The sequence below is a fragment of the Mytilus edulis genome, chromosome 12 (genome assembly GCF_963676685.1).
Source record: "Mytilus edulis chromosome 12, xbMytEdul2.2, whole genome shotgun sequence".
Taxonomy (NCBI): domain Eukaryota; kingdom Metazoa; phylum Mollusca; class Bivalvia; order Mytilida; family Mytilidae; genus Mytilus; species Mytilus edulis.
This window is the reverse complement of record NC_092355.1, coordinates 33,705,602-33,766,549: the sequence shown is the minus strand read 5'-3', so window position 1 is coordinate 33,766,549 and position 60,948 is coordinate 33,705,602. Positions and strand designations below refer to the sequence as shown.

Below are 60,948 nucleotides of genomic sequence, written 5' to 3'. Positions count from 1 at the left end.
CTGATCAAAGATCTTACAAAAATATAGATGCCCTGATAGCATTTGTCAATTATATATCAACATCCCGAAGGGTTCCAAAAGTAGGACAGGATCTGCATACCCTTCAAGAGAGCTTGAGATCACCCCGAGTTTTAAGTGGGGTTCGAGTTGCTTTTGAATATTTCACATGTCACATGAAATTTTTACCATTTTGCGTGTATACTTCCACCTTAATTTATTTCACAAACGTTACTTTCTTTTTTTTAGACAATGTATTTCGAAGCAGTAGAGGATGCAAGATTTAAAAAGATGAAAAAAATCAATGTATTGATTAATAAGATATTTTCAACATAGTTAATTATTTTAAGATTTGATATTCAATATTCGTATACTAAAGTGAGCAAGTACAATAATTAGCATTCATATTGGTCATATAACCAATAGTAAAAATATGACAAGGATATTATCATAGTTCAATTATCTTCAAAATAAACAATGAATATGCATCGCACCTCCAAAAATCTTTTATTGTAACTTCAGTGATAAAATGTACATTAAGAATTAATGGCTTTCAAAAATCATTTTTTTCTAGATAATGTGTTTTTTATGTAGCGTATTTGAACATTAAATAGTTATCAAAGGTACCAGGATTATAATTTAATACGCCAGACGCGCGTTTCGTCTACATAAGACTCATCAGTGACGCTCAGATCAAAACAGTTAAAATGCCAAAAAAATACAAAGTTGAAGAGCATTGAGGACCCAAAAATTCCTAAAAGTTGTGCCAAATACGGCTAAGGTAATCTACTCCTGGGCGTAAGAAAATCCTTAGTTTTTCGAAAAATTTAAAGTTTTGTAAACAGAAAATTTATAGAAATGACCATATAATTGATATTAATGTCAACACCGAACCCTGGTTTGGATACATAAAAGTCGCTTTATAAAAAAAAATGCACAACGTAAACAGCATAGTGTTCCCTAATGATCATCTCTAGGTCGGACTGTTTATTCGCGTTTGATAGTAAAGCAATATCTATCTGTATCCGCACTGCATATACATTGTACTTGGTTATTGATCTACATTCGATTTCGTGTCAAACATTTTGATCAAATGTTTTTAAAGATTCGGTTAAGAACTTTTGCCATAAACGCTTGTTATAGAAATAGTATTATATACAAGAACACAAAAATGGTTTTGCTTCAACAAGACATATACAAAGTTCATATATTGGAGACTTTTTAAAATCTTACAACAGTGACCTATCTTTGTAAAGAATAAAATTTATTCTCATCACTCTCATCATTATCTTCAGTTCCCATTTATATGTCAAAAAAATCAATTCCATAATCATTGAACAGTTCTTTTCCACAATCATTACACGGTAATCCGTTATCTGGACCACATTTTCTGTCCGATTTCACGAATTTGAGACCTGTAGCGAACTTCGCATCCTGTTTTCCACAATAAAATAAGCCACTTAATCCTTGCCATTTCCCCTGTTGAAGGCATGCCTCTAATTTAGGTATTTGTTTTGATTTGTTGTCCTTGTCTTTAATCCGCGTTACAACGCGACATGCTGCACAGTTTGCCCAGTTGTTTGGTCCACAAAAACCATCAGTTGTTCCTTTGCCAACCTGATTGTGGGTTTTCATGACGGGACGACCACAGTAAAGCATTCCTGTTTGTATGCTTAACTGTGGTGAAAAGTTTTTAGATTTGTTTATGCATGGTTGGTATACTAAATTCAAAGCAACTTTATTAAGTTCACTAAGCTCCTGACATTGGTTACCATCGTCTTTTAATTTCCAAATAGGATCACCATCCTTTTCCTCCATTTTAATCAAAGGATACATCATAACACTGAAGGGATCAAATCTGGTTAAAACTTTGTTTGTTGTTTTCTGATAATTGTGATCCACATCTTCATCAATTTCAAGATATATGTCGGCATCAAACCTCTGCATTTCATGATCAAAATTCAAAGCATGCATCAATTCATGTATACTAGTTCCATATCTTGCATTTTCGTTCCATTTTTGTCCAAGATGTATGAAAGGCTTGGATTTTCCTGGGAATTTCAATGTATCTTTAATAGAACCATGCATTGTCCATGCAGCATTCGATTTACCTGATTTATGAACTCCAATATGAATCTGTGAAATATTGATATCTTTCGTTTCATAGAGATTGATACCAGGGGTGGCTTCGTTAATTGATTTAAATGCATTATCTAATGCGCGATTCCAAGTTCTCTGTAATTGATCACGGTAGATAAACACGGGGATTTGAAGTGGTTTATCCTTTGGATTTAATGTATGCTGATGTTGTGATTTATAGTAAAGTTTCAAAATTTGTTCATAATCTTCCTCCTTAATTGCCTTTAATAATCCATGAACTTGTTGTAACCGAATGGCATCAGGAGTATATTTATCCATCCATAGTTCACTATTAGTTTCAAGGTCAGTTTTCATTGTTGCTGCTTTTCCAGTATGGCTATAGCAAACCATATCAATATTTCTTTGTATAGATATATGAAAGAGAAACGAACAAAATATTTTAGAAACTAATATAAGATCTTGGAATATTTTTTTTTATTTTGGTATTTAAACTAATTTTGTTATCAGTAAATTAATACTGAACTTAATAGTTTGTTACATAAACATTACTTTCATTTCATCAGCAATCTATTGCTTCTTGTAACTTGGCATTGTACAAGGTCATGTTTTTCTCTGCTTTAGATATGCATTTACATTATTCCAATGAACCTTTGGTATATGTATTACCAATGTTATTTCAACTGATCGGGCGGAGCTTACGTTTTAATTTGTAAAAGGACAGTCTATTTAAAGATGTGTGTGATAAGGATGATTGCCGTTATAATTCTTACTGATTTCTAATCGCCTATCAGTGTCATCAGAGGAATTAACAAAAGAATTACTGGACACTTCATTGATGAGTTTATCCTAAAAAAAAACTATCTATAGATGGACTGGTTTATTATGAGCGAACCGGTAAAACTCCGCCCAGTCAAGTTAAATAAATCGAGTATTATGACTTAATCAAAACGAAATGTTATTTTTTTTTTGATATTTCAAGGGAATATTTATTTGATTATGACGGTACAGAGATGACAAACCAAATATTCAATTTAAAACAAAAGAGCTTGGTAGTTATAAAAGTAGATTGAAACTCTTTCATGTCAATCTTATTGGTATTTAAAAAAAAAACCCACCTTTTTATAAAAATAGATTTTTGGATATAATTCAGAATGAACAACTGTCCACTCTTTATGTAGATAAATGTTTTGAGATGTTTAAGCAACTATAAGTCGCCTTATGATCCTCCTCAATGATCATTCTCAGTACCGTATTATCAAAATGTGAAACAATTTAGAAAAACCAAATGAGGAAATTAAATATGACAGACAACAACAAACTGCAACCACTTAAATGCAAATATTTGAACATCTTTGAAGTTGCAAGGTGTAACAGCCCATTAAAGATACTGTGTTAAAATTGTCACCTCATCATAAAACAATCATACCCATGCATCAAAATATTTTCAGCTGTTCCCATTTCGAAACCAACCAAGACAGTTTCACATGTTTTCTTTGCTGTTTTACTTATTACTGGTTGGCCAACAGTGTATTTTCCATTACCTAGTAAAACATTCAACTGTCATTTATTGTAATAGCTGTTTTAAAGAAGATAATGTTGTTATTAAATTTGAAGTAATTTGTTATAAAACACAGTGTGATGTATCATGATTAATGTAGGATCTCAATCGTTTCATGCAACCATGTCCATGGGTGTCATTCGGTTTAACGAGAGAAATGATAGTGAAAGTATATCTTACGGTGGCCAAGTATAACGAGACGAACGTGAAAGCTCTGGTACCGGATCGTGAAAAAAATTAAATGTAAATTTTAGTTCAGAATCTGTGAAAAAAATGCTTAATTTTCCGAACGCGGAAGAAATCCGAACAAAATAATATGTCTGTCAAAATGGTTCAATTTCTTCAACATTACCATGCAATAATATAAAGAAAATATACAGTACTTTATGAAAAAAACACAAAAGGCGCAATGCATGTCGATGGAATTGATTAAAAAAAAACATTATTTGTACCTATAATGGTCATATTTCAATATATCATGATATATTTAAAATATTTGTAATAGTGACATTTTTAGTGGTTTTGTGATGTTTATGAATATAATTGTATATATTTGTTTTATTTTATGAAATAAAAGTTACTTAAAAAATCAAAATGATTGATTGTGAAAGCATTGCTATAAAAATAATAAAAGTCAGAAGATAATTAACAAAAGGAAAGCAGTTGAATCTTTTGAAGAAATGTTTGAATCATTTAATTAAAGTGTTGGAATTTATTGTAGAGAAATTGGGACCGGTTTCATGAAGCTATCCTAAGATATATTTTAGGACATGTCTTATGATCATCTTAGGACTATCCTAACTTATCTATCATAAATTATACACCAATATACAAAATAAAGACAAAAAGAATATAAAAATAATGATGACATTTTTTGGTACAAGTGAGTTGATTTCAATTTCCATTGTATTGGTTATAAAACTTTTAAGGTTAAAGGATAAAATAGTGCATTCTTGATACCAATACATCGAATTTTCATTATTTACAAATCCTGATAATCCGTCAATCTGTAAAGATTACGTTATAAGCACGGAAAGGAGAATAGACAATTAGATAATAATAAGATAAATAAGTAAACATGATATCAGAATGAGTGTAATTTATTTAATAAACGTATGACTACCCTAAGCCCACCACAAGACACCTCTCGGGTTGTCTTAACTTTATGACCAACTTTAAGAGATGTCCTAATTTAGGACCACTTTGTGAAACCCACTTAGGACTAAGATATGTCGTAAGACCTTCCTTAGACATGTCTGAGTTCTAAGACAGTTTCGTGAAACTGGGCCCTGATCTCTTTATATAATGTGAATTACTTTTACATTATTACATGTATTATGCAAATGAGTTTAGTCCAGGTAGATTTCCCGCTGTCATGCACGCTTGGTTATTATTTTCGTTTTACGGGTAGTTATCCAGTTAGTTCGCTGCTGAAAGTTGACGGGGTTGGATGTTCTTTTGTTTTGAAGATTTGTAAAAAGTCATATGGTTGTTATAGTTTAAAATATCAGGTATATGTAAGATAACTTCTATTGTCGAGTTTCTGTATTTTTCGGTTTGATATAGTTCATATAGAGCGCATTTGTCAAATTAGTTCTACATGTTCCAGTAATGCGGATTTCTCTTTTATTGTTAAACTTACACTTTATTGCATGCATGTTTCTTATTTTTACAGTGAATGCACATCCTTGCCGCACAAGTATGAGAGATCAGTGAGCATAAAATCCATAATTTTGGTATGTGTATATTAATGTTTCATAAAAACATAATATTTTAGTGTGAACGTACTTTTTCCATATTTCGGGTGAAATGTGTCACTATGTCAATCATGTTAATGTAGAAAATGTTTTCTATGTTCTATTTTTATTTTGTCAAATTGAAAAGTATTTACAAATTATGAGGGATTGTCATTTAGACCGTTTTACGATTAATGAAATACTAACAGTTTAACATGAGCGTAAAGAAATAATTCATTGTTTACATACAATGATTGCCGACACCTTTTTGTCGAGAAAACTAACTAAAGATTATTATATTTCACTTAGTTTGATACACGTGTGCAAATTATAATTCATGAGGAGGTATATTTTTGTGGAGTTATATATAATAGTTTTCGTGTGTATTGCGTGATAACAGTAATATCGATCGTATGTACTTATTGTTCATATTCACGGGAGTATTCCAATTGGTATATTTTTTGTGATTAAGTTTCGAGAACATTTTCATCAAGTTAAAGTTATTTTCTTTTGAAATTTTATACCGATTAAGAAAAGATGAGATATATAAATACTTTGTTTTCTTGTGCATTGTGTTAGGTAAATGCGTTTATATATGTTGAATGTTAGATTTATAATTTTAATACAGATATTGGCAGATAATTAGGTCTTTACACTTTTCGTGAAAAGACCTTTAGTGTTTCTTCTGATTATTATATTTGTTTTCTTTAGTCATCTGGGATGATATTTTGTTTTATAACATATCGAATGGATTTTTGGCCAATAATGTCGTAGAGTAATGGGGGTTTCAAAGTTCACCCTGTGTGACCGAACACTTATTCATATAGGAGTTATCTCCCCGTTTCCCTTTTTTCTTGTTATCGCTATATCTCTAAAACCGTAGAAGATTTTAACAAACTGTTTGCACCAAATTGTTCATCTACTCTAAACATAAAGAAATTTTTAACGACCTTGACTGGATATACAGCCCTTGCACGGTCGGTCTACTCTTTAACTGGAGTGATCGGAAGACATCTTATGGGAGTTATTTCCCTTTGAAAATTTAAGATAGGCGATATGTTGGATACATTCATAAATTATAAGTCGAAGAGGCATACAATATGAAGTCCTTTGTACATTTCAAGGAAATTGAGGTCAAGGACAAAGGTCAAGGTCATGTTCTTAATTTTGAATTTTGCTTCTTATCGTTATTCTTAAGAAACTGTAACAATTAATGATATGAAGTGTTTGCCAAGTAATAGTTCACAATAAGACACAACTTCAACCTATTTAAGTCGAGGTGTTTTGGTTAACCCTTATAGGAGTTTTCACCCCTTAAGTATTTGAAATCCGTATTTCTCCACAACCAAACAAGTTATCGACCTCGGGTCTTTCGATTTGAGTTCACTGACATATGACCTTGAAATTGAGGTAAAGATTGAATGTCAAGGTCATATTCTATTTTTTTTGAATTTTGCTTGTAATCTATATTCAAAAGAAACTGTAACAGATAATGCTATGATGTGTTTCCAAAAATAACTGTTTACGATAAGGCGCAACTTCAACCGATTTAAGTCGAAGTGTTGTGGTCAACCCTTATAGGAGTTTTCTCCTTTTTTGTATTTGAAATCGTTATTTCTCCACAACCATACACGTGATTGACCTGGGGTCTTTTGATTTGAGATCACTGACCTTGAATTTGAGGTCAAGGTCAAAAATGAATTTAACGTTCTAGATTATGACCTTTGCTAAAAATTCTTTCTTGTTCATTATAAAACAATTAAGTCTTCTGCATCAACATATTAAACTTATTGTTTTATACCAGTTTGAGGTACCAAATTACATCAACAAGGAGTGAAATTTTCTAACATCGTTTTTTTAAATTTCATTTTTATTATCGAGGTTGAAAGACCTTCAATTGTTCTCTGAAGAATTGGTTTTTAATTATAATTGTATTTATTATGTTTTGTAGGGGGTTTATTTCATTATATTGAATATGTTTGGTGTCATTAATAAAATTATCAACTTTTACTGAATTGGTTTTGTTAGCCACGTCACACCCCGTTACATTTAATCTTTGGTGTACCTGATAACACAGTAAAATAAAAATATGCTGTTCCGTTAAAACCGTTAATTTGTTTATGAAAACCTTGCATTTTGTTGAATTTTCATCAAACTCGACCATGAAAGATCAGACAACGCATCATTTTGATCGTGACGGATAATGCGTGACCTGACTTAATTAATACTAGTAAACAGATATCAATATTTTTTTTACAATTTGATATATCTGCAACTGGTTGAAGCCTGTTACTATTTTGATATGAATGAGCATTAAAACTATCATTTTTTTTTAATTCAACACTTTACCTCGAAAGTAAAAAAAAGTAACTTAAGACGTGTCTAAATCAGTGTAAATTCAGCTCTGAGAATCGGTCGAGTACAATTTAGGCAGATCACCACTGTTTAGCAAATAATATGGATATGCAACGTTTAAACCAAAATGTTTAAACCATCAACCAAAAACTTATACGTCACTGAAGAGTCTCATGTAGACGAAACGCGCGTCTGGAGTACTAAATTATAATCCGGGTACCTTTGAAAATTATTGACACCACTGGGTCGAGGCCACTGCTGGTGGACGTTTCGTCCCCGAGGGTATCACCAGCCCAGTAGTCAGCACTTCGGTGTTGACATTAATATCAATAATGTGGTCATTTCAATAAATTTCCTATTTACAAAACTTTGAATATTATCGAAACACTAAGGATTTTCTTATCCCAGGAATAGATTACCTTAGCCGTATTTGGCACAACTTTTTTGGAATTTTGAACCCTCAATGCTCTTCAACTTCGTATTTGTTTTGCTTTATAAATATTTTGATATCAGCGTCACTGAAGAGTCTTATGTAGACGAAACGCGCATCTGGCGTACTAAATTATAATCCTGGTACCTTTGATAACTATTATATCAAAAACAGCATCTTTCATGAACAATTTGAAATTGAACGATAACCAACATTTTGTGCAACGGTACTTTCTTGATTTCTATATATCTTTATATACAACGTAGCAGATGTGGATTGATTTCCGATGTACTTTCGACCTTATTTTCCGAAGTAAATGGCCAAATATACCTTTAACATTGGTCAGTTTCTAAGGTACTATTAAGATCGGAACACCTATATTTGGGGCACGGGATGTTTGTAGAGATCTGAATGGCATGGTTCACCTTGACCTCTTTTATGAATAACTGACCATCTAGGCGAGTGACTTTAACCATAAAATTAAATTTTTAATGCACCTCCCTAACACACGGCTAAATTATATATCATTTGGAAGCTACACATCTGTACTATCTGTTTTGCCCAGTCGTAAAAAAATCGTACGGTGCAATTTCCGTCAAATCAAGATCAAAGGCCAAGGACGAATAAGTGCATATTTTCTAAGATTTCAGCCTGATTGCATAATATGACTTTTATATACTAAATTCACATATGCAAACAATTTAAACTTTAAGCAGAGAAATTAATAGTCATTATCCAAATGCATTTTTTTAATATTTAAAGCGTGTTTTTGACAGAGAGCACATTTTCCCTGAAATTCGAGTAAAGGTTAACAAAATGTGAAGAAACCCATTGTTTTTTTTCTGGTGCAAATGCTAATCACTTAAAAATTAAGTAAAAACCTGTAATAACTATCAAAGAAGTTTTTGACATCATAAAATTTCCTAAAATTATGCTTACTTCTAATCAAACAGCAAATCATAACAACTCATACAGTTGCCCAAAATACCGCCATCTGCGAAAAACAGCTTTTAAGCATTTCTTCCTATTTAAACATTGTATATGGTCAATATAAGATTTAATAAACAAATTCTTAAGAATCTGAAAAATTTAGAGTAAAAAAATATGTGCGCGAATCATTTTATTGCTTGAAATAAAGGGGGCGAAACTAAGAGATTGCAATCTGCATTGTAACTACCAGACTGAAATAAACATATTTCGACTTCTAATTGTTTGATTTGTAGCTTCATTATAAATATTGATGTAGTGAAAAGACCTTTTATTTATTTAATATGAATTGAAAATTTAGACCAAAATAAATAGAAAATAAATTGATGAAAATTGAAATTTCAAAGAATTTCAAAAACTAGTAAACACATTATAAAACTTGACTTCTTGATTGCTTAAATTGCGTTGTTCATTGTTTACATGCATTAATTCATCAAATAAGAATAATTTTGAAGAAAAAATATCCATTAATACGTAACGATTCTAGTTACAACTACACTTCCTGAATAGCTTGAATGACTAGTTCATTTTTCATACGAGGATGACTTCATGCAAGAGTTTCTGATGACGACTGAAAAGAAGCTATCATTATCTTGAAACATCACTTTCCATTATAAAGATGATGTCATCTCACTGAAAAATGCAAAATTTGTGACAATGTTGGATTCGTATTTTCCATTGAAATTGAAAATAAAAGACTCAACAGATATAGTTTACTCTATCACGTATCTTGAAATCGATGATGAGTGTTGGTTGAGAACAAAATTTACGACAAAAGAGATGAGCATAAAACAACCCATAAAAACACTCCTTACTACTAAATTATAAACTTTTCATTTCTATGTAACAACATTATAGCAACGCCTGCATATCTATACTACTAAAGGAGGAGACCGATTTCATTGAGCCGCAACTCCTCTGAAATAAAGACAACTATAGTATACCGCTATTCAATAGTCTTCATTCGATTTACTAGTAACTGAAAAAAATCCGGGTGACAAAGCAAAAACTAGGAAAACTATAAGAGGAACACAACGATATAACAGACACACTGAACTACTACTAAAACAAACGCCAACATACAAAGAAACAGATTATTCGATACCAACTGCCATATGCCTGACTTGGTACAGGACATTTGAAGAAAAATGGTGGTTTAAACATGGTTTTAAACCAGAGTTCAAATGCAAAGCTGAAATCATCCCTTTGAAAATTTCATGGACTCCACTACGAGTTGGTTCACAAGTATGAGATATCTGTTTCGCCAGATGACGACTGATAAGTTCCATCGTCGTAACCAAATTGCCGTAATTTCTGCCGTGAATGTCAATAACCGAATAAGGCTTGGCATCGAGTTAGGAAATACATGAGCCACAAGACGGTTAAAAGAGAGCCGTGGTGTAGTGGTTAGTGCATCGGACTACTAACACAAAGGGGCCTGGTTCGATTCCCGTTCCGTGATGAAAATTTCAGGGAATTTTCGGCTCTTCCTTGACATCATTTGTGAGTATGGTCTTGAGGAAACGATGAAAGTCCGTCGGCAGGGGAGGATAAATGGCTGACCCGTGTTAAGAGAGACCCATATCTCTTGCACGTTAAACACACCTTTTTAGATTTCGAAAAAGAGCAGGCTAATGCCGCTACAAGGCAGCACTCGCACCCGCAAAGTGGAAAGCGATTAATTTAAGTTGTTTCACAATCCACTATAAAAAAATATGTTTAAACTAAGACGGGTGTCACATGTGGAACATGATCTGACTATCCTTTGGGTGCCCCTGAGTTCACTCAAAAATTTATTTGGGGGTTTGTGTTACTCAATCTGTAGTTTAATATGTTGTGTTTTGTATACTGTTACTTGTCTTGTTCGTTTTTTGCCCGGATTTGTCAGTTCGATTTTAATTATGAGTTAGATGTCCCTTTGACATATTTCGTCACTATTCAAGTAGTAAAAGTTTTAAAAATTATAAATCAGTGTAGCTAAATGTATCATGATAACGATTTGGTTCTACATATATATCACCGTGAGCAAATTAAGTTATTTTCGCGGATATTTGTCTTATTGCGTTAATCTTCTTCACTTTACTTTTAGGTGATTTTTTGGCCGATTTTCATTACTGTAAGTTAATGTCTTTAAAGTAAAATAATACCAAAGGGACAATCAGCATCTCAAACCATGAATAAAATAAAGTTAATTAAAACCACGAACAAAATAAAATTAAAGTCCAAGAGACGAACAACAGTAAAAAAAACACAGCATACCATGAAAACGATCCCTTCTAAAACAGCGAATGATCTTATGAGGTCAGGAAGGGTATTTAACTTTTTCATTTTGTTATTTCACAATTGCTTATAGTGTTTTACATACACAATGACATGCATTTGTATTTTGAAAGCTTATGTAAAAAATACTCAAAGCATCTTTTATTCAAATAATTAAAGCGATTTAACTTCTAAACACATTTAATATGACTTACTATAACAGGATTTTAAACTAAATAAGAAGCAGCCGCATTTTATTTAGTTCGTTTACATCCCTCTTTAGACAACCAAGTGTTTCTAAACAAGGTTACTTATTTCAATGTTGCCTACGATTTAGTCGAAAAGTAATGTTTGCATTTAAACATGATAATTGCAAAAAGTAAAAAAGTTTGACTTCGTAAAAAACATATTTTAACCTCAATTACCTCGCATATATTCTTTTCTTACTTTAAATACCCCTTCTTTTACTATGGAAAATCATTCTTCTCCCTGATATTCACAATTAGCGATGTGCTTTTTTAACAGATTCGCTATTTGCAGATGGCAGATTTTTGGGCAACTGTAAACACTTCAATAGAAGGCTGTTCCATGAACAATAATTAATAATTGCATCTTCAAATTACAAAACAGATATTCCTTGGCCTAAAACATATGCATTTATCTATTTTTTTAGCATACAAATATCGATTCCCCAAGATATATTTTGCTTTTAGAATAATTTTTCATTTTTTTAGGATTTGTGATAAATTTCAATTTTCGGGAAATTTTGCGCATCAAATCTTTATTTTTTGTTTGATTTGGAAATTTTGTATCATGTTCCATAATGTTCATATGATCTTTTGGAAAATTTTATGGTACAAGAATTAGAAAATGGCGTTTTATTTAGTAATCTCAAAAATTGGAATGTGTTTTCATGACCTTTGACCTTGATTTAACAGAAAATGCACCGTACGATTTTTTTACGACCGGGCAAAACAGAAAGTACAGATTATCAGCTTTCGAATGATATATAATACAGCCGTGTGTTAGGTGGGTGCATTAAAGATGTTAACTAAGTGTCTTTTTGAAATAAGTCACTCGCCTAATCTTAAGCGTATTGAATTCTTAATATTACAGACGTTCAAAAAACATACTATCATATCAAGTATTGCAGAGCAGACATTTCACCATTTGCCCTCTTGTATTCTTTAGTCTGTAGTATATAGTTATCTCAGCGGAAATCAATCCACATTAGTAGTTTATTTTATTTGAATATGTAAAAAAATCATGTGTGTTTACATTTTTTGTGTCATTGAAGTGTCGAATAGCAATCTGCCCTTTGTTGTTGTTTTATAAAAACTATGTTCATTTAAAACAAAATTTTCTCACAAACTGATCATAATGTTGAACCATTTTGAGCAACAGTTTTATTTTGTTGTAAATTTGTCTGTGTTATTAATGAAGTTAGATTATTTACTGATCTCTCATAATTCTTCTCGATGAAATATCTTTCACGATCCGGTACCAGAGCTTTCACGATCGACTTGCAATGTTTGGCCACCGTTAGATATTCTTTAACGATCATTTCTCTCGTTAACCCGAATGACACCCGTGATGTTACTTAATAAGAAACAAGCTATTTATTTACTTCTTCAGAAAAAGGTAGTTATTCAGCATAGCATGGAAACAACAAAAGAGGTGTACCAGTCAGTTATCATTGTAAACATTTATTGCAATCAATTATTCTATTAAGATCACGTATTAATTATTATGGAAGTGTTAATATTATACTTATATTTAAAAAATGTGTAGATAATAAAAAAAAAAAAAAACAGAAATTTAAGGACACTTTCATCATAACCAGTTATGCAACGTGTTCTGTCTTAGAAGCTCTTGCGTCAATGTTTAAAGAAGATTTTGTTTTCTATTTACAATTTCTACTTATGTATTATAGTTATAATATAACACTGTGCGGGACAAATTTGCCATTCCGGTATCGGCAAATCTGACTTTGTCGGTTTACAAGATATCAAAAAAAAAAATTTGCCCAGTGATAGATTATTGAAAAATTAAAAAAATGCCATATGTCCCAACTTGTCACTGTTGTCACTCTTGTCACTGCAGCTGATTAAAAGTACATTTCCCATGGGAAATTTGATAATTCCCATGGGAATATTAGAATTTCCCATGGGAACATTGAAAGTTCCCATGGGAAAAATTACTTTTCCCATGGGAAGTTTAGAGTTCCCATAGGAACTTTAAAGTTCCCATGGGAACATAAGTAAATTGTTTGTTCCCATGGGAAGTTCTAAATTTCCCAAGAGAAACTTTAAATTTCCCAAGGGAACTTTTCTTCCCAAGGGAACTCCTTTTCTTCCCATGGGAAAATACTTTTCCCATGGGAACAATATTTTTTCACATGGGAACAATAATTTTTCCCTTGGGAACAATAATTTTTCCCTTGGGAACAATATGTTTTCCCATGGGAACAATAATTGTTCACATGGGAAGTGATATAACTAAAAAGAAAACATAAAAAAATCCTCTAATTGCATGAGTGAAGCAATTTCACAAAACGGACTAAGTTATTATGGGTACAAGTATTTCTTTGAATCTTAATTGTAGAAATATATAATTGTGTGTTCTACGATTTTTGTCTAGGCATGCTTAATTGAAAGTAAATCACTATGTGTCAAAAATTTAACTACTATAAATTCAGAAATTATTGCTGTTTTTATTATTGTGAAAATAGTGACAGGGTTATAATCACAATAATATACACTTGCATATTGAAATTTTTTATGAACTTAACAGGATTATTCTAAATTTTGCACACAAAAAAATGATGAAATTGAGAAAAATCGCACTTACAATTGCTAGCAATAATTTCTGAATTTTCAGTATATAGTTTTGCATATATAGCTTTCACACCATTGCACACAGTGTCTTATGTTTATCCATTTGAATGTTTTTGTGTTTTTTTCATGCAGACATGTAAATGTTGATAGGTCTTGCTCATTGTTGACGGCTGTTCAGTCACTGGCTGAAAATACCTTTATCTCTGGTTTTTAGTTGTCTCATTGGCAATCACATACCATATCCTTACTTAATTTCAACACTTCTTAATTTAAGTTATGTACATTTGAGAATATCATTTTCAAAAAGACAAAACATTACAATTGGTATAACAAATAAGGCACTTGTGTTTTATTATTTCATCTTTCACGGAGATAACACCATCAAGTAAAATGTGTGAAACAAAAACAGAAAATTAAACAAACAGCAATAAAATAACTTAAGCAAGTGTCAATAAACCTGCACAAATAACATGAATAATATATCTAAGGTCATAAGCAAGTGACAATAAGCATACAGCAATAATATATCTAAGGTCATAAGCATAAACATGCAGCCATATTATACATTGTATATCTAAGGTCATAAGCAAAAGATAATCAACATACAGCAATAGTATATCTAACATGTCTAAGGTCATAAGCAAAAGACAATCAACATACAGCAATAGTATATCTAAGGTCATAAGCATAAACATGCAGCAATAATATATCTAAGGTCATAAGCAAGTGACAATCAACATACAGCAATAATGTATCTAAGGTCATTTATAAGCATTTAAAAAAAACATGCAGCAATAATATATCTAAGGTCATAAGCAAGTGACAATCAACATACAGCAATAATGTATCTAAGGTCAAAAGTATAAACATGCAGCAATAATATATCTAATTTCATAAGCATTAACATACAGCAATAATATATCTAAGGTCATAAGCATAAACATGCAGCATTAATAATATATCTAAGGTTATAAGCAAGAGAAAATAAACAGGTCTTGTATAAGAATATTAACAGTATCCGGGACAAGTTTGCAATTCCGCTGAGTGCAAAAGTTGTCACCTCAATTTTTGGAGTTAAGTCAAAATGAAGTTGATAACTTGATTGGTATTGGTTCTCTGATATTTGTCCTAAATATGTTTGGTTCTAGCACCACTGTTGAAAAAGTAATGCCCCTTTTTTCAACAATTTCCTCAGAGGAAAAAGAGTTTTCCTCAAGGGAAAAAGATTTCCCTTAGGGAATTTGCTGCATAATTTTTTCCTTTGAGGAAATTCTTTTTCTTTTGAGGAAATTTGACGCTTCAAATTTTCCTTTGAGGAAATTTCCTCTAAGGAAATCATTGTTCTTCAAATTTCCTCTAAGGAAATTTCTGAACATCAAATTTCCCTTAAGGAAATGTTTTTCCTCTATAAAAATGTCATATCAGTACAAACATTGACAAACAGTATAAATATATTTTCTCCTAGACTGAATTATTGATCATGTTGATACAAAAGATTATATAAAATAAACACTTTTCATGTCAAATTAACTTGTCTTCTGTTTCAGCTGCTGTGTATAATTATTCTACCCCCTACATAACAGTTCAGTGCATAAATAATTCCATTCACAAGACATCTTCCTTCAATTGGTTGAATAAATTTTGGCAACTTGTTCTTCAAACATCTTCTCTGTATATTTAATATGATGGAGAGCCATGTACATAATATTATGTACATGAATGGATAACGCATGTGTTTATTTCGACAACAAACATAACAAAGATACTATTTTTTTTCTTAATTTCTCCATAATCCATCAGTGAATATGTAGGTTGTTACATTTTACACCATTGTGTCCTTGTGCATCTTTGATAGTACTCCATTTTGTTTATAGCAATTTTGTAGAATTTTTTCTATTTCTTTTTCCAGAAAAACACACAATTGAGTTCATTTCACATTAATTAATCCAATTAGCACATTATGTAGAAAAGTATTAACAAATAAGTTTCCTCTTCAGTATAGACTTGCAGGACCTGACGATGATCATAAAAACACCAAGATATCTGACCTATAAATACACAAAATAAAAAAAAGAAGTTATAAACATGATAAATGGAGAAAAAAACAGCAATATAAATAGGCTTATTTTATCATGTTTTAATTAAAGTCATAAGAAACCTCAAATTAAAAAAAAATATGTATAATAATTATGTTTTTTATAACTAAATGGATAGTTTTCATTATGCAACTTAAGTACATATACTTTTTTCTGAGGAAAATTCTTTAATTTGTCCACATTTAGAAGAAGTTTACTTATTTTTAATTGCTGGCTTCCAGGAAGCAATTCGCCGAAACATATTTTTCATATACATAGTGACCCGAGCGTAACCCTCCTCGTAAAAATCCGGTGACCACAATATGCAAGGATCTGTCATTGAAATAAACAAATAGCTGATTATACATGTTAAACACGTGCTCAATACCCACGCTTTTTGTGATTTGTTTACTATAAGGTGGCAATCGGTAAAACTCAGCTTCAAAACACGGCATTTAATGAGCAGCATTATTTGTTTAATCATAACAAACAGAGAGAAAAAAAAATTGACGATTTATATGATATACTTGTGAAAATAATGATAAAATCGTGCACAGAGGACTAAGTTTATGATGTATACATGCATTGGTTCAAAAGTTGGACAAACTTTATTTTTCATCACTCACTCGTTTCATATGACTTTAACATTTGAGAAACTTTCATTTGATATTCTTACTTGTCATGCTTTATATGAGTTCTCTTATTTTAGTGCTTTGTGTTCAAGATTAAATATTCGTTGTTTAGTGCCTTGCAGTGATATTTAAAGTTTAGCCACTTGCAAAAGTTGTTATAGAATGTTCATATGCTGTGTTATTTGAACCACTGTCCTATATTATGGTCAGGTAAGAGGTTGAGTGCTCACAGACATGATATTTATTTATTAATTGTTATTGTTTTTGAACATGTTGAACTAAATTAGATTGTTTAAATCTTTTCATGTTGGGATCTTTATTGGCTGACCTATAAAGGAAGTGTTGTCTCATTATTGAAGGCCAGCCCATCATTGGCCTTTAATTTCTTGCATCCACTTCTTTGAACTCTGGTGGATAAGTCACTCATTTACCATACCACATCTTCTTATTTTTATAAGAGTCATCATTCAAAGGCAATTACTTTTATCATGTTTATTACTGTAATTCAGAAATTATCCAGAGGTTTTTAGTAATGCGATTAATGTGACTGGGTGAGTACCGCAAAAATAAGAAATCATATTTTGATAACAGAAACATATATATATATCATGTATATATAATTGATGCAGATTTTTTTTGTAATCACAATAAGTTGTCCATTCCCTGAAAAATAATAAATGCAAGCAATAATTTCTGAATTTACAGTATATAGAAGTGGTCTTACCATTTAGGCCTTGTTGTATTCTGTTTATCTTGTTTTGTCGCTCATTTCTATTGAAACTGTTTATTTTTTTCATTATTTTTCTATATTTCTTGTCCTATAAAACATAAAAAGGGTAAAAACTATTATTGAACATCAGTATTTTCTTTATATACAATAATATTTGATAAGAATGGAATATTTGTGCTATTTCATTTCACAAACTTTTGGTCAGTCATGACTTTCAAAGACTTTCACCCTGGTCAATAATTTGAAAAACAAACATTCCCATACTTTTTCTTGGTGTTCGTACTAATTTTTCATTGGACAACAAAAACATGATTCAACTATTCTTCTATGATTTGTTTTGCTTGACTACGTTAAACTCTGAAATATTGTTTACAGTATAATCTGTATGTGTCTAACTCATCAAAATTTCAAATTAATATATAAATAACCAATAAGAATGCTATGCATGGCTCAGCTTGATACAAACGTACACTTTAAACCCTGAACAGTTGGAGCAAGTATGAACACAACATTCAATTCAAACTTTTCTACATTGGTTAGAGGTATAGGGGGAGGTTGAGATCTCACAAACATGTTTAACCCCGCCGCATTTTGCGCCTGTCCCAAGTCAGGAGCCTCTGGCCTTTGTAGGTCTTGTTTTATTTTAATTTTAGTTTCTTGTGTACACTTTGGAAATAAGTATGGCGTTCATTATCACTGAACTAGTATATATTTGTTTAGGGGCCAGCTGAAGGACGCTTCCGGGTGCGGGAATTTCTCGCTACATTGAAGACCTGTTGGTGACCTTCTGCTGTTGTTTTTTTATTTGGTCGGGTTGTTGTCTCTTTGACAAATTCCCCAATTTCCATTCTCAATTTTATGGATACAACTCTGAATTGTAAATTTGGATTGTGATTCAATAGTTGATGCAGCATAGGTTTCTGACATTGAATGAATGTGGTCCAAGTACTTAATTTTTTTAAATTGACAATTAACCTCTAAAATGGTCCAATATTCAAAATCTTAATACATGGTTAGATGCAGCATATCAACATGATCAAAGAACCCAAATAATTCATTATTTGATGAAATCAAATAAAGTTCAATTTTGGACCCTTTAGATCTCAATGTGGACCAATTTGTTAACGGGCCAAAATATCAAAAATCTAAATGAATGGTTAGATTCAGCATATCAAAGAACCCCATATATATATATTCATTTTTTTTAAATCAAACAAAGTAAAATATTGGACCCCAATTTGGACCAACTTGAAATTTGGGCCCATACTAAAAATCTAAGTAAATATTCAGATTCAGCATATTAACATGATTAAAGAACACCAAGAATTTAAATATTATTAAAATCAAAATAAGTTTAATTTTGGTCCCTTTGAACCTTAAGATAGACCAATTTAAACAGGACCAAAAAACTAGGAATCTAAATACACAGTTAGATTTGGAATATATATATATCAAAGAACCCCAATAATTCAATTTTTTACAAAATCAAACAAAGTTTAATATTGGCCCCTTTTGGCCCCTAATTCATGTAATTTCTAAACTCTGGACAAAAACTCTGGTCACAAACCCTGTGTTTGAGTTTCATAGATTTCTGTTAACTTATACTAAAAGTAATTATGCGAAAACTAAGTGTCTTCGGACTACGACGACTACGTGATAAAATTGAGAATGGGAATGGGGAATGTGTCAAAGACCCCCCTTTTTTGGACTATCAATGCATTTGAATGGGGACATGTAATTACCCCCCCCCTTTTTTGTCCTGGGTTAGGAAACCCCTTTTTAAAATGACTGGATCCGCCCCTGAAGGGTCTATCATTAAGTTTGACAACTTCAGACATACTACTTTACCAAAAAAATTGACACATTTCATCCAATTTAATTTCATTCTTTACTTGCTATTTCATCCATAATATTTTAAAGAAAGAAATTTGGAAGGAGTATGATTTCAATTTGCAAGTTATACACTATCCAAACTAGAGACCTAATAGAGTAGACATATACTTGACTAAGGGAGCTACCATTTGATTTTTATGGGGGGGGGGGGTGGGGGGGCTAGGATGAAAAATTTTATCCTGCATTTTTTTTTTAGCTGTAATCTCTGTCCTGCCTTTTTATTTTTCACTCTGTTCGTTCCTGCCTTTCTTTTTTTAGTTTATCCTGACTTTTTTTTACCAAAATTGTCGTCCTGACTTTTTTTTTGCTTGTGTCTCATCCTGCCTTTTTTTTCTTCTCAAAACTCCTGTTCTGCCTTTTTTTTCAAATTTCATCCTAGACCCCCCATAAAAATCAAATGGAAGCTCCCTAATTTAAATCAAACTTGGGGTGACTGGGGACAAATATTTAAGGGAACAGATGACAGTTTACCTACAATGATCTAGCTTCATGGCAAAGGCATACATTACAGACTACATGTACATCATGTACATGGTCATTCTTAATTGTGTTTAAACTTTGGGAGTTCATTTTTTAAATGTTTAAAGCTAACAATTTCAACTACATACATTTATCAAGATTTGATTCTACATTTATATATAATTGTGTATGTCACATGTATGTACATGATGCATCTGAATACTCATTAGCCGTTTCATATTTATTTCAGTTCTTCAAAAGGCAAATTTATATGAGCCTATGCCTGAAAACAGAGATTTCTTATTAAGGAGAAAGCCCCGGCCCCCCTTTTTGGTGTGAAATATTTTGTTGATTATATAGGGAATCACTGAAGCATGACTGGAGCAAGCATCCCCCTCTGCCCCCCCCCCCCCAAAAAAAAAACAACAAAAAATTAAAAAAATGGAAATTTCTGGATCTGCCCATGTCAACCTTTCACTCAGGTCATTGGTGAAGAGTTGTCACACAAAATAAATGATATCAAATGTTCATATGTATATGTTTTAGCTCGTGTAGGTGTAAGGAGGCAACCATTTGATTTGTAGGGCGAACAGGGTGAATAATCTTGCCTTGTAAAACTTGTGCTATAAATAAAAATTAATACATTTCCATTTAAAAATCCGTCAGCCCAATCTCATCCAGTGAAATAGATTATTGTCGTTTTCGAAATTATATGGAAGTACTTAGTAGTTCAGACGCATTGCAAGGCATTTTTTCTAAGGAGACGTGTAGACTCATTTAATTGGGGGAATGGAACCAATAAATTGATAGTATCCGATATGATCTGGCCCAAGACCACAATTAATGACCCCGCTTTTCGTTGTTCACGAATATAGTTCCCTTTAATTTAAGTGTATTTCTTCTTAAATTTTTTTCTTTCCTTTTCTCAAACATTTCTTAGCTTTTATAAGGTGGAAATGAAAGAAGAGAGGTGAAATAATTTTTTAGATGTTTTATTTTAACTGATTTTGATATGGAAAGAGTGATTAGGTCAGGTGCAAAAATGTGATATTTACAGTTTTCGGAACATCTCTTGACTTGTCCATAGGGGTATGGATGTGTATTGGCTAAATTTGTAAGTTGTAAACATGCAATGTTTCTAAAACTTGGACATATTTTTGGACTTGTACTGTACATTAAACACACAAAAGATCTGCCAAAAAGAACAGTTCAATTTTTTTTTTGAGACAAAACGTTATAAAAGAATGATAGAGGAATTAATTGTGGTCTCGGGCCATCTTCCCAGTACGGAGCACCTATTTTTTTTAGGTAATTATTATTAGTGACGGTGATCTCACAAGTAAATCAGAGAAAATATTGCATGCAAATTAATGAGCAGAGAAGAGACAATTATCAACTTGTGTATTATTCATTTTCTCGCAGTTATTTACGGTAAATTAACTATATGTATATATATCCCAAAACAGGTGTTCGGTTCTAGTACTATACAATTTAGTAAAACTGCTATATTTTGGGGCCGAAAAACCTACTCCTTTATAAATCTTAAGTAGGAATGCGTGGGTTCCATTTCATGAGACCTACACGGATTTTTTTATAAAATAAATTTAAAAAATTATAAATACAGTTTTCAATTCTTTCCCGGCATAGATAAAAAAAAAATATGAAAATAAATAATCTTTTGAAAATAATACGATATGGTTTAATTATTTCACTTCATTATAATGATAAATCCTTTAGATCTGAAATGTTTGATTAAAACTAATTTATCATTTTGATCTACCGATAAACTTTAAATTGAAGTGACATGGTCAGTTAAGTAACCTGATTAGTTGCATGGCTGATTACCATCTTACAGGTGACCCAGTAATTTTCCATATGACACTAGCGTGTACCCTTGGGATGTGTATAACCTATTTTTTGGGGAACATCCTGTCCACGTGTAATACTTAGCATATATTGCAACATTTGACATTAAACAAATTTTCTTTGTAGCATCGGAGGCAATTTCATGTTCAACCACACAGAAAATTTCACAAAAAAAATATGATAAAATCATAAGAAAAAGAATAAGAAATACTAACAAATAAATTTGGCATTAATAAAACGGGGATTCGTGTATTCAAGAGCTTATTTTCAGTGGATAACAACAAATGGAAGTTTTTAACGACCTTGACTGGCTATAATATATATATAGCACTTGCACGGTCGTTCCAGTGGACATATTTCATACCAGATTACCTATTCTTTTTATATATATGACATTTATTGTTCAATCTGATACACGTACCTATAATGTACAGTATGTTGAACAGCTTCAAATGTATGTGCACTAAGGACCTGATGGAATGATACAACTGTTACAAAGGACATGGCATATAAAAATAGACTTTTTAAAAATTCATAATTTAAAATTTTACAATTATACCTTTTTTTTAATTAGAAAGTTATCGAATGTGTATTCGACACGTGCCTAAAAAAATTGATTGTCACCTTTTTAGTGTAATAGGTAGAAATTCACGTTCACTCAACCTTGACCCGTTCATAATCTGCTAGTATACTGTTTAAACGGTAAACGGACAGAAAGTCACAGGACAAAAAGTCACAGGACATAAAGTCACAAATTTGGTAGGACAAAAAGTCACAGGACAAAAAGTCACAAATAATTTATTGACAATTGTTTTAATATATAAGAATATATCTTGAAATATTTACTTTTAAATACATATATTCATATCAAAGTTTAGGAAATGTGTCATTATACTTAAAAAATGAAGATTTATTTAATTTTAATCATGCAAAAGATGTTTTTCTTGGCACCATGAAGCCATTTAAGTGCCAAGTCACTTTGACATTTTGTTTTTTTAACAATTATTTGATAATCTTTGATATTTTTTTGATATATTTTGTTTAAAAAGTTGGTTTATATACAATAGTTTAAGAAAAATACAAAAATATAATATTCTAAACGGTAAACGGACAGAAAGTCACAGGACAAAAAGTCACAGGACATAAAGTCACAAATTTGGTAGGACAAAAAGTCACAGGACAAAAAGTCACAAATAATTTATTGACAATTGTTTTAATATATAAGAATATATCTTGAAATATTTACTTTTAAATACATATATTCATATCAAAGTTTAGGAAATGTGTTATTATACTTGAAAATGAAGATTTATTTAATTTTAATCATGCAAAAGATGTTTTTCTTGGCACCATGAAGCCATTTAAGTGCCAAGTCACTTTGACATTTTGTTTTTTTAACAATTATTTGATAATCTTTGATATTTTTTTGATATATTCTGTTTAAAAAGTTGGTTTATATACAATAGTTTAAGAAAAATACAAAAATATAATATTCTAAACGGTAAACGGACAGAAAGTCATAGGACAAAAAGTCACAGGACATAAAGTCACAAATTTGGTAGGACAAAAAGTCACAGGACAAAAAGTCACAAATAATTTATTGACAATTGTTTTAATATATAAGAATATATCTTGAAATATTTACTTTTAAATACATATATTCATATCAAAGTTTAGGAAATGTGTCATTATACTTGAAAAATGAAGATTTATTTAATTTTAATCATGCAAAAGATGTTTTTCTTGGCACCATGAAGCCATTTAAGTGCCAAGTCACTTTGACATTTTGTTTTTTTAACAATTATTTGATAATCTTTGATATTTTTTTGATATATTTTGTTAAAAAAGTTGGTTTATATACAATAGTTTAAGAAAAATACAAAAAATATTTTTGTAGAAATTAGCGTTTTTTATTCAAAGAAAATAATCAGAAAAAATGAATTGTGACTTTTTGTCCTGTGACTTTTTGTCCGTGACTTTTTGTCTGTGACTTTTTGTCCTGTGACTTTCTGTCCTACATTCTTTTAAACATGTATATATGGTATTTTAAATTGTTCTCTATTTTTTTCCCATTTGTTTGTTTCTGCCGTATTTATTCTGTCTGTTATAATTTTTACTTCTAAAGTAATAAAGTATTTTCAACTCTTTTCAGTTTGGGAATTTTTAATCCTTTTAATTTTAAAAAGACAAATAATTGTGAACACTTCACGGAAAAGTGAGGATTTTTATTTGGTTGCTTAACGTCCAGTTGCCAATACTTCATTCATTTTTCTGATGTCAGGGACCATGCCTCACAGCAAGGTTTTATAAGGATAGAACATAGGCAAATGCAAATAGATTCTATTGACTATATCTTTGCTGCTTTGGTCTCTGCATGTATACATAATGATTCATTATGTTTTATGGGATACTTAACTTCTGTTCTACAAATTTTATATTAAAATATATTCTGATTTTTCATTTTTAATGAGATTTTAGTTTCTGTTGATTAGAGGCAGTACAAAAAACATGTTTTAATCATAATTAAGGTGAACCCAGCCCCCTCCCCCCTTCCTGTCAACGTGACACCCAACCACACCGCTTGAAAATCTTAAAATATTTTTTAATGTTATCTTTACTATATATTGAATAGGGTGACACGTTGTCGCTACATAATAACCAGATAAAATGGATCTTGTTTATACAAAAAATATTTCAAGATTGTGGTTTCTCAAACATATGGGAGTCACAAAATTTTGTTAATAAAGAATGGTTAAAAACTGTCATAAAGCAGAGATTGCTAGATCAATATATTCAGAACTCGAATTCCCTCATTCAAAATTCGTCAAAAACTACAAAAATTTTAAGAAAAACTTGAAATTGAAGAATATTTCAATATTTTGGACTTCAAAGACGCTATTGTTTTTTGTCGGTTTCAAACGACTAATACTAAGTTGCCGATTGAAACAGGAAGATGGCAAAACGTAATCAGAGAAAACCGCTTTTGCAGTCTATGTAACAATCGACAAATAGGTGACGAATATCATTTTATATTTGAATGCAAATTTTTCAATCAAAAACGAAAAGAGTTTTTAACTGCATATTTTACAAAACGGCAAAATACAGTTAAATTCTCTGAAGTTATGTCAAGTACAAGAAAACCAGTTCTGAAGAAGCTTTGTTTTTTTTATAGAAAATATAAATACTTGTGTTTGTCGGCCCGTGCTTGTACTCCTGGCTTGTAACTTTTGTAACATCTCTCGCTTGTTTTGTACAGCTTGTACATATTGTAAATATTTATTGTTGTATTTGTTATCTCTGTACCGATGTAATGCATTTGCTTTATGAAAATAAAGATATATATAGTAACTTCTTTAAATATACACAAGTCATAATTACATTGGCCAGAGGGTCACTTGATAATTAGAGGATCAAAGGATTTAATTGAGACAATCCAAGACTGCTACCTCTATATTTTATTATACATATCTTTATTAGCCTCATTTAGGGTGATACAGCAATTGCAAAACGGGTAGATACGATCTGTAATCAAATAATTAAACTAAATCAAAAGTTTATTTAGAGTAACCATATGCCGGATGAACAAAAAGTTTGCCATTTATTGAAAAACATATGGTTTTATATAACAAGAAAACTTCTCTAGTATTCTAAACATTTATCACGTACCCCCTCCCCCAAACCTCCGCTTCAAGCTCTAGATTCGCGCCTACACGTTGTGAATTATATTTCTTACATCACGATGCTTATTACATTATAAAATAAAATGGTATTCATCTTCAATTGTTGAAATAAAGATGAATAGTTAAAAAAAAGCATTGACATCAGTTTTAAAGTTATTTTTCATAGGAGACAGTTATGATTTATAGTCTCTTTTTAAAACGTAATATAATTTTACCTCTTGGAGTTTTTCTATATTACTTCTGTAATCGGATTTTGAAGAACCCCACGGACACCACATACTCTCATGCATATGTCACTCATTCAAGGTATAATGATAATATATGTAAACTCTTGTGTTGTTAACAAGGAAACGAAATCTCAAAAGCAGTTTTGTCTCAATTTGTATCTCAAAATAGGGTTCTTTAATTTAAAAAAAAGCTTGCATAGCAATTTCCTTAAAAACAAAATATAACAAAGGCAAAGTTTTAAAACACAAAATTAATTTTTTTTTTATTTTTCTTTCATAAACTTGAAATTTTACCACGCTAAACCGTTAGGTTTATTCAACAACAACCATTAATTAATCAATAAGTAACGATAAAAAGGCAATTGTGTATTGGATTAGGTTGATTGAACATGATGATTAGTGAATTTGCAATAAGCCGTTGGTCACGTGCCGAGTGGCACGCGTTGATTAAAAAGTCATTTAAATTCAAAATTACAATATCTATTGATACCTAACTTTACAGATATGAGGTATTTAATCATATCCTCCTATACATCCATATTCTCTGTGATCTTAAAACATCGTTTTAGTGTCCTCAGAGACATATATACACATGTGTATATATATATGTCTCTGGTGTCCTTAATGCAAAAACTTTCTTCTTAGTCAGCGCCATTAAGAATTCCTTTGCGGTATTTCTACACACCGAAATATATGGCCTTATTGGTAAAATACCCATTGAAAATACCACAGTACTTAGTGTCACTAATAGTCAAATTATTGTGCCGTGAAAACTGGAAATGAAGTTTAGCGGGACATAGGAAATTACAAAAATATTAGAATTGTTTACTTACATAGTGGATAGTGTAAGTGGGATGCGGGAATCTAAAAAAAAAAAATAGTAACTATAAAGCGAGATCCGTGAACAGAACCCCCAATGAGACCCCATTCAGTTGTGGCTTATTTTTGGTCTTTTTAGCTAGTTTCCTTCCCCTACATTACTTGTAAGTTGATCGTTTTTGTAAAGCAGCACTCGAGGTCTGACAGTATATTACCAAGAAATGCACAAAATATTGAAAAAGAAGGTTTAGAAAATTTAAATAATGGTATGCACACACACTCCCCTGTCAGCACAGACAATTATATTTTTGTAAACGCGCCAAACTCATTTCTTCCACAGTGAGACAAGCTTTACAATGTTGATGGTGGTGAAAATCTAGTCCAAATAATTATGACGTCTTGCAAGGCTATTTTATTTCTGGAACGCTTTCCTCTGACGAAGCCGAAATGTGAAACCAAATCAACAAGAAGTCTAACATTTATAATAGAACTGAATATAAAATCGAAATGTAAATGGGGAATGTATCAAAAGACCAAAGAGCAGATAGCAGCCAAAGGGCACCAATGGGTCTTCAATGCAACGAGAAAATCCCACAACCCGAGGAGGGGTTCCTAACCAAAGACAAATGGGGGGGGGGGGTCCAACAACATGTCCCCATTCAATACAATACAATACAATATGCTTTATTTGAAAAACACTCCGTCACATTGACATGTGAAACAAGAGGTAAATTACAAAATACAATCACATACAATTAAAAAAAAAATAAAACAACTTAGAAATAAAATATATGGAAAATTACTTTATATTATAATATTTTAACATTATAATATTTTAGTTAACTTTGAAATGAATATAGACACATTTTTAAATAATAAGTTAATATTTGTCAATGACAGTTAGTCCTTTCATTTTTGCTTAATTCTGATATTTCACATAGTACTCTGGAATATGCTGATTTCTGATATTGTTTAACTTATAAAGAATTGCATTCAAATAAATAATGGAATTCATTGCCAATTGCAGTTAAACACAGATTGCATGTCCTTTCTTCTTTTGGAATGACTTATACCATCTTCCCAGCTCCAGTGATATTGTTGGCTTTTTTCAAAACTACCTCTACCATTTTTTATTGGGAAAAATGCATATTCTTTATTGAAATTGGGAAATATTATTCTAAACACATCTCCGATTTTTTGCTGTCTTTTTTGCACTGTTTTTTTCATATATATATTTTGGACCGTTGTCAGACATTTTCAACCAGGAAGGTACTTTTCGGAGAGGAGAAAGAAACAAGCAATGATGGTACTTGATGCATTGAAAACCACGTGTTACAAACACCATGATGATTCTGATCAGAAAACCGTATCTCAAAAGTGCTTTATAAAATCAAAATAATAACATGAATACGATATTTACAAACATTACTACCAATGCCATCAGTTTGGGGAAAATGTAGACCTTTTTGGGAGGAATTTTAAGCCATTTTCTTTAGTAATTGGGAATTTTCTCTAGGGGAAAAGACCGAATTTCGGCTGTTATTTGAGGCAAACAATATCACTGAGCTCTACTGGGATTGTACATTGCAGCATCTTAATTTTGAAATATATTTACGTTCGAATGGTGTTAATTTTAAAATTCAAATGCATTGATCGTCCAATAAAGAACAATGTAGAAAGGGGGGTTCCAACATGTCCAACCCTCAGACCCTCCTGGATCCCTGCCTGTGAGGCATGCTTTAGCGTGCCATTAAACAAAAATGTATACTAGTTGAGTGATAATGGACGTCATATTAAACTCTTTGATATTAAAAAAGAAACTAAAATAAAAATCATACAAAGGTCACAAAGGCCATAACTTCTGGCTCCTGACATGGGAAAAGTGCAAAATGCAGTGGGGATGAAAGCCTTTACTGTAAATTCCTGAAATTACAATTATATAAATCATCTCACATCTTTGCGCATTTCTTGAAATTGGTCATATTAATAAATGCATGCAATATTTTCAGAAAATTTCAATATATTGGCTTTTTAAAAAAAGTCAATCTTGTGCATGATTTATCAATGATTATACTTGCACAATTAACGCATGTTGTTCTCAAAACTAAGAGGTGTCTATGCTATTTATGACAATTTTCATGGTTCAGTGGTTATAGTTAAGTTTTTGTGTTTTGGTCTGTTTTTCTCATACTTTATGCAATAGGTCTACTATATTTGTTGTATGAAATGATTGTAAGGTGTACATGTCTAGTGGGATGATGTCATCTGACCTTGACCTCATTTTCATGGTTCAGTGGTCAAAATTAAGTTTTTGAGTTTTGGTCTTTATCTATTAAATACTATAAACCATAGGTCAACTGTATTTGGTGTATAGAAATATTTTTTGATCTATATGTCAGTGGCACAGGTTTTATTTGACCTTTATCTCATTTTCACGGTTCATTGATGGTTTTTTTTTGTGATTTGGTCTATTTTTCTTAAACTATAAGTAATAGGTCAACTATAATTGTTGCATTGAAGCCTTGTTAGCTGTATATGTCTGCCTGGCATGGTTCATCTGACATTGACCTCATTCTCATGGTTCATTAGTCTTTATTTATTTATCTTGGTTAATGTTAAGTTTATGTGACAGTTGTGATAAAGCTTTATACTTAGGACTATCAACATATTATCAATGATTAGTAAAAGAAGGCGGACATTTCAGCGTGTGCACTCTTCTTATTAAACACACATTAATATACATCATGTACATTAAACAGCAAACAAAAATATTGATGCAAGATGCCATTCAATAATAACTTTTACTCTTTTATGTATAGGACAAGTACTATAGAAGATACAGAGAAATTATAAACAGCAGAAATGATAGGCAATTTAAAATTTGCAGAAGCAAACTAAACCTAAATGGTAAGGCCACTTTTATTTATTTTTTAAAGTTGTTGAACTTGAAAGATGATAATCATGATTACTATAAAAATTAAAAGATGTGGTATGTTAAATATGAAAACTATCATGGCTTTAAGAAAGCAATTGTAGGCCTGTGACGACCTTCAATAATGAGAAAATCCATACCCTATAGTCAAAGAAGGCAGCTATAAAAGACCCAAAGATGAAAAATTGAAACAATCCAACATGTCCAAACTGTAAAACTAATTGCCTAGTTTATTACAAAATAAATTACAAAAAATAAATATAACCGGTATGAAACAACAACAACAACAACCACTAAATTTTAGTGTCAGACTAAACTTACAAAAACTACAGGCTCTAAACTTTGGACAGGCACAATAGGAATATGGCTACCTATGATGTAAATTTCCTGCAAACACAGACTGGACTAATGTAAATCAACTAATTTCTGCGACTACTTTATTTTGCGTTTTATACTTTCTAGTCTTACATCACAGCTAATTATTTTTCGCAAGGTTCAAGTTTACTTAATGAATTTTAATAAAAAAGATACATATGAAAAACATTTATTGCTGTTTCTCTCTCCATTTATAACATTTTATTTGTTTATTTTGTGTATTTATAGGTGATCAGACATCTTGGTTTTCATGATCAATAGGTCATTACTGAAGAGGAAACTTAAAGTTGAAATTTATTTACAAAGTGCATAATTGGATTAATTTGAACTGGAATGTGTGCTTTCCTGCAAAAAAGAAACAGGAAATTTCATCATTATCACATGATAATGCCAATAAACAAAATGGAGTTCTATCATAGATACACAAAAACACTATTGCATAAAAGCAACAACATATTATATATATTATTCGAAAGAAAGGAGAATGCAGAACAAAGGAACACCAGTTTTATCCACTCATTTATATCGCTCCCTCATATCAAATATACGGAAGAAGATTATTGAAGAACAATTTGCAAAAATGTTTTCTCTTAGAATTGAAGGAAAATGTTATAAAGTGAATGGAATAATGTATTCACTGAATTCTTACGTAGTGGATTGAAAACTGTACACAAGCTGAAACAGAAGAAAATTTTAATTTAAAATAACACGAAAAGTGTATATTTTATTATTTAATCTGCAAATATATAAACAAATTCTTTAGAACACCACAAATGGCATGGCATTCAAATTGGTTGCTTATTAATGTATTGCATTGAAACAATTACAAAGAAAACAGAATCATTTGCTACAATTTTTTTTTATAAATCATAGTTAAATTTTATAAAAAGTATGAACAATACCTAGATCTAAACAGTCAGACTTTATCAATTTTCAATGTCATTAAAATGTTGAGTCAAACATTTATGAAAGTTTTGAATATCATTTGCATCAACTATACAGTCTTGTAATAATTATATTCATACTGTTTGTATACATGGTATAGCGAAGAAATGTTTAACAAGAACAAATAAGGGAAATTTGATGTTCAGAAATTTCTTTAGAGGAAATTTGAAGAACAATGATTTCATTAGAGGAAATTTGTTGTCTTGAAGGAAATCTTTTTCCCTTCAAAAACAATTTCCCTTGAGGAAAAAACAATTTCCCTTTGAGGAAAAATCTTTTTCCTTTAGGGAAATTTAATTTCCCTTGAGGAAAACAACTATTCCTCTAAGGAAATTGTTGAAAAAAGGGGCATAACTTTTTTAACAGTGGTGCTCGAGACAAACAATTTTAGGACAAATATCAGGGAACCAATACCAACCAAGTTATCAACTTCATTTTGACTTAACTCCAAAAATTAAGGTGAACAACTTTTGCACTCAGCGGAATTGCAAACTTGTCCCGGAGACAATTCTGCTTTTCTGAGATGTTTTACAAGGTTCCAAAAATGTGTTATGCCCTACAGCTTTCCATCCAGCTAAGGCAGAAGTATATTCTCTTTTATTCTCATATATCCAGTATTTGCAACAAATTGTAATTTTTCTGAAGAAAAAAATTCAAATGGAAAATAATGCTTGTATTGTAATATAGTATGTTCCCATGGGAAAAAAAATTGTTCCTATGTGAAAAAAAAATTGTTCCCATGGGAAGAAAAATTGTTCCCATGGGAAGAAGATTTGTTCCCATTGGAAGAAATATTGTTCCCATGGGAAGAAAAATTGCTCCCATGGGAAGAAAATTTGTTCCAATGGGAAGAATTAATTCCCATGGGAACTTTTTGTATTCATCTTTTCCCATGGGAACTTTAAAGTTCCTATGGGAACTCTAAACTTCCCATGGGAAAAGTAATTTTTCCCATGGGAACTAACAATGTTCCAATGGGAAATTCTAATATTCCCATGGGAATTATCAAATTTCCCATGGGAAATGTACTTTTAATCAGCTGCAGTGACAAGAGTGACAACAATGACAAGTTGGGACATATGGCATTTTTTTAATTTTTCACTATCACTGGGCAAATCTTTTTTTTTATATCTTGTAAACCGAAAAAGTCAGATTTGCCGATACCGGAATGGCAAATTTGTCCCGCTCAGTGTTATATGATGTGCAAAACCATCAAACTATATCACTAGAATGTTAACTCTTCTTAAGCTACTCATCAATAGATTTCGGTAGTTTTTCTATTTTATGCATCTTGTATTGTTGATCATTTGTCGCTAGACCACACGACCACCTGGACTCAATAATTAATCTAGATATAAACCTTTTAAAAATTATTATTATCTGTGGTCGTGTGGTCTAGCGGGACGGCTGCAGTGCAGGCGATTTGGTGTCACGATATCACAGTAGCATGGGTTCGAATCCCGGCGAGGGAAGAACCAAAAATTTGCGAAAGCAAATTTACAGATCTAACATTGTTGGGTTGATGTTTAGACGAGTTGTATATACATTATGTACACAGCCATGTATCACCATCATTGATGGCGATCCGATGGATACATCTGTTGAAGAGTTGTCACTGACTCAGACGTACTTATATATATATAAGTAGGGCTCAATACCGCGTTGGTACGTCGAGCCGCGTTGGTCACGCTTAAGTGCGATGGTCTACGCTGAAGTGCGTTGTTTAACACGCTAAAGTGAGATGGTGACATTGTGACGCTAACTTTTTGTTTGAAATTCCTAACAACACTCATTTATCTATTTATCTGATATAATAAGAGTTTTTAAGGAATGAAAAACATTAAGTACATTTGTAATTGACACATATATAGTGCGACGTGACGCTATTTTTTTATAAAAAAAACCATTGAGAATAAGATGCTTCTCTGCTGAGCATCGGAAATTGAAAAGTTCACCAAGGTTTGACCATTCGGTTTTTTTTTTTTTGCCTAACCAATTGCAGAAGATTAAGTTATAGATAATGCATATTGTAAGGTTTTTCTTGTCGTAGAACACACCGAGGGGTGTCAGGATTGATTAAATGAAAGACCGACCGTAGGAAGGTCTTTCTTTGAGCAATCCTGACACCCCGAGGTGTGTTCTACGACAAGAAAAACCTTAAAATATGCATTACCTCACTTATATACCGTCAAAATTTTTTTTTTTTTTTTTATAAAGATTTGCAAAATTTAGTATCCTATTTTACCGACAACAATAAAGTGGGATATTCTTTTTTTTATGCGTTCAGGTTTTAGAACGCCCTTTGGCTCATTTAGAATGTGAAATAAAACTCACTAATTAATCTAGATATAAACCTTTTAAAAATTATTATCCATACACAATACAAATATTACTGTAACTGCATGAAGTAAGACACAAATGTATTGTTACCATCCGATAACGGTGTATGACAAATACAAGGTTCATTGTAAGTTATTTATTGTTCCACTTATTTTGTGGAAAAGGGAAAGGGGGTATGTTTTTTCTATTTGTAATGTCATTTCTATCGTGGGAAAGTGATTATTTTTTGTTAATTTTAATTGAATCGAATGAAAAATTCAGAAAGATTGTCTTTTGAATAGCAATACAATTTATTACCAGATAATCAGGATATAATTATACCCGACCCTTTTGTGAGTTACAATAATGTTATTCAATAGAATATAAGATTATCCTATTAGTTGATCATTTGATAGAGTAAAAGGTATGTATGAATTTAAACAAGTTAAGAACTGACACGAAGACGAATACACTTAAGTAAATACATGTAGGTCACAGTATGATTTCCTATTCGGTGTGTATCGTCATGAACATGCATGCAATATTTGCCACTGGACGTTAAGCAAGCAACCAAAAATCAATCAACCTATTCAGTGTGAATCAATAAGATTTTCAAAATCTTACACACGAATATGTTAAATCTGGCTTTATTTTATGAAAGTCTACATTAAAATTCATCTCCCATATATGATGTTTCTTTAATATTGTAGCGATAAATTAACAAAACTTCACGTTATTTGTTTCTAAAATTAAAATGCGGGCAATGACGGGTTCTTTTACACCTTTCATCGATTGAACTTTGAAAAAATATATTTTACAAATCGGCAACAAAAAACTATCAGACGAATAAAATTTTTAAGTAAATTATAAATTGCATTTTTATCAAGGAAAATAATGACCTCACACAGGTCATTACTTTATGCCTTGGAGCATATTTCATTGAAACATGGTATCGTCCGGGTTGATTCTGAAAAAGAATGACCTGTCGTTCTGAAAGAAAATAACTCCATATAGGTATATAATACTGTATACACGCACAATAGAATTATTAAGATTGTGTGTTTTCTTAAAAAGCAGCAAAGTTTCATCACAAAAATTATCACAATTATAGCTGATAATAAATTTTATTTTATTGTTAACTTGTCCACATAAAATTATGTGATGTATACTTGGAGTGAAGTAAAAATTAATATCAATATCATCACATTTTATTTGTCTTACTACACGCTTTTTGCATGCATAGTTCATGCTTCAGTAAACGATGGTCGCCTTTTCCCCCATGGTTTGTTGTCTGACTTAGTTTGGCATATTTTTGTAACCCCCACTTCTAATGCTCAATAGTTATCAAAGGTACCAGGATTATAATTTATAATTTGCCAACTAAACTAAAATACACACAAAACTATGATTTATATCATCAAGACTATGCAGTGTTAATTGATAATATCAGACTTTTCGTATATTGATTACGTTTTGAATATTTTAGAAGGTTCCAAATTTTAGAATTTGACAAATCTTATGGAGCTTTATTGCCAAAACATGTTGACTGCACAAAGGAGGTAGTAGTAAAATTAGTTTGATATAATACTTATACTTACCTTTAGAAACTGTTGAAAAAAGTGGTGGCGGTGACCTTGGAGTGAAATCAAAATTTTTTAATATGTCTTCATCAAATGGCAGATAAGGAGTATCATTTGAAAATTCTGTAAAAGAATGATTATATGAAATCTAAATTTAAGATGACAAAGTGTTATTGTTATGAAAACAAATAAGTGTAGATGATATCCAATAAAATAACACAACAATCATCCGCATGCAATAGTCAATTTTGTTATGTAACGACGAATATTTTTGAAATGTTAGAAGAATCGCAAAACTTGGACATGTTATATGGACAATTTAAACCAATTAAACAAAGGAAACGCGTTTTCGTTATACTAACACAAAACGGAAAAGGTAAAAAAAAAAAAAAAAAAAAGATAAACCACCGTCTACAAAATATTAAAATTGTATGGTTTGAATAAACAAAATTGTAATATACTGTTATCTAAACTGAACTGTAAAATAATATATGAGATACATGTATATTGCCTAGTCAATGGTGTCATGACTGAATAATGTAGAACAGTTGATTGGATTACATTTTATTTCTTTTTTCAGTTGTTGTGATTCGTTAACACAAATATGGCAATAAAAATGAAATACAATTTGTCGATTCGAAAAATTAATATCGTTTTGATTACGAGTTTTAATGCTTTTTCACCATAAAGACCATACCATACTTTTGCTGAGTAGTTTTAACAAATAACTTAGGTCGAAATACGGTTTAAATCATTAAGTGAAATACATTCCTAGTTTTACCAAGATAAAATGATAAAAAAACAAGCTTTTTTTTTGACAACTCAATTTATTAATAATAATTTAAAATGGTAATGAATATTGTCCGTGGTACCTGTTTTTATAAGTGTAACACTTTTTTTAAATAACAATTGGTATGTTCCGATTGGTAATCTTTAGAAGAATAGCTACAATAAAACATTATAATTTTAGGTTTTAAGAGGGCTTATTTTATAAGTCAAGCTTTTGTTTTATACAATTTGGCATGGTGTAAACAAATATGTTGAATAAAGGGCGATAAAACTATTTGTTCTCATCGCCAGTCATTTTTCGTCAATTTAAAAATAAAAATTGTACATGAACCATTATAAATGTTTGTGTTCCTAGCTACTTTGTCTGTCTTTTTTAAATTGAGATTGGAAATGGGGAATGTGTCAAAGAAACTAACTACTTTATTGGTTTGTTCCAATCCCGAATCTCTATTAGAGATGAGTCACACTGTTTCAACCCGGAAACTGAACTTACATGCCCTTTCTTGGTTAACTAAGTTCGGCTGGCCTTTAGAGCTTATATCAGAGAAAAACATGAAAATTGGAGTAAAAAAAGGTTCAGAAGTTATTTGCTAAACGTGCACGCAATTACATGTAGAGATCGTGGCATTCTTTTTTTAAGAGGCATTATATATAAACTCTCCTTTTTTTATAGGACAGGATTGCGTACTTTGAAATCCACGAAAATTGGTATCCAACGAATAATAATGAATCCACAGTAATCATTAGCTGTTGCGGTATATCATCCACCTAGTTAAACAACCAATCAGCAATTGTATGGGACAAGCAATTGTTCAAAACAAATTGCATTTCTTTACGGAGAATGTGAACGGAAAATAAATCTCTTTCATCTACATCAACCGGGTCATTTATAGGTCGCCATATATTGCATAAATATTCATTACTTATGGTTTTGGAAGGCGGTGAATAACATTTATTAAATCTAGACTTTTTGCGATGTCAATACGAACACGTTCTCATCTAAAATTAGAAATTCTCACTAACGGTAATTTGTCATAATTCGTACTCAAATAGGTCGAATTATTGCTCATAAGACAAACTTATGCAAAAACGAGAAAAATAAAGGAAAAAACACATTTTTATTTTATCAAGCACTTGGAAATCGTGAATCTGGCATATTTAACACCTGGTGTATGGTGAACTGAATTGTAATAAATTAACTTGCATTTCTCAGGCCTGTATGCTAGCATACGTACCTGGTGTATGCTAATGTCTACATTTAATTAATACATTGCATTTCTCAGGTATGTATGCTAGCATACGCACCTGGTGTATGCAGAACAGCAAATATTTAATCAGATGTTGTATTTCACAGGTCTGTATGATAGCAATCCTTTGCGTCAGTATAGTTGTGGTTTTACTTTATTGCCGATTTCGAGTTTTTTTTTAAACTAAAAGCCTACCACTGACTTCTTTATTTTCTCCCGTTGGTAAACAGAAAAACGTAAATTTGCAAGGCAAACCGGTAAAGCGTTCACTGTTGTAAATCTATAAATGAAAACCAATTCTCAAGTTCCATGACTATGATCGCTTTATTGACCTGACAGTTATCTGTTTTGTTTGCAAATTAAAATTACGGAAAAATGAGGCGATCATAATTTGTACAAGGTTCGAAGTTGTTGACAAATTTTATATGACGTCAGGGACCTTCTGACGTAAGGCGGAGGGATATAGAAGGATAGCCTTGACTTACACAAGTTATTTACCAGTACACTTAATTAAAATAATAGCAATTGATTACAAAACAACCTGTTTTGTTTATACTTGGTATTGGTTATTATTAAAAAGTCAAAGAAAAAGGACTATTTATCTGCGGAGTCACGCACTCCATCTAGATGACGTCATTTATAAATGTAAACAATTTGAATGATCAACGAAGGAGTTCCCCTCACGGAGAAGAAAATGGACAAAAATACGCTCTATTATATTGATTTGAATAAACCAGAAGCAAAACAGAATGTCGGATGTATTTATGGTACGTAAACCTAGCTGTTTTTGTACATTTTTCACGATTTCATTTTTAACACCTTCTTTTTTGGAGGTCGGCTTGAACATGTAGTACGTACACATACAAGAGGTAGAATTTAATCTAAGGGTGTGCTATGCCAGTGCTTTGTGGAAAAAACTTTAGTTGATTTATTGAGAGAAACAGTACTGAAGCGTCCATCTCTAAAGAAGTCATGCAGTGCCCTCCCTATCTCATCCCCCTTATGAAACTTCTGGATATTCATGTCTTACTCTTACAACTTTTAGGGAAACAACTGTCCCAGGTAAAAAAAAAGGGGGGAAGCTGAGCGCTCACATGTTAAAACCGGCCACACTATATAGTCTTTATATTCCTGTCCCAAGCAAGTCAGTCAAGAGCCTGACTATTGAAGTTTTCATTGGTTCATATTTTTCCGGTTTTTCTTTTTCGTAAATTGTTTTGATATACATTATCATTTCTTATTTTTCATGTTGGGTCCCATAGGCGGATACAAAGGGTACCCCCCCCCCCCGCTTTTGTGGGAAACATTTGGTTGATTATATAGGAATCACTGAACCTTGGCTGGAACCCCCTCCCCCTTTATGAAAATATCTTAATCCGCCACTAGACTGTTTAAATCAATACTGTAACAGGGTAATTTATGAACATCTTTTTTTAAGATACTTCAGATACTTTATTTCATTAATAGTTTTGATAAAGCCCCTTAATGTTACAACAATAGCACTAACTTGACTAAGATTCATCCCTGTATTGTTAATGACCAATAAAACAAGGAAATTTCATATGCAAACTTTTTATAAATCTACATATTATTACGTGTTAGTTACAATTTTAATAGCTGACTACTAGCATGTATACAATGAAAAAGAAAACGTAGCTTTGACCGTCTTTTGTTTAGCTTTTTAGTTTTTTTTAGAAAAGATGTAATTCGAACAAATTATACATAAATCTATTGCAAAAGGATTAGAACAGCACATTTCAAGAGTGTTCAAATTGGAAATATGAATGTTACTAAGGAAATGACATATTTCATTGATCTTCAATCAATCACAACACATGCATGGCGACAATTTGTTTTTCAAGGGAACGAGTTCAATTCAACCACTATAAAGAACCCTTAGTTCATATAAACTTTAAAATCAGTAATTGTGATATAAATGTAACGCTAAACGGGTCTTTGTTCTGTGTATTTTTGACAGTCATTACTTTGGATATATGTATCTGGGATCTAATCCTTCTTGCCCGTTTACATAAGGAAATAGCTACTAAATATTTCACCATATATATATAGGCTCACTTCAGTCTATACTAGTAACGAAGTCTGTTTAATGTTCACATGTTTAATCATATAAAAGTACATGTATATATGATATATTTAAAAGGTTCACAACCCAGGTTCACAGTTATAAATTCCAATACAAAACGTTACTTAGTTCCAACTCTATAAAACAACATGTTACTTCATTACAATCTATATCGCAACTTAATTGTTACTTCAAGATACTACACCAATGTAAGTGATCAATACAAAAAGTTTCTTACAAAATCGTGCTATGAACCGCTGTCCTTAAATTAGATTAAACCTTGCTTTGATAAACGTCCAAATGTTATTACATTTCTACTGTGCAACTCATGTACCGTACAAACTGTCACATTTAATAATCAAGATGCAAGATCATTCAACAAATTAAGTATAATTGACCATCAAATCTTTGATGTAGTTGACCACGCCACATCAATGTTAAATTTGTGAAGTGTAAAATATTTACTCGCATATATATGTATATAATATGTAGTTTCCATTTCTCGTTTCAGCATTTTTCAAACATTGGCTATACCTTTCATGTAACTATTTATGTGTTGCTTATGAATTTAATTGTAACACTTCTTAGTGACTGGATAGGTTAAACCAATGCCTTCCTAGAAAACTATGACACCAATGAACAACACCAGTCTTTTTGCTGTTCCTGCTAATAATGTATGCATGGCTTCACTAGAAAAGGCATCAATTCTTTGGCTTTCCTGGTTGAAGGAATTGTTTTAACAACTCCAGTGTATACACAATTGTTACCATAGTATATAATTGGTTGACCGTTATGGAATTAACGTTTCACAGATGATATCGGATATGTTTCTCACGTCATAACTACAATCCCCTTCCCTTTTCATGAATTTGACTTACTGTATAAAGCTAGTTATCGGGTTTGTAAAGACATGAGCAACCCGACGGTGCCACTGTTGGACATGTGGAGCAGTATCTGCTTACCCTTCTAGAGCACCTAGTTTTTGGTTAGGGTTCGTTTTGCTCAGACTTTGTTTTTCTATGCTGTTTTTTGTGTACTTTAATTTGTATATTTCATGTCATGGTGTTGTCAGTTTATTTTCGATTTATGAGTTTGACTGTTCCTCTGGTATCTTTTTTGCCACTCTTGCAGTCTATAACTTTGAGAATGATGAAAAATGATAGTTTTGCAATTCAAAATATGAATACAATATAAGGCTGGTTAGAATGCAAACCATTCAGCTTGCCACCAGTGTTGTATGCAAGAATAACGTGAACTGAAAATGTCAAACAAATATGCAAACGTTTATGTTCCAATGGGTATAGGATTATATGTTGTTATGCCGACAATCAAACTCATGAATTCCATTGTTTTACAAGGGTTTATTGAAAAGCGGGTTGGTATACGAGAATAAACCCCTGAGTGTTGCAGTTAAGAATTAAGAGCTTTCTTTCAAATGCAGATGAAGTTGAAGGCTACACATAAGTAATTCCTTACATCCATTGGAATTCGACCTTTTCATTTCACAATCATACACATCTCCTTATTTTCTAAGGGAGGTATGCAAACATAAGTAATAAGAAATGTTACTACTCAGAAAATACTTAGCATTCAGGCATACAGACTTGCCAATACAATCCAGAATAAAATTTTAGAATCCATGCAGGCAAACAAGTACCTAGTAGAAAAAAAGCCAAAATTATAAAAAAATCGGTTTACATATCCCAGGTTCGTATATAGGCATACAGACCTTAACTATACCAAAAAAAATATATATATAAGGTTCTTAATACACCAGATTTGTATGCAGGAATAAAGACCTGACACATACTTATATACGCAGAAAGTGAGAGTTTAACATACACCAGGTCGGTATGCTAGCATACAGACCTGACAAATACTAGTATATATGCATAAAGTGAGAGTTTAACATACACCAGGTCGGTATGCTAGCATACAGACCTGACACATACTAGTATATATGCATAGAGTGAGAGTTTAACATACACCAGGTCGGTATGCTAGCATACAGACCTGACAAATACTAGGATGTGCATAGAATGAGAGTTTAGCATTAACCAGGTCGGTATTCTAGCATACCGACCTGAAAAATGCTAGTATATGCATAGAGTGAGAAATAAGCATTAACCAGGTCGGTATGCTAGCATACAGACCTGACAAATACTAGTATATATGCATAGAGTGAGAGTTTAACATACACCAGGTCGGTATGCTAGCATACAGACCTGACAAATACTAGGATGTGCATAGAGTGAGAGTTTAGCATTAACCAGGTCGGTATGCTAGCATGCAGACCTGAAAAATGCTAGTATATGCATAGAGTGAGAGTTAAGCATTTACCAGGTCGGTATGCTAGTATACAGACCTGAAAAATACTTGTATATGCATACAGTGAGATTTTAGCATACACCAGGGTGGTATGCAGGCATACAGACCTGACAAATACAAGTAAGAGAAAAAAGACTTAATTTAGCATTCGTTTCATTGAAACATCTGAAATAAAGATGGGTAAATGCTATGTTATGTATATATTTCAAAAATGACATAAAAGTATAACAAAAATGCAGAATGAGTATCTTTTTAGGGTTTATTTACTTGAACTATTTCCTTGGTGTTAAAAAAGTTCATTCTAGCATCCTATGAAAAAGGTTTATGATAAAATAATGAAATTTTGGTTCGCATTTACAAAGAAAGATCGCAAATCTTGCCAAAAGATGACAAACAAATATCATTAATGCTATACAGTGAGTTTTTAACGCGAAATATATCAATAATCATAAATGTTGTAGCCTTTTCACACAAAAATAAGTTAAGTGGCATATGAGAATTTCTAATTTTAGATGAGAACGTGTTTACGTTAAATATGGACCCGTTCAAATTGTATTGACCGAGGAAGAAGATATTTTCCCGCCACCTCTTATCTTGTACTTTTTGTGGATTAACCGGGATTTTTTTGCAAAATAAAGTCGAACCCCCTCCTTATCAAATTGTTTATAGAACCAACAAATGAAGCTTCACCGTTTTAAAAAATTCTGGTTTCGCCACAGGTCATGGACTGAGAAATCAAAAAGAGCAGAAAAAAACATAGGTCTTAAAAATATCTTCTGAAGCTTAAGTTTGCTTGTCTTTTTTTTCATCCAAACTTAACCGTTTTCTTGTTGGATAAAATCATTAGGGTTGATTGCAAATGTTGTATGAAACGAAACATAAAATATAAGTGTTTCAATAAATTCTGAAGTTATGTGTCCAAAATAAACAACGATTTATTACATTCAAAATTGACTTAAATGATAAATGACTAATTTTAGTATTAAAACATATATAACGTGTTTTTTTTTCGTATTTGCAAAATCAATAAAAATCAAAAGTCGAATTATCATTAACTAAATAAACATACATGTACACATGTATATTTACCTTCTATTCTTGGTGACAAATATGGCGGAAGTTTCAGTGTGTCATCCACATCTTCGGGATCTATGTCTGTGATGCCTGGCGACCAAGGTCGATACACATACACATCTGTAACAGTGGCAAACTCTTTTAAAATCAAACAATGCATTTCACAGTTAGAGAGAAGTAAAACAAATAACACCTCTAGCAGTTGTCTGTGAGGAAGGAAATAAGAAGCTAGTAGAGTTTCTCATAGATAATGAAAGTGATATTAACCAGTTGAGTGAGATGCGTTTTTAACGTTGACATATAATATATATTTCACTTTTTAACATTAATAATAATATTGACTAGGGTGGTCTAGGTCACTCATCTTTTTATGTTAAAAACAGGAAACGCATTATATTGAACTTAAACTTCTCTTTGAAAGTAATGCACATTCGATTGCAAGCTAATGCAAGTGTATAACGTATATTTTGGGTGTTTCACTTTTGTTAAAATTTTCTATAAAACCGGACCTATTCTTTAAACTTTATACAGAATGATGTGTTGTTTATGTGTATGCTTTTATGTACTGCAAACAATTATATGCCTGAATATTCAAGTCGCATATTCAGTCTCCAGGATTATTTCTCAAAATTGCTTATTTTCTAAGTTAACCAAGCATTCCACTTATTATGAAACATACATGCACTCACTAATGTAATAAATATTGTTACATTAGTGAGTGCTGAATGAAGAAACATGTTGTTTAAGTTATGTAATTAGCAAGAGTTCTAATTGGTTATATATTTTTAATATGTAATGGAAATACATATAAACAATGTTCGTAGCATATGGCTAAACCAACTTAATGAAATCGATACGTGCACAAAATATTCTGAGGTGTAATTAATATCTATTAAAATCAACAACGATGTATAAAAAAAATTAAATGTTAACATCGAGACGTGTTTTGTAATTATAATATTTTAATGACAATATTGAATTCAAATGGCAACATCTAGACACGTAACTGTACAAGCCGACCATTCAAATGCATGCAATTATCCCTCTGAACATTATAAATACCGATGCTTATAAAACTGCATACAAAATACCATTGATTGATCATATGTTCTTACCATAAAAATATTATGGTAAAACAAGTAATAACTTATGTGTAAACACTTATGGTATGTGCCAGTATAAAAAATAGAAGATATGGTATGATTGCGAATGAGAAAACTCTCCACAAGACACAAAAATGACACAGAAATTAACAATGGTACGGCCAGCAACAATGAGCAAAGCCCAGATCGCATATTCAGCTATTAAAGTCCCTGAAATGAAAATGTAAAACAATTCAAACGACAAAACTCACGGTCTTATTTATATTTATATTAAAAAAAAAAATTACGAAAAACAAATATGTTCAAAACAAATAGCAACCAAATTTATTTACGGAGATTGTGAACGGAAAATAGATTGACGTTCTCTTTCATCTCCATCAACCGGGTCATTTTATAGGTCGCCATATATTGCATATATATTCATTACATATGGTTTTGGAAGGCTCGAATAACATTAATCAATTATAGACATTTGGCGATGTAAATACGTTATATATGGACCTGTTCAGATTATACTGATTGAGGAAGAAGATATTTTCCCGCCACCTCTTATGTTGTCCTTTTTTTTATTAACCGGGATTTTTGGCAAAATAAAGTCCCGAGCCCCCTCCTTATCAAATTGTTTATAGAACCAACAAGTGTAGCTTCACTCTTTTAAAATAATCTGGTTTCGCAGGTCATTGACTGAGAAATCAAAAAGTGGAGAAAACAACATAGGTCTTAAAAATATCTTCTGAAGCTAAAGTTTGCTTGTCATTTTTTTCCATTTTTGTTGGATAAAAACATGTGGGTTGATTGCAAATATTGTATAGAACAAAACATAAAATATAAGTGTTTCAATAAATTCTTTAGATAGGTGTCCAAAATGAACAACGATTTAATAAATTCATAATTGACTCATATGATAAATGACAAATATCAGTTTTTAAATAGATAACTATTTTGTAACAAAAATAGTTTTCATGGCGTTTTTTTTAAAGTTTTTTTCCATATAAACAAAATCAATAAAAATCAAAAGTCGAATTATCATTAACAAAGACAGTGTTCATATTGATTTAAACTCGGTGTTGTGTTAGTGCTACTCACACATAAACTTAAAACAGTTAAGTTCCTAATAGACATGTTCACCATAAGCCGATACCTAAACCGAAACCGATACCGAAACCGAAAGCGATACCAAAACCAAAAGTAGTAGTGAGGTAAATGATAAATATTTATATTCTTAATTTACTTAACCCTTTAGCTCAATAATATTGTTTGAAATTTTAATACACTAGATGAAGTATTACTTCAATTTACACATTAACTTGAATCTATCAACAAAAAAAAGTTTCGTGAAATTCATCCATAATTAAATATACTTATGCAAGTAATATAAAATATAAGATGTTGATTCTCTTTATCTTTGATATACTTTAATCATCAATCAGATTTAGGCGTAAAGAAAGAGCTGTGTATAGTTCTACAATAGGTACAATATCGTTCCATCTATGTCTTTAAAGTGAACCTATTATTTTTCAATTTTTCGATCGTCTTATAGAATGTTTTCAATGAACTTTTCTTGTATATATCTTTTCATTGACAATTTGTGTTGATCGCAGATTGTTGCATTTTGATAGCGTAGCTGCCTTACAGTATGTGGTGTTAACATATTATTCAAATGGATATATGTTATCGCTAACTATCCATCAATCTGTAATGTATCGTGTTATTATAATGACATAGGGAACCATATTTGGTTTTCCTTCCGGTGTCCATTATGATTTATGTATAAACACAGTTTATATAAAGATGTCCACTATAAAACACTGTCTGATTTGTATTGGGTGATTTATTTTATGGGAGGTGATATAAAAAGAAAAGGAGATGGAGAATGAAGATGAAGTTTAAAGAAATGCAACCCAATACACCAAGACGTGCTTCCAAAAAAAGAAAAGAAAACATTAACTTAGCGTTTTAATGTATTCGTGAAAATTCTTGCAAAATAAAGTCCCGAGCCCCTTACTTTTATTAAATTGTTTATAGAACATACAAATGTAGTTTCACCCTTTTAAAAAAAAAAGTCACGGACTGAGAAATCAAAAAGAACAGAAAAAAACATAGGTACGTGTTTTTGTTTTCCAAATATTATGTAATGATATTTGAGCGGGAACAATTTCTCGATTTATTGGGAGGTACATGTAGCTGCCAATTGCTATTATGGAGATTACACAGATGAGAAAGATGGTTCCGAAATTTTAACGAAATTGCAAAAACATGACAAGTGAACATTCGTAACTTATAATCAGTAGCAGGATAATGACAGAAGAATTTAAAGCCTTCCCTTTCGTGTTAGAGTCTGTCCTATTTTTTTTTATTTTTTTTTCGTTATATAGTTGAATTTTGAAAAGAATTTTGCTTAAATATGATTCGTCGATTTCAAGGCCAACCATATTTCATCAATTTAACAGGGATTCCGCACTTTGAGGATAATTTGGATGGAATTATATGAATAACATACCAAGCTAGCATTTGATACATTTCACGCTTTACCAGCAGCCGAAAAAAGGGGGGGGGGCAATGTTTCTAAAAATGGCAATAGTGGTCAAAACAATGTATATTTTAGAATGATAACATATAAATCCAATAGAATATATTTATTTGTATGAAATATTGTGTTTTTTTAAGATAAGATTTCTGAGATGTGCAGCAAATACCTTTTAATTAAGTTTGCTCGCTGCTGCATATTCATCTTCAACTACTATGAAAAGGGAAGTATCGTCAGCATATAGTTTAATATTACAGTCTTTGTCGTTTATAATGTCATTTATATATACTAAAAAAAGTAAGGGGCCTAATATTGATCCTTGAGGAACGCCAGTATGTACACCTAAAGTATCCTAGGATTGACCTGAAATAACAACTTTTTGTTTTTGATTTGATAAATAGCTCATAAACCACTTTAATAGGTTTCCTCTTATACCAATACTTTTAAGTTTATAAATTAGACCTTCATGCCAGACTCGATCGAAAGCACGATTTATATAAAAAAAAGATAACACGAATCTCTTTTCCTGCGTCAAGACCTTTGCCCAATAAATCTGTTATGTGTAAGAGTTGGTTAATTGTAGAATCTCCAGGCATGAAACCTGACTGGGCACTTGTTATTATATTATGTTTTGTTAAAAAGTTAAAGAAATGCATAAAAACACAACGTTCCATACTCTTACCAATGATCGACAAAAGAGATATCGGTCTATAGTTTGACACCAGTTTTCTATCACCACTTTTGAAAACTGGTATAACGCTTGCTAATTTCCAGGTTTCTGGATACACAGCTTCACGTATAGATTTATTGAAAAGCTGAGCCAGGGGCCTACTTAACTCTCGAGCATCATACTTCAGAAGCCTACCGCTAATTTCACCAGGACCCGTCGCTTTAGTGACATCTAACAAAGACAAGTGATCAAACACTTCCTCTTCGGTTATTATAATATTGTTTAAAATTGGTATATCATCGGACATGGGGGTGTTAGGAAAAGACGCTGAAGAATCATCCACAGTAGCTTGATTACAAAAAAAAGAGATTATAGGATAAGGCAGTATCTAATATGAAGAAAAAAAATGTTTAAAGAGAAAATTCAGCTTTTTCCCTCAATCTGTCTTGAGCATTACTAATCAATAATATACAAATTTAGGTAGGGCCAACTTCCCTTGATACATTTCCACAGAAGTGCCAATTTCAATAAACTGCTGAAAGAATATAATTTATGAAGAAAATATTGGATAATTTAGCTAAACAATGACACCAAAAGCACCATTTTGTGTCTGAGTTGGACTTCTTTTACCATACGTTCACATTGGAGGGAGTAAGTGGTGGTCTGTCACTTTAAAAGCCGGATCAGTGTATAGATGAAGATATATCAGGATTGAGGAAAACAACATCCCAGTTAAATGCATCCGATATCTATTGATTCTTGGCATTAAAACACAATTCTTGAATCAGAGTAGATGATTTATATCAGGCAATAAAATTATTAAATGTGTCTTGTATTTATATTAAAGCATTTTTCATGCGCCTCTTATGGGCATTAATTTTTTCTGTATGTCCGTTCATTTGTTCGTCCGTCTGTTCTTTTGTCCGTCCCTCGTTCCCGTTTCAGCTTAAAGATTTTGGCACGGTAGTTTTTGAAGAAGTTGTGAAGTCCAAACAACTTGATTACTATTATTTAGTACACATGATATTTGAATGCTCCGCAGGGCGTCCACAAACAAAATAAATATTGGTTTTGATAAACCAATCAAAAACAAGAAATAGTAACGGTCTTGATTATTGTAGGTAAATCTGTTCAAAATATAAAAATAGATGATGTGAAGTATTTGCATGTAATATGGTTAACATATATCGGGCTAATTAAAAACACGATTGACCTACATTCAGGTAATCAAAATGAAACAAAATACTAAAAAATGACCCTACCACTTTTCCGAAATACCTGTTAGTTTTTAAAAAGTTTAAATGAGGGGACGGGCTACCTGCCCCCATCCCCCAATTCAGGACACCATTATGTCTCAACACGTCGTGTAAGAGACGGAGGTATTAAAACACCAATATTGAATCAGATTAGCTGATTTATATCAGACAATAGGTTATTAAATGTGTTTGTATTTATATCAAAGCATTTTTTCCATGCGCCACTTATAGACATTAAGTTTTTCTGTTCGTCCGTCTGTTCGTTCGTCCGTCCCTCGCTCCCGTTTCAGCTTAAAGTTTTTGGTCACGGTAGTTTTTGAAGAAGTTGTAAAGTCCAAACAACTTGAAACTTAGAACACATGATATTTGAATGCTCCGCAGAGCGTTCACAAACAAAATAAATATTGGTTTTGATAAACAAAACAAAAACAACAAATAGTATTGGTCTTGACTATTGAAGGTAAATCTTTTCAAAATATAAAAATAGATGATGTAAAGTATTTGCTTGTACTATAGTTAACATATATCGGGCAAATCAAAAACACGATTGACCTACATTCAGGTAATCAAAATGAAACAAAAAAGTACTAAAAAATGACTACCGCTTTTCCAAAATCAATTTTATTTTTAAAAAAATAATAAGAGGAACGGGCGACCTGCCCCCTTGCCTCAATTCAGAACACCATTATGTCTCAACACGCCGTGTAAGAGACGAAGGCACACGTTAGTTTTAGGAAGGTTATTCATATTTATATGCCCGATTGTCATGGGAATTTAACGACAATAAAATTCAAATTATATATGCTACATAAATCGTGCTTTGGATGCATTTAAACTGGTACACGTTTCTTGCTAAAATAGCCTACAGGGGGGGGGGGGTTAACAAATCATTCTGACACCAGGCACCAGTTATATTTCTAGTTCGAGGTTGAAGTAGAAAGAAACAATTGAAACTTTGAACTAACTCTAAGTAACTGCATGACTGCAAGTACTCTCAGGTATGTACTCAGCATGTTGTTTCGTTGGAACGTACAAGTACTCGGTCACGTCCACTAAAAGTTTTTATGAGACGTATTTCTATGACTATTTATGCAACTCATCAGTAAAACCTTTTCCCACTATTTTTCATGGTACTATTACACCTTTGTACCATGGAAAAGGAAAGGGTTTGGTTTCTATTTAAATGTGTATACCCGTCACATGCTGTGTGTACCTGTTAGAAGTCAGGAGTTCGGAATTCAGTGGTTGTCGTTAGCTGTTGTGTTACTTATTTCTTTATACTTAAGTGTTTGGCTCATAAATTAGGCTGCTAGTTTGTTGGTTGTTAATTGTTTTACATTTGACATTTCGGTACGGGCTTTAATCAATGGTACAGGCTGTACGTTGACCTATCGTTTTTAATATTTGTGTCGTTTCGTCTCTGGTAAAGAGTTGTCATATTGACATTCATACCACATCTTTTTTTATATTGTGATGTTCTTGTCGGTTGCACCTCTTGGAAACTAGAGTCGTGTCTGTATATTTATAAAATGTTTTAATTTAAAAGAATGGGCGTATAACGCACAGTCTTAAAGTAGAACAACATTATTTCCCCTGAAAACTAAATAATTATATAACATTTTTACATCAGTCAATATACAAAATACCACATTTCCAATATTAAATCAACAACCTGATGTTAACAAATTACCGTCAGTAAGGATAAAGCGAAAACCTCCACAGGTTTTAAAATCGCCCAGACTTATAACTTTGTTAATCTTTCAAATGGAAATTATTGATACGTTTTCACTGTGTCTAAACCACACCGGCAAAATTTGTTCGGACTCGATGGTATCTAACATCCGGCACAATGACGGAACATCAATAGACAGAAGAAAACTAGGTTTCTCCTTATTTTCTTATTTTTTTTATGATATCGAAGAATATATATAGTGGAAGATATTAGCAAGCAAAATCAAGGGAATTCTGCAAATGATGATACAAGCATGAAAATTACCACAAAGCATCATTATTATATACTTTGTAAGAAATAACTGCTGGCCATTAAAAATTTTTTTTGTAAGATGGCCACGGCCATTTTCAAAAATGGCTGTTTTATTTAGTTTGAACATACTGATTTTTCTGGAAAACTTTTCTTTGAACTTTTTTTAGTAAAAACCAATTACCAGGTTCGGTGGCTACATTCCTTACATCACATATTTATTAAAAATGAATATTTGACATATCCAGTATTTGCGCATGCGCGAAAATGTAACAAAATTCTTTCAAAAACATTTGAACTATTTACTATATATTTAGTGTTTTTGGATTTCTAATGATATTATGAATTGGTTTAATAACATTTTTCAAGGTTATAATACACATGTGTTTCACACTTTTGCGCATGTGCAAACTATTTATAGACATCAAGAGCGATTTGTATGCACTACCAGGCAATTCGCAGGTATTCGATGGTTAAGGCGAAAATGTAGTTAATCTGGGGAATGCCTAAGCAAATTCAATGGGAATGGCCTGATTTGTAAGGAAAATATAAGTGTATCGTCATGTTTGGTGCACATTGAAATGACTTGTTATAAAACTCTGGGTAATATATTGCGTGATAGGGGATAAACATGTTGTCTTACTGAAGCCAATATTGCGTCTGGCGTACTAAATTGTAATCCTGGTACCTTTGATAACTATTTACACCTCTGGGTCGATGCCACTGCTGGTGGACGTTTCGTCCCCGAGGGTATCACCAGCCCAGTAGTCAACACTTCGATGTTGACATGAATATCAATAATGTGGTCATTTTTATAAATTTCCTGATTACAAAACTTTGAATTTTTGGAAAAACTAAGGATTTTCTTATCCCAGGCATAGATTACCTTAGCGTTATTTGGCACAACTTTTGGGAATTTTGGATCCTAATGCTCTTCAACTTTGTACTTGTTTGGATTTATAAATATTTTGATATGAGCGTCACTGATGAGTCTTGTGTAGACGAAACGCGCGTCTGGCGTACTAAATTATAATCCTGGTACCTTTGATAACTAATTGCAACACCAAGAACGACAGATTCTTTTTATGTATATTCAAATGTACCTAGGACTAGACAGGGCGCATCAGACAACTGCATGTATTTTGCTTAAAAACTGTTAATTTCAAATTATGAAAGCTATAAACTCAGAATATATAATAATGTCATGACTCTGTGACGTTCAATGATTTAAAAGACTGGTGTAAGGAAATAGAGTCATCTCGACCACAGTTTAATTCCTGGCGTTCAATTATGAATTAAGAACTTCTGATTTTGGTTTTATGCTCATTTCATGAGTTAAACAGTCCATATAAAGCATGATAGCGTATTGTTTTAGGTCTTGATCGTATAAATTATGCTCGATCGTTACCGAATCATCTCCGAGATATGACTTCCCTTCCCGAACATCAACCACAGGTGGCAATGGAATTTGAAAATGATAATTTCACTGTACGTAAGACCAGTAAATTTCTTTCTTGTAACACAATTGATCAGGCACAAAAACAGAATAATGTAATTGTGAAGGGCGATATTGGTGCCATAGGATTAACCGAAGATCCCATTTAGACAAATGGATGGTAGCTGGACCAGGAGTCAGTATACTAGAAGAATAATTTGAAAGATCTAGTGGTTTGTGTCATTCTAAAACAGACGAACGACATAATGAAGACTCTACGAAAACACAAAAAGATTTCTTTAAACAGTTTTAAAGGCTTTGCAAGTATGAACGAGTTTGGAAATTCATTTCGAGAAGAGTCGTCAGATTTGTAAAAAAAATACTTCATTTAGGAAATCGTTGATTCGGAAACAGGTAAGATATGTAAATAAACTCCTATATATTGGTCCAAACAATACGAAGATCTTTTGAAGCAAATGCATAACGAAGGAAAACCTGCTTTTTATAACCAAATAAAAAAGAACAACTTCCTATTTTGGCCGCAAAATGAAACTGGAAACGTCTTTGTCAAAAACAAAGCTAGAGAACCTTAAAAGTGATTGCGATATCTTTTCTAGACTTTTCATTTTTTGTCACAGTAGACAGTTTTACTTGGAATATTTCTTTATCCATAGAAACCAAACTGCTCCTCCGTCTTTATCTCAGGGTGTCACTTGAAATAGTGGTATTAAATCGCTGCAAATGGGTTTACTTGAAACATTCTGCGATTTGCTGATCCGAATTCGGACGCATTTACCGTTGGTGGGGCAGCAATGGTTAATTCCAGGTCACAAAGTTGGGCAAAAATATTTGATGATTATGCTAATGATGTCGTACTGCCTTATCTAAAAAATCTTGCATCGATAAGTATTCAAAAGTAGACATTGTATTTGATGTTTACTAAATGAATAATTTAAAGGCTGTGACAAGATAAAGGCAAGGTTCTTGTGCCAGATTAAAAGGTGTTGGTTTTGGTAGAACACCAAGGGTATGGAGTAGTTTTCTCTGTGAAGATGACAACAAAACGAAATTGTTCAAGTTTCTTGCTGACAAAATTGCTTCTTAAGAGAATAATACAAATGTGTATATTACTCATGGTGAAAATATTCTTTGCAATTTCAAAAAAGATACTTGCTATCTATCCCCTTGTAATCATGTAGAAGCAGATACACGAATGTTTGTCCATGTTCGGCATAATTATGAAAAGTGTTGTAAAATGTAATTTTAGGTAGTACTGACCCAGATGTAATAGTATCAAGAATTGCAGCAATCGCAAAATTAGGTAGAACAAATTGCGGATAGGTTATAGAAGGAATAACGACTTTTGATGGCTTCCTGCACGTGACATATCAATTGCGTTTGGTCCGTGTGTTGCTCCTTTTCCTTTCGTCCATGCATTTAGTGGATGTGGCACTTTGTCGAATTGTCACGAGAAAGGCAGAAGGTCAGCTTGGCTAACAATGGAAGGTTTTCCAGATGTAAAGGATGTTTTTTTTAGGCTTAAGTATGGAGCGGGGCACGATGTGAATTGTTTGCCAGAAAGCAGCGGCATTGTGATGCAATTCCGCCTACAAGAGGTTCTTTTCCAGAGTACATCAAGGAGGAGTTGCTTGGGCTCAGCATGATTAATGTATTCGACAGGTACGTGTTCCAAGTCATGAATACTGTGGTTAGATGAAAGAAAGAATCAATGACAGTTGGAATCCAAAATGGACTTCTTTGACTGCCGTTGGATCCTCGTGTGAAAAAATTTTGAAATGCGGAGCCAAAAACCGAGCTGTGTTGGTAACTGTAGATGCTACCGTTCTGGCCTTCCTTGTACGGGTTGTTGTATAGGCAACTATCGGATAATTATAAAATACATGTAAGCAACCTGTCGTTCTAACCAAACTAAGCATTTAAACTTAACAAAGGGTGTTAACACTTGTTAAGTTGATGGAAATTATAAAAATATTTTCTACGTATTTGTTTCCATTTTGGAACCGGAAGTCACTATTTTTCTTCATTTATGTGTTGTTCGTCGTACTTAGGAACTTTTTATAACGTTTAATCATATATTACATTGGATTATACATCCCTTGTAAAGTTGCTTGAAAGTATAAAAATTGAAATTTTTGACTTTTTTGCCTGCATTTTGAAACCGGAACTCACCTTTAGTTTCATTAATGTAGTGTCTATTCGTAATTTAGGAACTGTCATTTACTTTTTATCAAATCTAACGTTGAATTTTACATATAACACACCTTTTAAAGGATTAATGAATTATTGTCAATTTGTAATGACGCCATTTCCGAAATGTGTGGTGGCCATCTTGAAAAAATGATTTTTTTTTCTGGCCAGCAGCGAATTTTTTTTTAGTATCATTTACTCAACCTTTATACCAAATTTCATGCTTGTATCACGATTTGCACAATTATGTCCATAATATCTCCCACTAATATACATATACAACTATTTTCTATTGTGATATGCAATATTTTCTACAACCGTTCTATATTAACGAAGAAATAAGTCAAAATGCATGTCAAAATGACGAATTGAGTGACCCTTGCCTCGAAATTGTTTAATTTCTCGTTAAATTGTTCACATTGTACGGAAAGAAAGGTACGGGAAGATAAATATTGACACGGAGATTGCAAATTTAGTTAATATAAGCATCTCAATAATTGTATTTCTGTGTATGGAACGAAAGAAAAGGGTCATGTCAAATTAAAATAAACCGGTTTCGTCAATGTTGTTACTACACAATCACCCGGTTTCGTCTACATATATCACCCGTTTTTTGTTTGTTTTTTGTTAACAAACAATTTATGAAAAGAAACTTTGGCACGGATCTGATTTTAAACGGGCACTTTTGGACATAGTTAATTATGATAATACACATTTTCCAAATGAAAGGCGTATCCCTTATTTCACTTAACTTCAAACTAATTTTAAATGGAATATAAATACTGAATAGCAAACACTGGTATCTAATTATTTTTGTAACACTATTATATTTTCTTTGTTTATAATAGTAGTATGTAAAGATGAAAAATAAAAGGATGTATTTTGATTGTGCCATAATTTTAATTTACTATACTATATTATATACACTTAGTTTACAATATTTACTATCAATTATTAATACATTTATGCATTCAATTATTGACGAACAGTCCCAAACCGACTATAGTCTATACTGTTCTGCACAAATTAATCATGCATGCAGTCTTGCCAGATTTTCTGGTACTTTATATACTGTGTTACTTGCGCACTAAAGATAGTTTTCACACTTAAGCATCAATAACATAGCAGTGAGATTTGTAACTTTCTCCCCGTTTCTGGTAGGCATATTTATTTTCAAAGGCATGTTTTTCACATTATGTTTACAGTTCAAATTCATTTTTTGTACAGTTCAAATTCAATTGAAACTTCAAGATAACTTTCGAAAATTATATCTGACAGTTTTGTATTTTCAATGTGAATAAAAGTTGGTTTACAAAACATGACCGTCATTTATATCTAGGTCTTATTAAGAAGAAGCGACGGTAACCACTTATCCCATACACATTGACAATGAGACAACTTTCTTTTAGACACAAAAATTATGTTGAATTAATCAAGTTTAGGTCAGCGTATGCCTTAAACAATGAGAAAAACACACAAACTGCATGAAAGCAAGCTATAACAGGGCCCTAAATTATAAATGTAAAACCATTCAAACAAGAAAACTACCTGCCTATTTTATGTTCAAAACGCATATGGTATAAAGCAACCAAAGACAACCATGGAATTGCAAGCGTGTGATTCAGGAATGGACTGAGTCAAAGTGTTGTCGCTGACACAAACAGTACAACAAAAGTACAAATAATAAAAAATGATGAAAAAACCTTAACTCGTCCGATGACAGAACCTGTATAGTAAATGCGCGATGTTTGCCAAAACTTGTATCATAGTTAAAATTATCTCTTAAATATAATAAATATACATGTATTCGCAGTTTACTATGAAGTCCACTATCACTGAACTAGTATAAATATTTATTAAGGGGCCAGCTAAAGGACGCCACCGGATGCGGGAGTTTCTCGCTTCATTGAAGACCCATTGTGGCCTTCGGCTGTTTTCTGCTCTATGGTCGGGTTGTTGTCGCTTGGAATTTGTATGAACTTTTCATGTTGATAGACATTTTAAATAATCTGTTGTTTTTTTATTAAGATAAGCTGTCCTGAAGTTACGGTGCGACATGTTAATGCTGGACAGAAGGATAGATAGACGGACAGACGGACGGACCGAATGACTGATATATGAAGGATTGGACGGATGGAAAGACGGACGGACGGACAGACGGGTGTATACAATAATACGTCCTGTCAAAATTGGGACGGGCGTGTAAAAACGCAGAGAAATGGAAAAAAACTCGTAATTAAAGGTCAATAAGTTTTATTAGGATATCGGCCAAGTCGATTTATTTGTATATTTGTCTGCCTTATCATTTTTGCTATATAACTTTTATATATATTTGAAAAAAATGTATAGAAATCGATAAAAAGAACTTGATATTTGGCATTTATTATAATAAACATAATCCAACTCACATAATCCGATTTCCCGGGTGTCCCTGTTTTCTCATTTCTTACAATATTTTAATTCGGTATACACTTTATAAGATAAGTGGCGAATCTAGATGACGTATAGGTTTCACGCCCCGACCCCACCTTCGGTTGCCAAAACTATATTGATTCCTGTATTTAACGATTTTGTAAAGCAAAAAATAATCAAAATATTGTTCGACTTGCTACGTTCGGCGGTATGTAAAAGTTGTTCGAATTACGTCCACTTTGAAATAAACTGAATCCGTCTGTCCGTATATATTGTCAAAATATAATGACCAACACAACGGCGACAGTACAGACTCGTTTTTTTTTTATAGTAATGTTAACAAAATAATTATTATTGGACATAGCAGTATAGTTACAATAAGGGATAACAAAAAATTTTTTAATGCATGGTAGTTGTAATCCTACATTCATTTTCTATGTCGATTATGCATGCATATACAGTTGTCTTATTATCAACGTTTATCCTTAAGAAGATTTATTTTTAACAATTGTAGAAAAGATTACATACATAGAATGATTAGATTACTTATAAAGGTGTCCATCCTTTTGTGCGAGAAAATCACATATCAATTGTGTGTTTCGATTTTTAAGACCGTAAACTTTAATTTCAAGTTTAAACATGTTCAACATATTTTCCCGTAACTCATATAAAAAACGCATATTTAGAGAGCTTTAATCTCAATATGCTGTTAAAAAATTTCGGAATGCAAAGTAAATTAAAATATTTGTGTTCTATAAGAGTAGGAATTCAAGTTTTTGCTTATTATTTATTTGAATATGAGACTCATATAAATAAAAAGCCGTTGACCGGTGAACGAACGTGTTTTCAAACGACCCACAAAACTCCTTTTGAACGCTGAAGTTTAATAATCAATTATAATGTAATGCGATTATGATTTTTTTTATTTGACCAAACCGGGTTATGCATTTTGAAATCTATGACGAAACCGGGTTGTATACATTGACGAAACCGGCCGGTTCCATTTTGACATGACCGATTTCTTTCGTTCCATACACAGATATACAATTATGGAGATACTCATAATAACTAAATTTGCAATCTCCGTGTCAATATCTATCTTCCCGTACCTTTCTTTCCGTACAATGTGAACAATTTAACGAGAAGTTAAACAATTTCGAGGCAAAGTTCACTCAATTCGTCATTTTGACATGCATTTCGACTTATTTCTCCGGTAATATAGAACGGTTGTAGAAAATATTGCATCTCACAATAGAAAATAGTTGTATATGTATATATATTCTTCGATATCATAAAAAAAAATAAAAAAATAAGGAGAAACCTAGCTTTCTTCTGTCTATTAATGTTCCGTCATTGTGCCGGATGTTAAATACCATCGAGTCCGAACAAATTTTGTCGGTGTGGTTTAGACACAGTGGTTTTGTTTTAATCTGTGTCAAACCTGCGTTTACCAGAAAATTAAAGAGGTTTTTCAACATCTTACGAACGAACGAAACTCTGCGAACGTATTGTTAAGGAGCAGTACTTTTGTTATAATACAATCCACGATATATGCCTACCGATATTGCTGTGTGGTTAAAAACAACAGTTAACAATTGCGTAGTCGTTTTGCAACCTTGTATTTTATTTCTATGGTCAAACATCGGCGATCCAATTGATTTTCTGTTGTTGAATGTTACGTTTTCTGATGTTGAGTTCCGTTTGTTTACCTGTCGAATATATGCGTTCGATTTGTCTCCATTTTTTTCATTTAAAAAGAACGTTGTCAGTTTGTAATGTTGTTTAAAAGTTGAAAACAATCTGCGCGTTTGGTTTGCATTTCATTTGGTTGATTTTAGGATGTTTTACGATCTGTGGCAGGGGTTCCATGATTTTCACGACGAGATTAGCGTTTGTAACAGGATTGAAAAGTGATTGAGATGACACTAATTTAGTATTTTTCATTTATTATATTAACATATCTTTTGTAAATATGGAACGAATACAGGAGGGTTAGTTTGTGTAAATTCTGTCTCCAAGAATAAAGCACACAAAAGGAAAGGCTCAATGTGCGCTAGGTCCAATTGGTCCGACTTACTATTAAAATATTGTTTGGATAAGATACAGAAATATAAAGGTGAACTCGATCAATCGTAAAGTTATAGAGTTGTTTTTTTTCTTGCTGAAAGTATAAGTGCTACAGAACCAACAAAACTGATAGATATATAGTTTTTAAAAGGTACATTTTCTGTAAATTCCATTCCCAAAGTAAAAGCAAAAAATAAAAACCGAAGATAACAAACAGCAATATGCTATAAAAACTCCATGAAAAAAAAGTAATAAGTATACTTACATTTAAACGATTTAAATACTCAAAGAGAAAATAAACTCATCATAGATACCAGGACTAAATTTAGTATATACGCCAGACGCGCGTTTCGTCTACAAAAGACTCATCAGTGACCTCGAATCCAAAAAAGTTAAAAAGGCCAAATAAAGTACGAAGTTGCAGAGCATAGAGGACCAAAGTTCCTAAATGTTTTGCCAAATACAACTAAGGTAATCTATGCCTGAGGTAGAAAAGCCTTAGTATTTCAAAAAAATTTGTAAACAGGAAATTTATAAATATAACCATATCAATGACAATTCATGTCAGCACAAAAAGTGCTGACTACTGGGTTTGTGTTACCCTCGGGGAAATAAATCTCCACCAGTAGTGGCATCGACCCAGTGGTTGTAAATAAACTCATCATAGATACCAGGACTAAATTTAGTATATACGCCAGACGCGCGTTTCGTCTAAGAAAGACTCATCAGTGACGCTCGAATCCAAAAAAGTTAAAAAGGCCAAATAAAGTACGAAGTTGAAGAGCTTTGAGGACCAAACTTCCTAAACGTTTTGCCAAATACAGTTAAGGTAATCTATGCCTGAGACAGAAAAGCCTTAGTATTTCAAAAAATTCAAAAAATTGTAAACAGTAAATTTATAAATATAACCATATCAATGATAATTCATGATCATGTCAGAGTGTTAATTGTTGTTTTTTTTCAAATATGTATTCAATGTTTCCCTTTAGTCATTTTCTTGAGTTTATCAGTTTAGCTAGAATCAGTTATAAGAATTTAAGGTCAAGAAGTGATCATTTGGATTGTAGAACTGGGACAGCGAAGATACCCTGGATCCGAAGATTTCTTTTCAACTCAAAAACTAGAGGCGTTCGCGCCAAGATTAATTTTATCTTAAGTTTGCGAAAAACCTTCTTCCATTGATCTGATCCTTGATAAGATTCAAAAAGCGTTCTATGCCTTCCATTTCAAAGTTCTATATATATATACCCCTAATATATGTACTAAACTATTCGAAATGATGCTGTCAAGATTATCAAAATCTCTTTTACGATTGCTTTGCCTTAATTTATTGATCAATTAAATTTTCGACTGTGTTGATTAAACCACAAATTAAATAGCGTATATTATATATATCAAGTCAATATAATCTGTATATGACTCAAAATGTATATATTTCTTTTATTTAAAATACCTTTCAAAGGGAAAAAAAATTCAGCCGATAGTCCAAAATTATTGAATAAATATATGCTCCCTCTTTTCTCGTTACGGCAAGTTACGTTAAGTTTGGTCATATTTCGTTCGTTCGTAAGATTTTGAGAAACCTCTAGTAGGTGTTTCCACATAACTTACATTTTGTACTAGGTGTTTGAACAGGATGGAATAAGTGTTATACACAACGTTATGGGTGTTTGCACAAAATGAAATAGGTATTGGCATATAACGTAATTGTGTTTGCACATAACATACACGATGTTTGCACAAAACGTGTAATTTTTTTGCACATAACGTTAACGTTATAAGTGTTTGCACATAATTTATTACTTGTTTGAACATAATGTAAAAGGTATTTGCACATGACTTAATGAATTCTAACAGAGAGTAATAAGTGTTCGGCAAAACGCATATGATCAATACCATGATGCATTATGTTAAATAAAATGGTTAGACTCTAACATCATGAGGTTTACATAGAACAAAGGTGTATAAAAACAAAATGTTTAGAACATTCGGCATAACAATAACATTTGTGACAGTATTATTAACTGACTTACTTAAAGGAAGAATGGACACAACATAGGTCAAATATAAAAGAATGTAAAGGTGGTTGATAATAAAGTTTTGAGATATTCACAAAGTTTATAGTAGTTACAACATGAGGTCATGCCTATTGTATAGGTGTAATACCACCAAATCATGGTACATCACACCCGGTTGTGTACGAAAGTAGGTCGAAAAAAATATTCCCTTGAATTTGACAGTTGTAGGTAATTAATCCTACCTTTTATTGCAGTACAACCATTTCTGTGTCATAAACATATGTCTTGGGTATTTCAAAACACCATTATTTTTCATTTGGGATTTCTATAGAAAATTTTGTAATCTTGAGGTTACATGTTGACTTAACCTTGTACACAGATAAAATAAGGGGAGAAATTTGATTGGTTAACTTCCAATGATGGTTATTTTTTTATATGCAATGAAATGTTATATGAATTTTTTTTCTATAGAACTGGACAGGATTAAACTTTACTCATGCCAAGTATTTCTTTATTTGAAACAAGGATAAATTCTGCACATTTTTTTGAAAAGTGCAAATTTAACAAAGACTAATAGGGGAAAATCAATGGTGGTATTACGCCTATACCAAATAGTTTATGAATGACATGTCATATAATTGTTTGACCAAACAAATAATTAATTTGACATAACACAGACATGCAGTGTCAGGAATAAAGGCATCTGCACAAGACGTAAATGCAAAGCGACAAAACACTTTAGATATTTTCACTTTAAGACAGTTGGTGTTAAAAACAAATGCATATATTGTATTCCTTTACCATCTTTCCTGTATGAAAGAATAAGGAGTGAACATTTTGTTGACAACATGCATTGACATAATGTATATAAAGCATACCTGTTTCCTTTGTAATATTTCTTCGATTATTTCTAAAAACAAAGTAGAATAATAGATACGTATTTTTCTGCATAAAGAACT

The 60,948-nt window shown here is 31.9% G+C and overlaps 1 protein-coding gene and 1 long non-coding RNA gene across 2 annotated transcripts; one reads left to right on the top strand and one right to left on the bottom strand.

Moving 5' to 3' along the window:
* Positions 1-597: 597 nt before the first annotated feature.
* On the bottom strand, positions 598-42,677 carry LOC139498306 (uncharacterized). Its single transcript, XM_071286675.1, has 4 exons — positions 42,328-42,677; positions 34,810-34,914; positions 3,524-3,638; positions 598-2,497 (listed from the first exon to the last, which is right to left on the bottom strand). Exons 1-4 carry the CDS (start codon positions 42,470-42,472, stop codon positions 1,300-1,302), a joined length of 1,563 nt encoding a protein of 520 aa, XP_071142776.1. The 5' UTR covers positions 42,473-42,677; the 3' UTR covers positions 598-1,299.
* LOC139499542 (uncharacterized) lies at positions 29,463-30,288 on the top strand. The gene is made up of 2 exons (XR_011658211.1): positions 29,463-29,547; positions 30,176-30,288. It is a non-coding gene; the product is annotated as an uncharacterized lncRNA (long non-coding RNA).
* Positions 42,678-60,948: the final 18,271 nt, after the last annotated feature.

Excerpts from the sequence above, each read along its gene's own strand:
- LOC139498306 (XM_071286675.1), bottom strand. The coding sequence starts at position 42,472 with ATGCATTGTTTGATTTTAAAAGAGTTTGCCACTGTTACAGATGTGTAT. Across the intron at positions 3,639-34,809 it reads TTTTTCAACAGTTTCTAAAG|GTAATGGAAAATACACTGTT; the intron begins GTAAGTATAAGT and ends ATGTTTTACTAG. Across the intron at positions 2,498-3,523 it reads GAAAATATTTTGATGCATGG|AAATATTGATATGGTTTGCT; the intron begins GTATGATTGTTT and ends ATCTATACAAAG.